The 62,932-nt window shown below is 40.4% G+C and overlaps 1 protein-coding gene across 2 annotated transcripts; it reads right to left on the bottom strand.

The window, feature by feature from the left end:
- Positions 1 to 32,350: 32,350 nt before the first annotated feature.
- Positions 32,351 to 58,596, bottom strand: LETM1 (leucine zipper and EF-hand containing transmembrane protein 1). 2 transcript variants are annotated; one of them, XM_026846882.1, is made up of 13 exons: positions 58,539 to 58,596; positions 55,429 to 55,873; positions 50,820 to 50,963; positions 49,630 to 49,767; positions 46,450 to 46,653; positions 45,762 to 45,881; positions 45,036 to 45,167; positions 44,270 to 44,449; positions 43,474 to 43,626; positions 40,548 to 40,682; positions 39,796 to 39,983; positions 37,670 to 37,808; positions 32,351 to 36,281 (listed from the first exon to the last, which is right to left on the bottom strand). In XM_026846882.1, coding segments are annotated over exons 1-13 (2,130 nt in total). In that variant the 5' UTR covers positions 58,541 to 58,596; the 3' UTR covers positions 32,351 to 36,131. The 2 variants fall into 2 exon arrangements, with proteins under 2 accessions (XP_026702683.1, XP_026702682.1); XM_026846881.1 differs by having other exon boundaries at positions 37,670 to 37,826.
- Between the last annotated feature and the right edge of the window lie 4,336 nt (positions 58,597 to 62,932).

Below are 62,932 nucleotides of genomic sequence, written 5' to 3' on the forward strand. Positions count from 1 at the left end.
AATTGCAATGAGGAAGAAAGGAAGCAGTTTGAATCTACCCAAGGTGCTACATTCATGGACACCTGATTCAGCACAACCCTGCTGGTACCATCCAAAGGCTTATCCATGTTGCCCTGCCCTGAGGGACTTTGGCACACATCTGCCAGGCTCCTCTTCCCTTGCCACCCTCCCAGGTGGGCACATGCCTAGAGGGCTCCTGTCCTACCCTCTGTTCCTCCTTTCACTGGCACTAGCAGGAGCACTTTACACCTCTAATTTGAATATAATTTGCACCAGGTGGAGGGTGTAACAGTGATGCACAGCCCCCAGCACTGTGCTCAGCCCTGTGCCCATCACCTGGTATATGGCAGGGACAAAGTTGCTCCAGGTTCACCTTCTTGAAGATGTCTCTACCCCAGCAGCATCCACCAGGTATTTCTAAGCTCTGTCTTTTCTCACCATGCACATTAATGTGCTGAAGTTGTATTTATGAAAAATGAATCAAAGCGTCTGTATCGAGCATGGGGTGGGTGAGGGGGCTGGAAGAGGGAGAGGGAAGGGCAGATTTAGAGCAAGGCCTCAGCAGCCTCGCCATCGGAGGGGGCAGCGGGTGAGTGGTAACTTGAACATCTGCCATTCAGACACGTGGCTTCCTCCCAAATCAGCAATTCACTTGATGCTGTGTGGGAATGCCCCTGGGACATGTTTTGGAAGTGTTAGTGAGCAAGTGTGAGCAGCTGTACATACTCGCTTTGAAAGCTTATCTTTTTCTGTCCAGGACTTTATACATATAAAGATTTAATTCTATCTCATAATCCACTCCCTGCTCTAAGGACATCCCTCACCGACCTTTAAAATAACCATTCACCATTACATAAACGATGGGTTGATTCTTTGCAAGCAGTTTAACTTCTTTTCCATCCCTTTTTCCTGCCTGTTGAACATAAGAAGGTTATTCCCTATGTGCAGCTGCTCAGCTGGTGAGTTACCAACGGTGCCTGACCCCATCTGTTTGCAAACCCACGTGCAAAACATCCAGCCCCATGCACTCAGCATCGCTCCAGTCACCACCTCTTGCACTCTGTATGCTGAATATTTCTTCCAGCGGCTTCCCTCTTCCTTTAAGCTGAAGCATAACATTTTTTTTATCCCCTTCACATGAGCTCTAGGTGCAAAGTGGCTCTTCATCCATCTGATTACTCTTGCTAGTGGTTGCCTCTGAATAATTCTGCTGCCAAAATGACAACCAGCTATTGCTCATCCACACCATGCCTTTCTAATTAAGCCCCTGGAGTACACAGATACTTGTCAAAGCCCTTTAAAAGAAGCTTTCTCCACTCAGTATTCAGCGCCTGATGCCAGGGAAAAGGTTGGGTTGTTCTATTTACCCTCATTTCAGTGACCTACCCAGGACCACCAAATGACACCATCACCTGCGATAATGCCACAATAATGGCAGAATTTGGGACTACACACCACTTAAAAGCAAGGAATGAAAACTGACCTAAATTTTTTCATATTATTCCCATAATAAGTACAAACACATCTGTGTCTGTCTGGGATTGAATGACAATATCAAATCCTAGATGTTTTGAAGAGAACAGACTATTTCAGTTGGAAGGGACCTACAACAATCATCTAGTCCAACTGCCTGACCAGTCCAGAGTTGGTATCTGTTCGGGTGCTTTCTTTTTTCCTTTAAAGCCATTTGGATACACTTGAATAAAAATTATAGAACAATGTTGTCTACTATACTGTTATCTTGCAAATACTTCACAGCCATGCCCAAGAATGTTACAATTCCCATTACAGTGGAGCATGTGCTGTGCCCACAAAGGTCTTTTTGTGGGACTGCATTTCTATATTTAAGCTTCTGAAGACAGAAGATGGGTTGCAGATGGTCTCACAAGGCACCCCAGCCTACCTGGGGTTATCCAAAACAGCAATGAAATGTTCCAACCAACCCAACGACTCAGTTGTTTCTGTAAATCTCCTGTGCCGCGGTAGAAATGTGTGGAAATTGCAAATTGGTTACAGGAATGGCTGCATCAACAAATGCTTCACCAGCAACATGAAGAGTAGTATCCCAACTGTCAAACTGGGCTGTACATTATATTTGAGGACGGATAAACAGCATTTTGTAGGAACCATGGAAACTGGAGCCTGGCAGAGGACAAACCCAGCTCTGCAGCTGGCATCTCCAGCCACCGTGATCCACATTTAATCCAACATCTCCTGGTGTCAGGGGGCATAAAAAGTGATGCTTCACCCCAAAGACACCATGGTCCCCAGGAACCTCAGACCTTTGGAACTTCAGCAGGGCACAGCTGCATGTGTAGCAGGGCACAGGGATCATCCCGCCCTGCAGCCCAGGATGTAACATGAGATGAACATGTTGTAATCACAGTAATCCTGGGAATTTGTCCTGATTTACTCACATGAAATGATTGGGCTGCACTTGCTGCGATTCCCTGTCATGGCAGAGGGTTTGCTGCACACCAGGGTTTGAACTTTTTAACGAAAGAGGGACCCCAAGCCCAACCTGGGAATGGCTAGTCTTTAACCTGTACACGATCCACAGCCACATGGCACGAGGAAGGGGAGTGGATCCGAGGGGCTGCCTGACCCTGTGAGAAAGACTTGCCTTGCTGAGGACTGCTGGAGACAGGGTTGGTGTCCTCTCCCTTGTCATCTTTTTTATTTTTCATCTTTTTTTTTTAACTTGATGCAACCAGAGAAAACTATGTGAATAACCTCAAATTGTAAACCAAACCAGTCCTTTCTCCCTCACACACACCTCTCTACCACTCCACTTAATTTTCACAAATTTTTTCCCCCAGAAAGTCCAGTAAGGAAAAAAACATTATAGAAAGAGAGGGTTTTTCTTAAAGAACAAGTTCTGCATAATTTTCTAGCTTGTATTCTTTCCTTTCTATTTCAGAGAAAGCCACTTTCTTACCCCTGCTGCTGCCAACCTCCTACATCCAAGAGAATGAATCCAAAATAAACTCATTAATTTCAGTGATGATACTTTGGAATTATTTCTTTTTAACTCCAGATACAATTTTCTCCTGATCTCTTAAACCACTGTATGGATTCCTGTTACACACTTAGATTTCAGCCTCCCTTCAGTCCAGAACTCCTAATAACTCAATTAATGTCACAAAACCTCAGCTATATTAAAGCAGAAACAGAGGCATTGTCACTGTCTTGTCTCAATCAATTGTTGCTGTTCACCTGGAGGAAGGTGCAAGGCTTTTTTTTTTTTTTTTTTTTTGGAGGGGAAAAAAAAAAAAAAGACGACACAAGATTGTCTATAACTGCCTTAGATTTAAGGTTTTTTTTCCTGACTCATGGCAGCATGACGTGGGAAGATGCAGACAGTTGGACCAGACTGACGTCAGGGTAATGGAAGAAGTATTACCTTTTGGAGGTGTAGGCTGTGCATTTCTGTATCCCCATTTTGGAAGAGTAGCTAGCATATGGAAACGTTTACATACTATTCATATCCCCAGCCAAGAGGATTTCAATTAGAGGATTTAATTTGTTGGTTTTATCTTTATTGTGAAAAGATATTTTTAAAAAATCAAAGGTAATAATCCACATGATCATTCAATCCAATATATTCAATTTCTACCATCCTGAGTTTTCCTCTAAGAAAAGTCAGACACATTATTCATTCCTGTATTGGCACGGGGCTCTGAAGCTCTCATTTCGTTCTCCTGTGTAAAATTATTAGGTACTGAAATTTGTCTCACTTTATGAGCACAACACACTGCAAAGCACACGGGATACCCAATAACGGCTTCAATTCAGCTGCACGTGATCCCTGTGGAAAATGGGATTGCTTAGAAGGACATGTAGCAACATACAGGCAACAGGATTTTTTCTTCCTAATTATCCACCCGCATACGGGAAGGGAGGGTGTGTATATCAGTATATCTCTGAAGTTTGGAGGAAAGGTAATACCCAGGATTAAAACTGTTACAGACACGTTATTTCTTGCCGTACAACATGGAAATATCAAAATTCACACCCTGTTATTTCAGAATATCAAACCAAAACCAGAACCTGTCTGACTAAAAAGAGTGCCTGTTTAGGACTTCTGCTTACTACTCTGAAGCACCTGGATGGCTTTTTTTTTTTTTTTTCCCAATTTTTAATTATTCCAAATTACATCTAGGCCATGTCTTAAAACAGAAATTGCAAGGACACTGCACCACAGCAAGGATGAGGAAGATGGAAACACCTCTCTGAGTGGCTGGTGTTTCAGGACACAGCCCCCACAGCTCCACTGCTTGTCCCCAAATGCTCTGTTTACAGTCTGGCTCCTCCCAAATCCCACCCAAAGCCTGAGGAGAGCTGAGCATCACACACAGCATTTCTGTGTTGCATTGTACAACGCCTCCCCAGTTTCAAAGAGTTTTATTGCCTCCCCGAAGGCTCTTCCTCCACCGGGAGCTGGTCGGCTTCCTCACCCATCCCTCACAGCTCAGCTGATTGAGACCAGATGCACTTGTTTCAGCTGCTCAACACTTCCCCTCTCCTAAGCAGAAATATCCTTTGCAATCCCCTGAGCCCATCCTCCAATGGGCCCCGCAGCTTCTGTGCACAGTTCCAAAAAAATCGGCTGCTCGCTCGATAATAGCGACGAATCGTTCTTGCTGGCAGAGCGTGGGAGGCAACACTCCTTCCTCCTGCTTGCTCCCTAATGGGTTATTTAAATCATCCTAACGAAGCGATGGCAAACCATCACTCCCCGAGAGTGGTTTTCCCATTTCCCTTCTTCCCTTTCCTGAAGCCCAGGTCTTTCTGCAGGAAGATGCACAAGTGCTGGTGCGTCGGTGCTTGTTCGCCTGCCACGTAGCAGGCATCAGGCATATCAATACAGCCAAATTAAACAGATTTAATGATTCCTGCAGCAAAAGTGCCAGGGCCCCATGCATGTGCTCTGCTTCCAGAGCCTAACAGGGAGAACCTCTCTTCCACTCAAAAGGCAATTTTTCCCCATCAATTATGCTAAAAGCTCAAGCTGGAGCTACAGAGATCAGGCTGGATCGTTCAAAGGTTGATAGTCAGATTGGAGGAGCTGCTTCTTCTGGGAGGAACCAGTGCAGAGAGACTGCATCAGGAACCAACCATCCTCCAAGATCTTCTTGGTGGTTTTGCTCACATTCGTCCTGGTGCAAAGTCCGTGTCTCTGCCAAGATTTGTTCCAGCTGTAGGAAAAGGTGGGTTTGAGGAGAGAATCCATAGGAACAACTGCGGGCATCATCTGGTCTGCAACGCTGACTGCTAGAAGTGCAGTTTCTAGCCTTTTTTGATTTATTGACTACACTTGTACTGGGGTTGTAGAGGCCTACAAATTAAAATGAAGTCTTGGAAGCCTTCAGAAATAACACATGGACATGCTAAGGACCATGCACCAGCATGCCATGAAGGACAAGCTGTAGCTTCAGGCCACAGCATGGGCTACTAGCAGGAATGGTGGTGTCAAGGTATTTTGGCCAGTGTTAGACTCATTACAACACTTTTGTTTTTTTAAATTTAAAAATGTATAAATCTCCTCTTTCCCCTCCAAAACACCCATTTTGCCTGTTGGACCCTTGCAAGCAACTAGCAAAATGAAGAGGAATTGAAGAGACATGGGACATGACTGAGCTGCTGGTGCGGAGCCCACGCTGTGCTGTGGACATGGAGGTCACCGGAATGAGTGGCCCATGCCACCACTGGCTGTGCAAACCTCCCCAAACCAGCAGCTTGCCAGGCTGCTGATCCCGTCTGTCCCACAGCTACCAGATCCACACGCTTTCCCTCAAGCTGAAGAAACAGCCGTTGGCAGCATTCTGGAATGCCTCCAAAGGACACTTCATAATTTAAGAAAAAAATCAGTGCTTTCCAGAAAAGAACAAGCAGCACCTCATGAGGTATCCACAGAACCTCAGCCTTACTATTTTATTGACATCCTAATAGTTCTATCTGCTCTGGAGAAATAAAAGCTCCCCTGACAAGTGGAAAGGTGCCTGCATGGAGCAAGGGGGGTGGTCCAGGGAGCAGCTGGCCCCTTCAAGCCCTGGTTCTCCTTCCCAGGCCCTCCAGCATCTCACTGAGAAACTTTTCCCAACCGGGCCACAGTCTGCTCTGCCAGGGGCTGCAGGAGAAGAGGCTTGCATGCAGGTGGAGGCATGTCAGGAAAACTGCCAGGCAAGGCATTAAGCAATGAACTACAAGCAAATTAGAGTGCAAAGTGCCCACAAGCTGCAGGCAGGAGCAGTGCTGAGGAGCCAGCAATGTCCCACGGCTGTTGCATCTTGCAGCAATCACAAACCCTCCTCCACCAGTGTTCTGCCTTACTCTGCCCACATCTTACTCCTCTGCGGAGCTGTGGCTTGGATTTTGAAATCTGAGAGGTAGGATTATCATCTTGGTTTGCTCTGGTGTGGTATCACAGGGCCCTGGGAGTATTAAGGTACAATGACCAATTCCCCTTGCCTCAACCCAACATGTGGCTGGCAGGCAGCATGGTAACACATTGCCTGGGAGCCGTGCTCTCTCTTACAGCCTCTTCTTGTAGCCAAAATCTCAGCACAGGCAGAGTCAATGGATGGAGATAGAAGTCACACATTTCAGCCACAAGGTCAAACAGCCCATTTGCACCACGGCATGGAGAAACAGGCACGGGCTGCAGCCTGAGCAACCACAACTCTGCCTTACTCCCAAGCCCCCATCATGCTGGGACCTCCAAAGAGCTTGAAATGAGGCAACCCAGGGGCTGCTCTAGTTTGGGCTCAGTGCTAAATAGCAGGTCGAGCCAGATTCAGTTGCTTTAGGCATCTCTTCTCTATGCTTTTATTGGAAGCCACTTGGTCACTCCAAGGTCAGAAGAGCCCATGGAACCAGTGACTTGCTGCTGACCCTGCTCTGGGCTAGAGGTGGGACTGGAAACCTCTAGAGATCCCTGCCAGCCTTAATTATCCTACAACTATTAATTCCCCATTATCCTTCTACCCCATATTGTGACACTCTGCAGGACAAGTCCACCGAGGTGAGGGCAGGGGCACCTGGCAGCCCTTTTCCCCACAACTTGGGCACATGAGAGCGAGCTTTCATCTCAACCCCTGATGCTTTGAAATCCTCATGAATTTTTATCAAACACTAATGGTTTAATTTCTGCTCACATATGTAGAAACTTTTCCATGAGTCTGAGCTTTTTTTTGGGGGGGTGTTTTGTTTCTCTATAAGTTTATAACAACTTTCATTTTACAAGTTCATAAATCAACTCTTCTTCCTTGCTCTGCCCCACACCTACTGTCTGGGTGTGGCTATAAGCAAATGAGACCATTGAATGAAAAATTAAGTTTTTTCTTTTTTTTTTTTTTTTTTTCCTTCAAGAATTGCTCATGTCTCCTCACAGCCTCAAATATTTCATGCAGGTTGTGCCATGTATTTCACAAGCTAAGCCAAGCAAAACACCGCCTTCCATATACACGGCAAAAAAATGTTTTCCAGGGCTCAAAGCATTTCTGTCTTTGGCAGAATTTTTTCTCAAAGCATACTGATGGAAAAGTATGGAAATGAAATACAAAGAGTGGTTAAAATAATATTTTGGGTAGAGATGAGCCCAAACCAAACCCCAGATTAGAAAGCCAGATACCCCCCTAGATACCATTCCCAAAACGAGGAGGTTTGTTGTGATACTTGGAGAAAAACTGGGAAACGTTGCAGGTCTCCCACGGAGTTTAATTTATTAATTGAACTTATAAATGACTTAACCCTTTCTGGTCTCACAGCTAACACAGATCCTATTATATTTATATAATAGATTATATTATACATACTGGCCCCGGGTGGCTTAGATGAAGCGTGAACAGACTGTGGGGGGACAGATGGGGGTCTGGCACAGCAGAGAGAATCCACAAGGCAAAGGGGCTCTGCTGAACCTGGGCAGGAGACCCAAAGCTTCCCCAGGCTTCGGTGTGGTTATATCTAATATTTGGATCCAGCCCGTCACCAACATGGGCACAAACTGCAGCGCAATTAGGGGTTTCAGACCCAACATTTAGGACTGGCTCCAAAACTTGAATGGAAGATATTTGGGAAAGAGGCTTTTAAGAGTTTAATTTAAAACAGAAAACCTGTGAATTTATTTTTGCCCTGGTCTTTAATTGAACTTTTTTTTTTAATCCTCTAGTATGCCTGGGCTGTTCAGGCATCCAACAGCAACTTCTCAATATTAAATAGGAGGCTTTATGCTATATGAATGGTGAACAAATGACAAACTCGGCTCTGTGCGCACCCGCTGTTCTGGAGAGGTGAACAAACAGCATGTTATGACTCGGTGCATTTATTCAACAGCAGTCAAAAGGAAAGCCAACTTTAAACAAAGCCTATCTTGACAACAGATTTCGATAGGATAATTGCACCTACTAATTCATACTCTCAGAGACTGATAATGTAAGCCTTAGACTCAGAAGCATCTTTACTTTCTCTATCCCAGTAAAGAGCACACATGAATGACTACAATTAAGAAAGTTTAATCATATACTCTGTATTTTACTCTCTAGTTTAATATTTTTTATAAACCTTAAAATAAACTCAAAAATATTTGTCCTAGTACTTGACAGGATTTGGGTTTGTTTTTCCATTGATATAGTGGTTGTAATACAGGTCTGGAAATAGAGTACCCCAGGGGAGGGATGGTGGTTTTTCGCACCAGAAGCTGAGTGTATACACAGCACTTCAGCCTGCAGCAGCCCTGGTGTACGAAGCACCTACCATCATGAGCTGAAACCACCCCAGCTCCCTGCCAGCCAAGGATGGACATGCCCTGGGCTCTGGCAACTGCTCTGCTCCACCCCACGCTGCGCCAGGGCTGCTCACGGTGCTCACGGCTAGGACCCACAGCACGAGCAAGTACCCAGCCAAATTCTCCCCCACCTTCAATAAACCAGCTAACCGCAACTCTGTTCCTCCACCTTGAAAACAGGACAAGACTTGGCTAAAGTGGTGGACCTTTGGTGAAGTGCACTGGATAAGTGGATGCTACCTGCAACTAGGCAAAATAGAACACATCAGGCACGAAGGGCCTACAGGGCAGAAGAGATGATTCATTAAAAATCCCTTTTTTTTTTTTCCTCCACGAGAAGCATAATGCATTTTTAATGTTTCATGTTGTAAAGTCCTTGCCCATCACAGCTTGACAGCTTTTGGTCTGGAGGAGTCACATCCCACCTTCAATGTATACAGGTCCTGCCAGCACAAGCCTAGCTCTGCCCCAGCAGCAGTGACAGCACCCCCCTGCTCCCCTCCCAAGACCCTTGCTGCCACGGATGCATGGGGAAAGACTCCTGCTCCTCTCAGCTTCTCCAAGCATCCTTAGGAATCATGGGCTCCTGGGCTCAAAAGCAAACACTGGAATTTTGTAGCAGACAATGTTCCTGGACTCCATCAGCATCTTCAGACCCAGTCACCTTTAGAAAAAACTAACTCCATGAACACTGCTCACATATACATACATGCACACACAAAAACACTTATTAGCTTAATAGGGTGAGTATCAAAATGTAACACTAAATTATCTGACATCTTTATTGCTTAGAATGACAGATTCAAACAAAGCTAACCCTTTAATTATGTTTATATAATGTAATTTGGCATAAGTCATAAAGCACCCCTTTGGCAATGCCAGATTAAATATTTTACATTTGCTTGGGCAGCACATTACAAGATTCAAAGCAGTATTTTCGCCTGATGCTCCGGAGCAGCCACTGCAGCAGTGAAGATGGGAACAAGGTTCAGCGCAGAGGCTTCTACTGGTGGGAATCACTCTGGGCTCACAGGGATCCCAGCCCCACATCCCACTTCATACATTTCTCCTCTGTACCCTCTCACCCAGGAGACTGGCACCACTGGCATTTGCCCAGAGCAAAACAAAAGGCCCTGCACCTCTAGTGCCTCTGTTACTGCTGGCAGAGTTTCCTGGGGCAGTCACATTTCTGCCCTCTGGGGCTTCTCCAAATCCTCCTTTTGTGTACAAAAGTAGGGAGTTTCACACTTTATGCCATAAAAATTTTGGTTAATGGTCTTTGAGAGAGTCCATACCTGACATTTCAGAGAGAGGATGAAGCACCTTAAACTGTTCTGCGACAGGGCAGCGAAAAGAGAACATTCTCAATGTTCACATTCCCAGGGCCCATCTTTCCCATCATTCCTAAGTATCTTTCCATGAAAAGGGAGTTTCCCACACCAGGCTTGGTGTCTGGGTTCCCCTGTAGGAAACTCCTCAAGGGTACCACATCCAAGCTCTGTGGCCCTGTGCTTCACTAGTGAAGTAGAAATGTTAGTGATGCTCTTTGCCTATTTCAAAGGGATGCCAAAGAATAAACATGGCCCTCACTCCCAAAACAGGTCTCATGAAGCCCCCCCTTCACTGTCAACACATCAGGTAAGTAGATGTAGCTGAAGTTAGAACAAAGACCCTCGAGATCCAAGATAGCCATTGCACTGGAAACAAACTGGTTGTCTTTTCCAACGGTCTACACTTTCCACAAGTTACCACCACCACTCTGGGGACCTCAGTCCACTCACAGCCATTGGAGATACACCCGCTTACTCTACCATAACCACCTACTCCAACATATGTAAATCCACCACTCCCAAGGATGATGCTTGTCCAGCCTAACCACATCGGTCCTCCAGAGAGGTTTCTCTGGACAGGTTCTGCTGCTACAATTTAATGGTGGCACAAAATTGATATTTGTAAACAAATGCAACACGGTAGGATCTAGCCAGTCCAGGAAAAATGTGGTTGCCCTTGGTAGATGTTTGATTGTTTGTATTACAACCTGTTCCACATACTTCTATTAACTTTCTTCCACCCTATATACTTCAATGGGCTCTTTACTTCATACTGGTAGGCACTTGAGACTGTGCATCCACATGTTTAAACACTGTAAAGCTCAAAAACTTAACAGAATGCATTCAAATTCATATGCAAGACAGACCTTCACACACCAAATATAGATGTTTCCTGGCCTGCACATCATTGTTACATGAGGCTTCTTCCATGCTACAAGAAGTCAGGCAGCTGGCACCCTGCCTTGGTTAGCCCATGAGCCCGCTCTTCACAGCCCCATCATTCCAATGTAGCCCATTCACCACACACCCATAAAATTTAGATTCTTTTTCAGATGGTATGTGGACCTCTTACTTGTGTCTTACCAATAGGTTGAGGCCAAGATGGTTTTGCTTCCCATTTCCCAAGTCTGCCTGTCTGACCCTCATGTGTCAGCTTTCACTCACGTGGTACCACTTGGCCTTCTACCATACACTTTGCTCCCACAGTCTTGTAGTAACATGAAGACTGTAGCTTCACGTGATTGCCTCTGTAGGTAAAGGTAGGGAGGAGGTAAGATAACAGTCTTACCCCTTTCTTACAGAAAGTCTACTGACTTCTTCAAAACTCCAGAGATGCAAAAAGTTGGGACGGAAAGATTTTATCCAGCCTCCATCCCAATCTCATATAGTGTTGAAACTCCTTAATGTAAAAGTGTAAATGTTATACCTTGTAGGAGATGGCCAGAGTGTTTTTGTCTGGATATTTTTTTTTTGGGTGGGTTTTATTTTTCTTTTGCCTTACCATCAATGCAATGTAAGATTTTATCAACCACAGTAGGATCTACATTTTTCTGAAGCTGCCACCAGTACATAAAAAATAGACACTGCACTTCTGGGGGAGATGGGGAAAAACAAAACCAAGCCAAAAATGTGCAGGTGTTCGGCCCTGCAAAGAGCTGTCTGCAAACAGGGAGATGGAAAGCCACATTCACAGGCTGCTGAAGCTCTCAGCATAAACTTAGTCTAGCCCCACTACTTTGCTTATGTTCAGATCTTACCGCCCAGAGCTGTCAGAGCATTTCACACACACACTTAGTCTAGTGTATTCTTTGCATAATGTAAAGTAGGTAGCAGCTTGAATAGCTCATTATGCACATCAATTTGGACGCTGCAAACAGTACCCGAGTCCCTCTTCACTGTCTTAATAAAGCAATGGGTGTAGACACATCAAGAATGAGGGAGGGTACAGCACAGACAACAATAACTTGAACTTCTTCAGTAACATCTGGATCCAAATGGTGAAGACTTAAAATTTTTTTAAAAAATAAATTCAAGTGGTCCTCAAAACAACACATAATGTACAATTCAGAACAGAACATTGACTAATGAAAAGAGCAGAGACCTTTGGAGCACTAAGCAGAGCAGCAGTTTACAAGTTCTGGAGTATGCCATGTTCGCATCAAAGTGATTTAATTACAGAATGAATAAATCTACCCAGACAAAAATTTCCTTGGGTTCTTCAAAGACAGTCTTGACTGTTTTGTCAAAGCACTTTCCCTTTTTGCTTTCATATAAATTATTGTGTGAAAAAAAAAAAAAGTCAATTAGGAAAGACTATGAGTTATGAAATATTTCCCTGTGCATAAGCATACCGGCTTGCAAATCTCATTGAAATTCTGTTGAGTTCTATTGCCCACACAACTTGCAATCTTAGTGAAAGCCACACAAAAGGCTTTCCTCCCCATTGTTTACATGAGCATTTTGGAAACAGGGCATATATTGCTATGCAGAAAGGGAATAGAGACAGGAGTGAAATGTAGTTTGTGGAGCTAATAAAACAGCAAGCCTTCCATTTGTTTCTTTAGTCCTATAGAGCCATTTCTGTTTAAGACTTACATGCTCCACTGTTAGCAGAGCTGGTGGCAAGCACTTTCACTGCAGATTGTTAAAGTGTGTGGGCTAGTTTCGTTTTAACTATGAGAAAGTTTCCCAGCCATTATTAATGGTAGTGGATTAATTCATTATTTAAGAGGCTGATATATAGCAACAAAGGGACAGAAAGCCCTAAAAAGACTGGCTTTGCTATCAACCTAGCTAACTAAACTCATCTAAAGACTACAGCAACCCTAGGAAAACATGAAATTAATCTGAATTCTGGAGCTTCTGATGTTTGCAGTGAGCTTGGCCAAAAGCAATCTAACTATTTTCATATTCCTTTACATAAAGTTACCAGTCCTGCCTAATTACATGAGTAATAACAGACAACAAAGCCTCCTTCTCACACATTCAGAGCTGTGGAAACACTCTTCCATGCAGCAAAGAACGGTATATATAAAATAATTTAGACGGACATCAATGAAAGCAAGAAGGGGCATGATCTTCAGGAAATCTGCCAAACCATTGGGGCTTCTGGCAGAACATCCTGAACGTCTGCGATCTACTCGTTTAAATGTGGACGTCAAACATCTCACCAGAGACACGCCACGCAGGTCAGCGGTCACAGAGACCACGGGACAGCAGCTGCCTCCTGCTGCCCATACAGGTTAGCTTGCTCACGTCAGCTCTAAGACAGCAATGGCAGAGAAACTGAAAACAGGTAAGATGGCAAATACTCCTGAAAAAAGCTACAGAGTTTATCAGAGGTGCCCATCCTCACATCCCAGGAGTTGTGGCTGCTCCAGCTCCATCCTCCCAGCTCTAAAAGGGCTCACAGACCATTTCTGAAGACACAAACAGATACAGATAGGAAGAAAAGCCCAGGTGTCCAAGAGTTTCTTGTTTCCCCCCAACCCCCAAATATTCCGATGAAATGAATGAGGGAAAATTCAGCTTTATTTTACATGTACCCTTAGACCATCATGGCTGCAGCAGCTTAATCCTGCTCCTTACATTTTCAATGCCAATACCAAACCTTTTCACCACTCTGAAACCTATTGAAAGCAAAGGATCACCTCCTGCTCAGCAGAGAGGGATGAGACACATCCAAAATGCTACTCTCACCTCTTGGAAATCCCAGTTTATCCCCGCACTGTTGGAGAAGGAAGAGGAAAGGGATAAACACTTCAATCTACTTGATCTTCAGTTGATTTCAATAGGATAGCGAACATTTACAAGAGGGGATAATGCCCCCAACAGGTGAACTAATCTTTTTCCCCGATTTACACCAGACTGATGAGATTCGCCACCATCAGGATGTGGATGAGACCTCCTCCATAACCAGGTGATTTCAGTGTGTTTTACTTACGAACCTCACATTCACACCAGCGTAACAGGAGAAAGTACACTCCTCTGCAAAAACTAATTTTTACATGGCTGTGTGTGCTGGGGGGTTGGATGAAGCATCCTGGAAGGTTTTCAGGAGAACTGAGCAGAGATCCTTTCTACAAGAAGAATGATCCTTTCCACGGGAGCAAAGCTCTGAGCACAGCCCCAAACAAAGGTAAAACATGTTAAAGTCTGCAGCTGAGCTGGTGAAGGTCATTGGAGGTAACCGGGCAACATCTTTTTGGCCATGCAAGCCCTTTCCTAAGCACTTACACACCACCACACTCTTCCAATCCAGCCTCAGCACAAACACCTCCAGTGGAGCACTACTCAGAGCTGGGTGTTTGAACGAACACTTGCTGGTTTTTTACTCAGTCCTTGACTCAGAGTCAAACCTCCCCTCCCATGCTTTCTCCTCACACATTCACACAGCATTCCCAGCTGGTTTCGTCGACAGCAATCTCGGGTGGGTGGTCACGTCGCAGCTGTGGCAGTGGTTTGCTCCCGTGCCTGCAGCGTGCACAGCTCCAGCAGCTCAGTGACTACCAGGGAATGTGCAAATCAGAGCAATGAACTGTAGGGACTCTCAGGAGTAAAAGCTTCTGGCACATGCACACTTATGCAGCTGGAATTAAAATCAGGTTTCATTTCCCTCTCCCTTGTCCAGCAGAGTAAATCATCATTTGTCTTGTAAGCAAGGAGCCTGGGACAGTGGCCTCCCCAGCAATAAACCTTAGCAGCAGAAATACATACCTACCAGTAGTGAAAGATCTTTGTTCATTTACTCTGTGTTTTAACCTGGCCCTTCTTCCCCCACCCTTTCTGCTTATAACAATTAATTGCTTCATAGCTGAAGGCAGGGTTTAATCCCACAAGCATAAATTCACACATACAGTGAGGTTTGTGGGATTAAATCCTTGGGTCCACCAAAACTTTTCACAGGAGTGTAATTATAATCAGACATGCAGCTACACGAGTGTTTAAAGGTAAGCACATGCACAATTTCTTGCAATTCGTTGCAGTTTTTAAAATCAGAAAAATTGTTCAGCATCAAATCAATGTGAGCTGTCTGGGCAGACATACACAGCAGGTTAGAAAAAACACTTTCTGTGGATCCTCCTGTTGATTCTTTACCTAGTTCCTCCTCAAACCCCAAATCCTTTCTGAAGTGATTTTCCTTCACTAGGCTTTACACTGCTGCTCCTCCTGACCTGAGTCCCTCTTGTCACCTCTGCATTAGTTCCAAACTGAAGTTCCTGGAAAAGGTGCTAAAGTTTTTACCTGCACATCTCACTGCTTTTTCCTTGCAGCCCAAAGGACAAATAAGCATAAACATGAAGTTAGAGTTTTGTTAATCATATGCTTGGTCACCTGAGCCCCTCCCACTCACCCAGAAATTGGGAAGAGGGATCTTCATGTTATCTCCACAATGACCTACCCGGTACAGTGGTTTCTGTGGCTCAAGAAACAGTTTCTTTCCCTCTGCTGAGAACATACATCTCCCACGCTTTGTTCAGCCATGTCCTACTCCTTCTGCAGCTCAGAGGAAACAACTACCTGGGGTTGCTTGTTACCAACTGTAAGTCACAGACTGAACAACAAGCAGGCACAGCACTGGGAAATGCACCAGAGGAATTCCCACCAGCAAAATGTAACCAAGGTCATTAAGGAAACAACATGTAGAAGATGCGTTCCTGAAGCAGCTCCTTTTGCAAAACCCCCTCGGTCAGACGCTTTCCCTTATCGCCCGCTGCACCCCCAGAAGCTGCTCTTGATCCACTCCCCAACTCTGCCACCAAATCTATCTTTCTCATCTTAAATTTCCCACATCGCCGTCACAACTCCTGTACTTACAAGAACCTAGCAGCACCAACCCATGCTTCACCTGGCCAGCTGTCTGATGCTGGTGCAATCTCCCACATGCTTTTGATCCACATTTTCAGTTGCTTTAGAGCCTTTCCAGTTAAGGGCTGCACCGCAGAAGCAAACTGTCCTGACTACACCCCTCAGAGGTCTGGGCTTTGGAGTGGGGCTTTCTCCAGGTGAGCTCAGTTGCAATTACTGGATGAATAACACATTTCCCCAGGGTCTCTGCTATTGAGAGTTGTAGTCCTGTTGAACACTACCTGAGACCAGTGGCTATTGTTCTGGGCTTTCCTCCAGCTCCACAGCAGGAATCAATTATTGGGGTTGCACTTGCACCCTAACCTTGGCTTTGGACCATCAGATGTAACCCATGGACAATGCAGCCCATGTCCTGGTTTCTTTCATGATGCCTAAAAAATGACCAGCTGCACCAAATTATGCAAAGTTCTTACTAATTGATAAGTTACTGCAAGAGGTGACTGACAGGTAAGACAGACTGAATAAAAGGCACCACAGCTGAACCATAAACAGTGCTTCTACAGCATCTGTGAGGTATCATAAAAATACTGGGAGTGTAACTGCATCTTACCCTTGCAGGGTCTGTGTTGGCCCCATCCTCTTTGGCTCCTGGGCTTTGAGCCATCAGGACAGAAATGCAGCTCTCAAACCCTGTGGAAGATTCTCCGTGCCATGTGTACCTGTGCACAAACTAACCTGAGCCTGTGTGTACAGCATCCTGCTGATGGACTGAAACTATCATGGGTATAAGGAAAAATCTCACTTCAGTGTACAAATTTTGCCCCCTTCTGATGGTACCAGTCATCAGCCTGTTTCATGGGCTACGGGTAAAATATTTAAATCACACAAGCAGCCACCTAAGTTTGTTTTTAGTAGCAAGCAGTTTGCTTAATGCAACCGAGTGCTAAACAGGGAAATATTCACTCCCCTTACTAGAAGCATAATAACAATTAAAGCAAGGGTAATGAAAGAGGAAAACACATTCAATGTTTCTCCATCAGTCTGAAAATTTGACTTATTTTTCCAGACACTTTTAGAAATATTTGCTCCTTTCAGATCATGCATGATAAGTTTTGAATAAAAATGCACTGAGATAATCAGTATTTAAACCTATACACATAGGTTTAATTCCAAAATCACAAAAATAGCCTTAAATATTACCTCTCCAGCTATGCACTGCATAAAAATTTTGCTTTCTTAAAACTGGAATTATTGATTTCTGTACTGAGTGGCAGCTGCTTGCACAGTTGTTTCTAGTGAGAATTTATGCTTGGTCCAGGCAGAGGAAAGGAGCCTGGAATTAACCTCTTGCTCTCTGCTACTGGTAATTACCTTTGCCGCAGAGCAGAGCCTGCCAGGCTCAGAACATCCAGGCAAGGCCCTGCCATCAGTGGCAATGGCATAAATCAAGATGTGATAGCATGAAGGAACAAATAAATCATGGGAGGAAATGTGATGTGGGGAAGGATAAGAGCTATAAGCAACAGTCAGATGAGTCCATGGCCAGCTCCAACTGTGCTGGAGCTGTTTTGGTTGGCATCAGTTGAACATCTGGAGTTTAACTGGTTTTCTGGTACAACCTGTGCTTTGGAGACAGGAAAAATGAGGCACAGAGAAGTTAAACTTGAGTTTTCCAGGAGCTTCAGGGAAGAGAGGCACCCTCTCCTGGTAGAGGGTGTTGTCTAAGCAAGGTTCCCAAGGAGAGTTAGTACTAGAGCTAGAGACAGCATAAAGGCATCCCAGAGCCTCCTCTTCTGACACTGGCATGGAGAGTTTATTTTGTCTTTTACTATTCAAATGTATCAGAAGTACTTCTACAGGAAAAACTTCTTTTTGGACTTCTGTTCTTTTCAAAAAGAAAAAGAAATCCATGTTAAGATACATTACAAGTATTAATGAAGAAATGTCCTAACAGAAACTAATTTATTGGAAAATAATATACAGAAGGAGCCTTTCCTCTTAAAACTATACTTTGGAGCTGGGAAAATAAAGAGGAAATCTGGTGGGGTTTTTTTTTTTGTGGTTTCTTTTCTTTGTTTTTAAGAAAAAGAGAGAATGAGCAGCAGAGAGGGCTGTTGAGGATATCTCATGGCAAAGATGCTTCAGTGCTCCTGTGTAACATTTTGGTGAGATGCTGTGGTCAGGAGGAAAGCAAAACGAATGCAGCAGCTTCCCCGAAATTGTCTCTCGGGGTTTTATCTTTAATCTCTTTCCCTCCACACTCTGATATGAACTATATTGAGAAAACCCTGAGATCAGCAAAGCAGCCCGTGCTGATGCCAAAGCATTGCAACCACGTCCCAGCCTCTCTCAGCAGAAGCGATAGCAAACGTCTCATTTCCTACAGGAGCTTGAGCAGGCTCCCGGCTTTAGTTATGTCTTCATTGCCGCCAAGCCACACACACTGTGTGCAGAAATACCCGCTTTGGGCTGTGGGTTCCTTCAGCAGGGAGGGTGCAAGTGCAAAACCAGGCTACTTCAGCAGGAAACTGGCAGCCAGATTTGTAGTTAAGGAAGAGACATCTCTTCTTTGCTGGAAAACATGAACACAGACAAATAAACTTGCTCAGCTCCTCTTCTCTTATCCCAGTGAGGGAATTAACTGAGTATTTTTCATACCATCAAGATTTTTGTTTCTGGCTTTGTTTCTCATCATGAAGACCAGGACACACTTACATGTGGTGAACAACAAATATCAAAGATCATTGTAATGATAGAGGCCATATAATGGTAGGGAAGAAGAAACATGGCAACAACTGAGTGAAAGAAACCCTTAAACCCCTGGAGCAGAGTAGAACCAGGACCCATTAGGAGGCCAACAGGCAGGCAACATAATGTAAACTGAAAAAAAAAAAAGAAAAAGAAAGAACATACAGCATTCCATGCAAGATTCTCACTTTGGTTTCTGTCCCACAGCATTATTGAGGTCAACATCTTGCAAAGTCCTAAAGAGCATCCCGTGTTTTTGCTGGTGTTCGGTCTCTGGAAGTTTTTGTTAATGAGGAATGGGTATTTTTCATTATTATTACTTTTTACATATAAGTACTTTGAAGAACCAGCCCTGAGGAACAGAAGTCCCCCTGGAAGCTGATAGCAGCTAAGAACATAAGAGACAAAATAATGAGGTGCTTGAGAAAATTTTATACTAGCCATGAGGGACACAAATACTTGCCCTTTAGGGAATACACCAGTCATTATTTATGGATAAAAGTGGCATGCAGTGGTAAAGAATCCACCACACTGACGTGCTACCCTGCTCCAAACATGCCTTTCTTACACTCCCTCCAACTTGCATTTGATTTTGTAGAATCAAAATCCTGCCAGACTCCAGCTTTCTTTGCCCTTCCCCCCAGTTTTTTTTGGAGAGAATTACAAAATGATGGGGTTAATTGCAGAGCAGCTGCAATCTATTTGGATTTCGCTGAAGGACTTGATACTGTCTCCTGAAATCTTACGCTCCAAATTAATTCAAGTTGGGTCAGGCAGGAAAACACTGTCATGCCGACTGAAAGCTGCCTGAGAAGACTGTGAACACAGGGAAATGACACGCGACAATTCTCTCGCTGTGGGCACCATGGGGCTGGAGAGCTGCCTGCTACGGTTTAACCTCATCGGCCATCCAGGGAAAAAAAGAAAGGGAATTCAAGGAACACTGACAAGAAGTCCCAGATGTAGTTGAAATTAAAGGGGGTTGCATCCATTTGAGCAGAGGGATAAAACCCAAGAGGTCGTGTTAATGAATGTTGATAAAACTCTTCAGAGGGAAGGGAAGGGAAGGGAAGGGAAGGGAAGAGCAACCTGCGTAGCTGTGCAGAGAAAGATGAGTGCATAACGTTTAACAGAAGGGAAAAATTCAGGAGACGGCAGTGTTAATAGAGATCTTTCTTTCTCAAAGGCAAGCATGATAATAACATTATTGGATTCATCATCTCGTAGCCACACAGCCATCCATAAAGCCAGAGGCTGCGTGTGCTGGGTGTGTTCCCACCCATGCTGCAGCAGGGATTCACGCCTTGCCCATACCAGGAACTTGACCAGAATATCTATTGCAGAATAATCTATTCCACAGTCACCATTCTGGAACAGCTCCCTGCTCAGACCACTGCCTTCCACAATAAGAATCATTTTACGGTGCAATAATTAATGCTCTCTCCGGAGCAAAATAACTTCTCTGGAATACCCTCCCTCAACAGGTTTCAGACGAGTAGCAGCTCCAGAGCAGCTCTTACAAAATATGTCATTCTGGACAATTTTTCCTGGTAGTCAAGGCCCAAAATCCAGGGAAAAGAGTTTTGTAGCCAATGCAATCAGGAGTCTGTTACCCTTGTCGGCATCAAAATCTTGAGTGCTCATCCCACTGCTCCTGAAATCCAGGAGAATTTTGCTGCTTTGATAGGAGAGGATTTGATGCACCCATGATTTTCAAGGGGAAAAAATGGCTTTTTGCTTTAAATTTTTTAAATTGCTTTCAGGTTTAGTTGGGGATATATTTTTCCATTTAATTTCAATACAATGAAGGTGTTTCAGCTTTGGAAGGAAATTTGGATAATAAGATAACTGAGAAGAGTTTGGGAAAATTTAGGGGAGGGGGACACATTTAAAGAAATACAGCCAGGGAAAGATAGCTTCCATTTTCCCAAACACTGTTGATCATCGGGGTTTTTTTGACAACCCTGCTTCTTCACGTGCAAGTTCTCCAGCCGAAAAAAACCCTGCAAGCCTGGCTTCTCCTGCCCAGCACTCTTCCAGGCTGTGTACAAGGAGCTCACCTTTGGACTTTGTGGTATTTCAGTTTTAAAGCATCCCATGTGAAACTCTTCATCTTCTTCCTCTCTGTCTTCTAGGAGAAAACCCCTGCTGCTTTAGAGGAGCTGGTACCTTTTCCTGCTCCTGCTTTAAAATATTCACCCAGTGCAGTGATGGGCATTTCCTGAAGCACCCAGGAGGCCAGGGAAGCTGATTGTTCAAAGTGCTTTAAAAACTGGTCTGGTTGTTCAGCAGTTGGTGTTATTCCAGTAATTCAGATTTTCCACCCAGAGCTTACAAGAACAAGTTAATTCTCAGCTCCATCACCTTCCTGGAGTGGGCTGCGTGTCCTGGGAGGGGTTTTGGGTACCTGGTACAGGAGACTGCTCTCATTGGTACCTCAAAGCCTGGACTCAAGCCTGATTGTATTCACTGGAGGGGTGATTCTAGTTTTTCCTTCCAAATCCAGAAGGCTTCTTCGTGTTTCTGCCAATACCAAGGTTAGGAATTTGGACAAGGCAGAGCAGGATTCAGGACAGGGTGGATCATCCCTGCACGCAACAGAATAGGGATCCTTCACAGGCAAGTTCCCTGTGCTGCACAATGCTCTGTCTCATCACTGGTATTCACCATCACTCAGCCCTCAATATATGGACATCTCCATGGTGAAAAAAAAACAAAACCAAAACCAAAACCCAAAAAACCCCAGAACCCCCAAACTTTTTTAAAAAAAGCCTGATTTGTAGCTTAATGCAAACTCCATAAACAAGCAGTCGCTGGGGACATGAGATTCAGCCTTCTTCATCTCTACATGCCTAATGTGAAGCCAATGTCTTCTATTAATGAACTAATGGCTAATTAGTAAGCACTTAATTGTGCTTCCATCAGTTTTCTTCTCTAGTTCAGGCACAGAGAGATCATGCTGTGTAAATAAACCAGTCCCCATAGGAATGTATTGCACACAGAGCAATTCAAAGACAGCAAGGTAGAAGGCGAGCAAGACAGTGCCTCTTACCAGATGGGACACTTGACAGGGATGTGGGGACACTTCATTTGCCACTTGCACGTCTGTTGACTTGCCAAGTTGCTTAACCCTCCTGTATTTTGGTCTCAAACCCTTGTTCATGCCTTTTCTGTTCATATCATAAACACTAAACACAGGTCATGTCTCTGATTTCAGTGCTTAGCAAAAAGGGGATGTGGTATTTCCTACCACCCTGGGAGACTGTAACAGGGCAAAATTTTATAACAGTTTCTTTTTTCTTGCTTGCAGTGGAGAAGACCTGAGTGATGTTAAGTCACAGTCAAATTCCCATCCCTAGCACAGATTCATACAAAGATGATGTGAACGGGCTTTGAAACAAGGGCAAAGCCAGACCTTGTGCTCTAAGCTATGAGGACATGTGGGTTAAGCTGACATGGCATAAAACACTAGGACTTTTGTTAGCATAATTTTATCACGAAAATCAGAATCTCATATCTCCTTGGAGCCAGGTTCACAAAACTTATATAGAATATAGACCACCAAGGCCTTACTCCATCATCCCTATAGGATAGTGCATAGGGTATCATGACAGTAATACACAACTGACTTGGACAGCAGAGTAACTGAGCACCATGTAAGTGTTCCAGACAGAGCGGTATCACTCCTGAAAGTGTGTCCCATCCCACGGATAGGACATGCCCTCTGTTCTTTGTTCACCCTGAATTCCCACAGGAGACTCCAACATTTACCCCAAAAGCTTTCCATTAGAATTGCATCACCCTGAGCTGACACAGATACAATTCTGTGACTTCAGAACTACATGGTAAATACTCCATTCATGGTCCAGAGATGAAAAATTATTCACGGTAAACATCCTATTTTCCTGGTGGAGGTTGCAGTGCATCTGCTACAACCATCAAAGCAAGAGGCTGCAGCTCTCTGACCTGCTTCTGGTGCAGCATCCTCATCCCTTTGCTCCAGAGATGCTTGAGCAGAAGAGGTGAGCACCCAGCAGCTGGGACACACCACCTGGGACCTCTGAACTTGGGACCTCCGAATTCCGGTCCAGAATGTTACATCCTGGTTCAATCAAGAGAGATTATTTCCCTCTGGACTCTGTATTCAAAAATACAGTATGATGAAGCTTATGCATTATTTATAGAAAAGGGAAGACATTCAAATTCTGCCTGGGTCCCAGCCACCACATTGCATCTAATGGTTTCCCAATAGAGACAGATTCCTGTTCTGGCTGCCTGAGTCTCCTTTCCCCTTTCCCCCTGATACTAAGGGATCTTAAAAGCTTAGAAAGCTATAGCCATGCTAATTTTGTAATACACTGGAACTCTCCTTTTGCATTGTCCTAAGGGGGACTTACTCTAACTTGATTCTTGGAAATAATTTCTCCCCTCATAAACCACCCCAAACTGTAAACCTTCAATGAACTCCTTACATTAAGGCATTTTAAAGTTTTATTTTAGTAATCATCATAATAAACGACTCCAGTCTTTGCAGAGATTTTCATCCCCAAGGATCCCAGAGCGCTTTCAACCATGGTGCACTGACTACAGACAGGGATGAATTCATTGCCCTGCAAAAAGGTCCAAACCCCTGTTCCCAGGGCCGGAGCTGGCTGTGCTGAGCAGGGTTTTGAGGGAGAGGCACTGGTGCAAGTGGAAAACAGCACCTCTGCAGCTCAGCCGGTACAGTCACCCTATTATGATTCTCAAACCTGGCCAAAGCAGGAACAGTGCTTGTCCTCCACTTCTGCAGCATCACAAATTTATAGCCCAGTAAGCAGTTACCAAGAAACATGCTATTAACTGGGAGATTTATTAAGTCATAACTAACATAATTGATTGCATCATGATAGCAGAGAGGCACAAGTTGCAATACAGGAAATTATAATTAAATATAAGGGAAAAAAATTCACTATGGAGGTGCTCAAATATCACAAATAGGTTGTCCAGAGGGGCTGTGACATCTCCATGCAGGGACTGAGTCCTTGAATTCAGCTGGACAAAGCCCCGAGCAACCTAGTCTGGTTGGGACCTGCTTTGTGCAGGACGTTGGATGAGAGATGTCCTGTGGTCCCATCCCAAATTCTTCTATGCCGTAGTCTGGTGCAATAACTCAAAGCATGAGTGGTGTTGGTTTAAATTAACACATCAATTGCTGAGTTGCAGCAGCTGTCACAGATGTTAGCTACAGGCCTAGCAACCTCCAGCCAACACCAGAAACTGCAATGCCTCAAGTTGCGCTAGTGAGAGTCTGCAGAAACCCCACTGTTCTGGTAATTTCACTGAAAATTAATTTGATTGCTCTCGTCTCACCCCAGCAGCTGCAGAGAACAGAGCACTGGGCCCATGCAGGAAATGTTTCTGAACTTGGGTGTTCCCTGCCTTCAGTCCCGTGTTTTCTAGATTAAAGCCATGCAGTGCTGTTAACTGTTCCTCACAGCAACCAACTGCTTGTTATCCCCATTAATCTGGACCCACTCCAGTTCATCAGTATTAGTGGTGAAGAGCAATAACCAAACCTGGCTTCAATATACGGCGCTTCAGATCTCATTGACACCCGGTGTAGCCACCTCCCTTATCTCATATACAGCTTTCCTATGAAGCTGGCCCAGAAAGCTCTTACGAGGCAGACAAACGGCGTCACGCTGTCCCACTTGGATTAGAGTCTCCCATAGCTTCCAGATGTTTCTCCGTCGTGCTGCAGCCTCACCAGCTGTTGTCTACTCTTTAGGAATTTGTGCACTGGATCACACCTTCTTGCTTATGTCTCTGCTGAAATTTGTCTTGCTGACAGCAGGTTTGTGGTTAACTCCTTCTGAAAAGTAGTTTTTCCCTTCCAAGGAGTGGTGCATCCTATGCAAAGAATGACAACTAGACCTTGGTTGGAAGACAGCAAGGCGGGGAGACTTCACCACTGCCTGGGGGTTTATCCCAATAGTTAACTTCCAGCTAACCACTTTTCAGCTCACACTCAGGAGGTTTCTATGCGGGCAAGGCTACAGCATGATGTAAAAACTTGGTAGCTAGACAGCAGCTATAGGCAAAGACATTGCATAAACCAAGTCTTCTGGGGCTGAGAGCCAGAGAGTGTGGAACTCAATATGGAAGATATCACTGTATTTTTTGTTGATATCATTATATTTTACATTCTGTTTCATTGCAGTCTGAGAATACTTTTTAACCCACTGCTTTCACAGTGATCTGCAGTCACCTGATTGCCCTGTGATGCTGATCCCAAAGGAATCCTCGCCTGGATTCAGGCTCTGCCTGGACTTAGAAACAGACAGTTCAGGGTTTTAATCTGTTTTTTTTATAACCCTTAGATACCATAGGGAAACAAACAACTGAACAGTCCCTATGGCTATGGAGCACTTTTTAGCAAACAGTAGCTCTGAACTATCGAGGCAGCATTTTAATCACTGCTGTAGGGCAGGGAGACCTGGGGCAAACAGCACAGATATCTATAGATCAAACAAAAACCCCGTAACCCATTGATTTTGGACAAAGGTCTAGTGAGTTCCAGCTCTGCTGCACAGCAGCTTCTAAACTGCCGTTACCAGCACTGTTAAATAAGTTGAAAAAAATCTTTACTGCTATAGTTCACATCTAGAAAACATGTAGGGCAGTAAACATGCAATTCAAAGGGGAATTGAAGAACAATTTTTTGTTTAAAGTTTTACCCCACATAGCACAAATAATGAACGGATCATTTACAAGTTGTAAGCCCAGTACATAGAAAAATCACATAAATTTTCAACTTACAATGTTTCACAGTGATAGGAATGCCATTATTCTCATCATCGTAGCAACTGAACACACACCACTGCTTAACAGAAATGGGGAGAAGAAAAAAACAAAACTTCCCACCAGAAGTAATGAAAAGAAAGTTAATTACAGGACTTTAAAAAAGTAGTAGTTGGACATCAGCCAGAAAGTTTTCTGTTTAGACCTGGTTAAGTCTTCCTAAGGGAAGCATTATTTTTTTTTGATGCAGAGGCTCCAGTTTATTTTTAGAGCACATCATAGTCAATGAGTTTAGCACTTTCACATTTGAAGCAACAGTCTATTAATATTTGTTTTCAGACCATTTATAACACCAGATAGTAGTTTGCTCACGTAATAATAATTGTGTAAATTGTCATAAATTCCATGTCTGGCATTAAAGTGATTTTACTCTGAATAGCCTCTTGGATTTGTCAGGTGAGACTCAACTATTCCACACTGTGCCTTAATTGTGTGACCTCCTTGTTTCCATTTCAACCCTTGTTGCTCATCGTTGTGTTCGTAGTGGTTCTTACACTGGAGGGGAGGGCTGCGTGCAGAGCTCAACAGGATGGAGAAACTGACTGATGGGAATGTCATGAAGTGGTACAAAGGCAAATGCAAAGCCCTGCTCCTGGGAGGAATAACCCAATGCAGCAGTACAGGATGGTCATTGAGCAGCTGGACACCATCTCTGCAGAAAAGATGCTGGTGGAGAAGTTGACCATGAGCCCTGGCAGCAAGGAAGAGCAAGAGCATCCTGGGCTGCATTGGGAAGGACATTGCCTGCAAGCCACAGGATATGGTCCTTTCCCTCTGCTCAGCACTGGGTTCAGTTCTGGGCTCCTCAGCACAAGACAGACACGAACATACTGGAATGGATCCATCAGAGGCCACCAGGATGGCCAGAGATAGGAGCACAAAGCGTAAGAGGAGAGGCTGAGCCAGCTGGGCCTGCTGAGATGGGAGAAGAGAAGGCTTCAGGGGGACCTTATTGCAATCTGCCACTACTTAATGGGAAGGTGTGAGGAAGATGGAGCCAAACTCTTCCTGGGGGTGCATAGCAATAGGGCAAGAGGCAGAAGATACTGGCTGCAACATAAGACGTACCCACCAGATTTTAGGAAAAAATCATCACCCATGAAGGGCCCAGGGATTTCTGTAATCTCCATCCCTCGAGACAAGCAAAACATGACTGGACAAGGCCAGGAGCAACCTGATCTAAATTTGGCCCAGCTTTGAGCACAAGATTGGATGACCCTGGGGGTCCCTTCCAGCCTGAATTATTCTGACTCTCTGATTCATACCTTTTCACCAAGCTACATTTTTTTGTAACATGCCTGAGTCATTTGAAGCATTGCATCCAAACCGCTGAATCACATGTGTGTAACCCACTCTAACCTGACCTAGCATTTGATCCTCCAATTGCCTCATACTAAAGAAATGAGAATGGACTTTCAGTTTTTATTAACTATGTGTTTATAGCACTGAGTAATACATTTGTTGAGCCCTTGAGATGAGCCAAATCTGCCTTTCTTTGCACAGGAAAGTACAGCAGCACCACTGCTTTTATAGCAATGAGAAAGTGCTGGCCTCCATGGAAAGATGCAAGCCTAGATTAGTAATTTAAACCATCACAAAAGGACCATATCTTCAGGGGTGTTTGGATGTCACCTCTAAATGTAGAGTCAGGCTGAATGCTCTGCAGTCCAGCTAGGCACAAAACCCACAAGGCACATTTGAATATCTTGATCACAGTGTCAATACTGAAGATTTAATAAGCAAACGATACACATCACCAGCCTGGATGGAAGAGCTCTGGGTAGGGCAGCACACAAGTGACTAACGAAAGAGTCAGGAAACTTCTGAAGGAGCTGTGCAGCTCCAGAATTACCCATGTTTATCCAACCCGTAAGCAGCCCCACAAAGAAAACATTGTCCGGGGCTTCTCCACCAAGCCAACTGAAGTCAGATGAATAAAAACCAGCATTAGACAAATTCACTAGAGACAGTTTGGCTTTTTGTTGCTTGATTTTCCAAGAGTGGGTAGTTATTTTATTTCTCTGTTTTTAAAGTCTTTTTCCTCTCTCCCTTCCTCCGCAAGAAAACCCCCACAAACCACAGAGTGATAGCAATAAATGAGTACAAGAGCTCACCAAAGGATTGTGGTGGATTCTCTTTCACTGTCAACTCCTAAATCGTGATCAGAGAACTTCCTAGAAATGATGCTGTATTTTAGAGGGATTAATTTTGGGAAGTCCAGTGGCTGATTGAGCGGATAGCAGAGGTATATTCTGGTTTGCAAGCATTATTGCGTTGATAGGGAGGAGATGAAACATGGGAAGAGGGAGTATGCGGGGAGGGAGCCCTGAGTGGGGGGTGCACAAACACGACCTTGCTTTAACAGCATCTCAGTGGAAGAAAATCAAAATTCGAGCAACGACAAGCTGGGAGAAAGCCCTTGTGAGTGCAAAGCAAGAAAGAGGACATAAAGACAAGCTGGGGAAAACCAGGACCAGGATGAAATAAGGGAAGTGATGCGCTTTGCACCCGCTTGGGCCGGCGAGCGGTGGGCGGGGAGGGCACGCCATCTAGTGAGGGGCCACCGGGCAGGAGCCCTCCCGGGCGGGACCTGCGGCGGCTCGTTTAGATCCGCTGCCTGCACATGTCTGGGTGTTCAGGTGGTTTGGTTTGCGGTTTGGGGTTTGGGAATTATGGGTAACTCCGGTTGCAGAAGGTAAGTCTAAAAATAGGGATGTGTGTGCTTTCCCCACAATGTCACTCTTGATTTTGAAGACTCACCCTAAGAACATGTTTTCTGCTGAAATGTGTCTTACAAAAGTGCATATGCAGTTCCCTGTGATAAGAGCACACAGATTCAAAGGAGAGGATAAAAGTATTCTGATTTTACAAGCATTGCATGCAGAGACTGTACAAGGACCATGGTGGAGCTGGTATAATTATGACAGAGGAAGGTGAGAGCAGACCTTCATGAAGGCTACTAATGACTGAGTTTACGTAGACCAAGCACAAAAAAACATCTAGTGAGGAGACATTCATTGGAAAGATTAATGGTCGCTGTATTTCAACTCTACTTCCAGCAGTGCAAAGCAAGATACTGAAAAACTGGAGTGCAACAAGGACCCCATAAATCTTTCCTGTTTAGTCCTGCATATTAAGTAAGGGCTAGAGAAATGGGAAAGGTTGGGAGATAGGAAGGATGGAGAAGAAAAACCTGCTGATTTGCTTACTTCTTTGGGATATATTACCTGATTAAATCTGGGGGAAAAAAAATCTTACAAGTCTGGAGTAGTCTGTAGAGGGATCCATGGGTTTTCTGCATAACAAGTTGTTAATTCCCATCTTAATTTAGCAAGACTATTAAGACTTTTTTTAAAGAAAATTATTATTTTTGTTGCTCATCTCCCAGTTGTCCTTCAGCTCCTTGCAGAAGCTCTCCTTTGGATGGAGTGTGAAGGTCTCGCTTAACCAAGGATCTGAAAATGTGGTTAGAAAATACTAGGAAGGAACTTGGATGGCTCTCGGGCTGGAGCCAAGACAAAAGGAGGGGGAGGGAGAATCCACAGCCACTCCCAACATGCACGGGAGACCTGACATCTTGAACTGCTGGCTGCAGCATTCACTGAGACATAAATCAGGCCATTCATGAAGGGGTCTGCTCTGCCAATATACATAAAGAGAAATACTAGACGGAAAGAGGCAAATCTGAATTAGATCCATCTCTTGCATAGCAGAAATCCTTTACGCCAGTTAGATGAGAGAAACTGATGTTTGAAAACCACAGAAGGTTTGGCAAGGGTAAAATTTTACATGCTAATGAGCCCCCAAAGAATTTTGACCTGTGAAGGATATTTAACTACTGAGAAAGATTTATATCCAATAATACACAAAAATGGAAGTCAGCACAGAATTCGGGGAATTAGAAACACACTACAAACATCCTCCTGCTCACATCAGAGTTGAGGAATAATTCAAGAAAATACCAGGAACGCTTTTCAATATACAAGCTGTGAGAAAAGCAAGATTCCTTAGCCAGGGAATCTGTATGGTATGATCTATCACTGTCTTCATTCAGTATGTATTTAAAAGCCTTATCACTACAGAATACTGTAATAGGTCCTTGCACAGAGAGACTGCTCTGGAGAACTTGTCATCTGCCCGGTCACTGTCGAGTTTTTATGTTAGAGTGGCACAAGAGCCAAGCAATGCATTATTGAATGAGCACAGATTTCCAAAGCCTCAGGTTGATGAAACCACAAGATTATCCATCTGTTGCCCTACCGCTTTGCATATGTATTCACCCTTTAAATGACATTTCACCAAAATAGTTTGCAACAAAACTCCTATATTAATACTTTTAAGACCGTGATTTCATTAAGTCAGAGGTTTTTCCAACCAGCTTTCTGCACACTTGTATTATCAGCTGATGTAAAAGAAGCTGAAGTTCTATCAATACATGTTGCCTATTATTTCTAATTAGTGAAGTCAGTTACCATTCCATCTGTGTATATTTGTGGACAATGCATACATTCACATCTGCAATAACAAATTATCACTACCTGTCACAAGGGAAACGTAAGAAAAAAACCTTGAGAGTGAGAAAATGCTAGCAGAGATCGCATAGAGGTGCATCCAGAGAGGATGAAGAGGTGGAGGAGTCTCCATCCTTGGAGAAACTCCAACCCCGATGGGACATGGCCCTGGGAAAGTGATGTGGAGCAGGGGGCTGGACTACACGAGCTCCACAGGTACCTTTTCTGAAGTTTGAATTTGGCCTGTCCCTACGCCCTACACACCCACCAGACCGGCCAGGCACTCTGCTTGGTCATGGGCACCACTGTTTTGTTTCCCCTCTACATCAAGGCAAGAGAGTCCAAAACCCCCATTTTTTCCTTTAGACTGTAAAAATAACTAGACATAATTCATCTAAATGTGTAATAAATATTTTTTAAAAGAGTATCATTCCTGTTACATAACCAATTTATCTCAGCAAAGCCAACACTGGATCCAGAAATCAGTCCTTTGGGCAACCAGGACACGGGTAACTATGACCAAGTGCACTTGCCAGCGCCACAATTTCTCTGCTAGTTTGTTTTACCCCACTGCTGCACAACAGCCCTATTCACCCTAAATAAATCTATCTTTAAAGAAAATTTTTAAGGTAAAAGCTTAAAAGGAACAAGTTTGCTACTTTTTAAGCCATTTATTTGATATTTGGCTTTAAGCTAAAAAAGGCAAAAGCTGCAACCCAACCTAGCTTATCTATTATTTTAAAAGCATCTCAAGGCAGGAGGTCGTTTCCAGCCATCTGTTGAAATACTTTGACACCAGAAAGTAGATCCAGTGTTTGCACATTCCCAAATCCTGTTTGAAAGCAGCCAGGAGACTACTTTAGTCAAGAGGCCAGTGCAACAGGACCTCCATATCTATTGGGTCTGGATCTTCTTTGCTATGCATTTCTGTAAGCGCCAACCACAGCTGGGCCAAAACAAGCGCCGAAGCTTTCGAAAGAGCAGCAATACAAATTATGTTTGAGCTACACTGGTTATTTCCAAGGGACCAGACACACACGGGACACCTTGCTGGTTCAGGCTCTGTCTGCCTTCCCACCTAGGCTGCCAAGGCTTCAGGAGGAGAGGTAACAATAAATCATTTAACAGCTTTTAATTGAAAAAGCATATTGTTGGGAAATGCCCAAGACTTAGAAGTCTGCTGTATGCTGAGACGAACTTTGTGAAGTATATCTGGATTGAAGAGAAATACATACAGTTTTGCAAAATCAGGGGTGAAGGGCACAGCATGGCATAAAATAATCTCTGGAACCATTTCAGATGGATTTTCTTCCCTGACTTGGACAAAGCCCAAACACGGATCCTTCCTAAGGAGACTTATTTCTATTTGGAATAGATGTCAACCTTTCGATTAGTTCCTTGTAGTAAGAGTACACTGTTCCCCACTTTCATACCTAATAGTTAGAAGGAATGGTTGAGCAGTTCATTGCACCAGGCAAGCAGTCAAGAGAATTTCTGCAAGAAAGAACATCCCTGAAACACCACCCCCCAGTTTAAAGATTTGTCCGTCACTTGCCCTCTTCCACCCCAAACATTTCAGAACAGAATCATCTAGGTTGGATAGGACCCTGGAGATCATCTAGTCCAACTGTTCCCCTAGCACAGTTCCCACCTACAGCATATCCTTAAGCTCCAAATCGACCCTACTCTTGAACCACTCCAGGGATGGGGACTCCACCACCTCCTTGGGCAGCCCATTCCAACGCCTAACAATCCATTCTGTAAAGAAATGCTTCCTAATATCTAGTCTGAACTTTCCCTGGTGCAACTTGAGGCCATTCCCTCTTGTCCTGTTGCTTTCTACTAGGCCAAAGAGGCTCAAACCCAGCTCTCTGCACCCTCCTTTCAGGCAGCTGTAGAGGGCGATGAGGTCTCCCCTCAGCCTCCTCTTCTCCAGACTAAACAATCCCAGTTCCCTCAGCTGCTCCCCATAGAACATGTGTTCCAGACCCTGCACCAGCTTTGTAGCCCTTCTCTGAACACGCTCGAGTCATTCAATGGCCTTTTTGTAGTGAGGGGTCCAAAACCGAACACGGGAATTGAGGTGTGGCCTCACCAGTGCCAAGTACAGGAGCAAGATCACTTCCCTGTCCCTGCTGGCCACACTAACCCTGATACAAGCCAGGATGCCATTGGCCTTCTTGGCCACCTGAGTACACTGCTGGCCCATATTCAGTTACAATACTCAGCCTATCAGTGTCCAGCTCTGTGACTGGCATCTCATCTGAACAGTGACAAATTAACACTAAATAATCAAAAGCAACAGAAAAATAATGGGAGATATCAGATTTCAAAATGATACATTTATTATAACTAAACAAAGGACACAAGCTCCAATTAACTTAAAACTTTATACTGCATTATGGCAAACACAGGACCGGTATGCTCAGAGCACAGACAAATATTTTTTGACTTAAATTTATAACAACACGGGCTGAAATTCTTCAACTGAAAAGCAGAACTTGGAATACATACAAAAACCAGAATATGGGATTCCTCTTAATGAAATATACCCAATAATTTGATATAAACAATTTAAAAATATCTAAATACATGCTGAAGTAGCTAAAGTTTAAATTATTAGCAAGGTACATAGATATAAAGTTACAAGAATTATTTTGGAGTTGTATAAAAGATATTACTTCTTCTCCCAGACAAAGCCTACATAAGTGTAAGGTGTCATCCTGTCAAAAGAATATTCTCTACCTGCATGCAGTCCTGCTGACAAACTACCTCTTAAATCAGCGTTCTGCTACATAACTTGCAAGCAGATTTATTCTCACAGCATGCAGTCAGTGACGAAAACCTCAGTAAAAACCATCTTTTGAGCTAATGTGAAATGGAAACAAATTTTTCAATAAAATAGCTCTTTTAACCTGCTTGTTTTGAAGGGGAAAAATGACATCCTGCTTTCTCAACCCTATTGCTAAACTGTTTTTTTAAAAGGCTTTTTATATATTTTACACTTTTTCCTCTGAATAGTTTATAATCAAAACCTGATCTTATTTGAATCTGAAATAACCGTAACGATCTCACCGATTACCTAACTCTGAGCTTAAAGGCTTTGCCTGTGTAAGTCACAAGGTCACCAAGATCTCACACATCCTTTAATTATTTAAACAAATATTTTACATTTCCTGATTGAATATTCATTCAGGAATAAGTCTGACTGTACACTTGTAAGTCATCCTTTCTCTAAAAGTACTGCAGCTTCTAGGTTTTTTTGGTCAACATGGAAGACAACAAAGCACGTTATCTGAAGCTAGTCTGCAAGCCACCGAGGTGCTGGAGTTGTCTGTAGTGCCTGGACAGATCTGCTCAGGAAGGCTCAAACATGAGTAAATGTGAATCACTGAGGGCTTCCTTATCTTTTTAACCTTGCAGAACATGTGTTGTTCAAGTCCAGCTTCCTGGGTTTGCTTACTTCCAACATCAGAAGGAAGATATTACCCATGAAAATGCTTTGCTATGGTTGATGTGTACGTCCTTGAAACGCTTTACATGACAGGGGAAAAACTGACATTTGTGATTGCCATTTAAATGTATTTTATGGAATCTGTTAAAATTTCACAATATGCCAAATTTTAAACAAATCCAAGAGCTAAAAATGTTCAATAAATCTATTGATTATTTTAATCAGGACATTCTTCATTAAAAAAAATCAGCTTTTTTTGGCTCCCTTATTTAATCTACAGAAAATTTAAGTGAACAGTAAATACAGAAAAAGAACAGCAAAGTGTCTTAAACTCCCCAATAGTACAATCAGATAATTTACTGTAAGGACAGTTAAAGCTCTGTAAAACTTTAATCTTTGAAAATAAGCTTTTTCTGCTACTTCCATTTTAAAAATCACATGCATTCAAGTTTTCATATTCCATGGAAGGTGGCAGACAATTTTAGAGTGTCTTTATCATGTTTCAGGAATGTCAAGTAAGACTGTTATACACTCCTTTCAATTTGAAGAAATGAAATTGTAAAACGTTATCATACTTCAAAGCCCATTAATTCTAATTGTAAATTAGGCAATGTAAAATAAGTTTTTAAATAGTTTTTTTTTTAAATTAGTTTTGCTGTTGCATTTTCATCCAAGATAAGTTTTGGACTAAAGAAGGACCTAGCGAAGTCCTGTCTTCAAAATCTACAAACTGACTTTCATGCTGAAATCTCCAAGTTAATTTCAATCTACAAGGAAGAGAACAGCCCCTTTGTTTAGGGACATATTAACTACAAAGATCATACTGATTTCAAATTTCAGCTTTGTCATAGCAATTTTACGCTTCAGATACAATTACCATAATTCTCAGGAGGATCTTACTGTAAGCAGCTTTCTTTGCAAACTGTACAGAATATGAACTCAAGACTTGAATTACACACTGACCCTTTTTCTAGAATTGTACTGTACATCTTACTGTACATCTTGCTTTGGAAACAACTAAATACAATGGTCCATCATGCAAGCCATGAGATTGTCAAAACTTCTTTTGTTCCACTAAATTCAAATAAGTTTTTACAAATAATTTAGTCAATCTAGATAAATACTGAACATGGAATTATGTTGAAATATGCTTGGGAGTCAACATTTTCTACAAAAAATATGCAACTATGACTAAAAGCATTAAGTACTAACTGCCCACTTCAATATCACTGTGTACAGCACCATTCTAAGATGTGCTCCCTATAGTGTACATAAGATCAAGAACGTTCATGTATTTTAGAATACTGGGTGCAAAATAAAATTAAAATAGAAAAACAAACCACAACCCTGCTGGTTCAAGTCACACTGTGTATTTCATAACAGATTTTAAGAGTGGAAAAAAGTGAAAAATTCAGGCTACCAGGAATTATGGAACATCCCAGTGTTGGCATTTTAGTTTTTAAACTTAAAAAAAATATTATTGAGGACAGACGCTAATGAGTAAACCTTGGCCTACTGTCAGTATTTAATTACACAGTTAAAGACAGCCACTATAAGCAATTAATTAGAAAACCAATGATGTAATCAAAGCACTGGCAATACCAGACATAACTTGCTGACTGCACAGTAAGCAAGGCTATGAGATGAAAGTATTTATGTACTTTGACTATACCTGGTTAGTGATTTTATACCTGAGATGAAAATTGAGAGGTAAGAGAACTAGTTATGGTGTAAATAATTACCAGATGAAACAAACATGCAAAAATAATTGCATTTGTAAAAAATATATGCAAAAAGATCACAATGGATGTTTTCCCCTTACAATTATTTTCATTTTGCTATTTAGACGAACACTTTAACTCACTTTACTGTGTGACAGATTGTGTTCTAAAACTATTTTAAAGGCTCCTGTGATTCCAATGCTTTAGTAATTCATGGAATTTTGCGTAGAAGCAACATCATCTACTCCCTAGTCTTAAGAAATTTAAGGCACCCATAAGAAGCAAACTTCATGGCAAGTTTCCATTCTAGGGAAAAATAAACCTGATTCTCCCTTCAAAAGAAAAAAAAAAAAAAATCATAAAAGTAATTAGAATGCCACATTCTCTGTCAGTGAGGCAACAGCTTAGTGATACTTAGGTTAAATAAAACTCAATTTAAAGAGCTACTACAGAAGCCACAGAATCTTCACTAACAGGTTACAAAATGTGTAATATTGTGACAGAAGGGAAAATTTGTATTAAATTTTGAAGAAGCTAAAAGGTAGAGGCAGAGCAAGGCTGGGCCTCACATACTGATGAAAGAAAATAAATGAGAAACATTTTTCCATGATAGATACACTTAATTTATACAGCAAACTTGCAGGTTTAATGGATCACTGTACCACAACGAGTGCAAATACATGATTTTGTGGGCAGAAGCACTGCTAAAGAAGCATATTTTGTTTTCATCTGTATGGAATGACAGTAAATTACTTCTCTGATGAATGGAAATTTCATTCCATATTGTCAGAAAACATATCTACGATTTATTACTAGAATCAGCTCAAAACACTTCCCATAATCACAAAGCTCAAATAATATGTAGCTATTAGACACAGAGAGATATACAAGGTTTTGGTTACAGTTAGAATTAGCTTCAGATTCTGAAGCTTAATTCTTTACTTCCACAGCTTCTTTATCATGCTTTTCCTTTGCTTTCTCTTTTTCTTCCAGTTTTTCTTCTTTTTGAAGCAGTGCCATAATCTCAGCAACCTGACTGGTGCCAATATCAATATCTTCTTTGTCAATCAGTTCTACTACCTACATAAAATGAAATTGAGACAGCATTTACTTTTTACATGATTCAGGCACTTTCATATCATAAATTTTGTTAAGAAAAAAAAAAGTTCTCATGTTTAAGAAAAACAGCATTTCTTCTTATACGAAAAACAAATTCAAAGCACAATCAGTGCCTCAAACATATCCAGAGTATCAAAAAAAAGCTAAAACTTAAAGCAAATGATCTACAACTTCTGACCTCAGAACAAAGATTCACATTTTAAAACATAAGTAAAACACACCCATTTATTATATCTGTTCCAATGGAAAGCTCAGATTCAGTACTTGTTGAAATGGTATTTAAGATAATACTTAATTTATAGGCTTAATTTTATCAAAAAGACCTACTGTACTAAATAGGCACAAATTTACAAAAAACTTCTAAATAGAGGGGAGTAAGCCTTTCAGAAAGCAAAATGAAAAAATAATTTAGCAGGTGATTCCAAATTCCTTTATATAGCTTTTTGTATATATGTATTCTTGGCATAGCTCCTCAAGTTTCTAGAATTATTCTGCATTATAGGCAGAATTCGGAGGTACATTTTACCTGTGTTGCTAAATGTACAATGTCTGTTTAGAGCAACAGGGAAGGTAAATCACCACTGGGACAACATCAGTAGAGAGGAAAAATGTGTTTCAAAAGGCTGATACCATATTTTCAGCCATCGTTTAAGTGCTATTTCTGTACTAAGTAGGAAAATTACTTGCAAGGAAGTAAGTTTCAGGACATCTCTAAATTTACCAAGTAAAAAAGAAACAAGAAAATCAAGGAGCAATGCAGGGAAAACCTGAGAATGTTCTGCAAAATGAGAAAACAGGCCAAATTGGGCCAAGAACATAGGTCATTTACAATGGACCTAAGGGACAACTGATGGTCTGATGTCTTTCAAGCATAGGAAATACAGGTCTCAGTTAAATATCTAATGTATACAACTAGACAAGAGAAGCCATCATCTTGTGTTAACATAAAGTATATCTATACACATTATGTCAAGACTTTGGCTGATAGTAGTATTCCTAAAGTAGTTGTTCTAACGCTCCTTCCCATCCTCCCTCCCATTCATAAGCAGCACCACAAAATTACCATATTTTACAAAACTTGACATAGACATACAGGAAAACCTACAACTCTAAAAGTCAACATGGGTAAAAGACACAGGATAAAGACTTTTCCCCCCTGACAAAAACACCATACAAATTCTGAAGATGCTAATATGTATTATAAGATCTATTTGCAATACATTATCAAAAACCTCACTGGCTTCAAGTAAAGACTCTTGCAAAAGACAGAAATATGAATTTAACTTGAAACAGGTCCAACATTTGAAGGATGCCTAGCCTTATTTTCTTTAAGTAGTCTACAGGCTTACCTTAACAACATTATCTATATCAATTTTGCCATCCTTGTTTTCATCTAGTGCCTCTGCAATCCTAGTTAGCTTCTCCTCTGGAATCTTCTGAATTTGTTTCATCGCATTAATTAGCTCAGCAATACTGATGAGATTCTCCCTGAAGAGGAAGCACAATCTGTGCATGGCAAGCAGTTACTCCAAAGGAGTACAGTTGACAAAATATAGTACTGAAAGTCACTACATTGCAGGTCATTTGTAAAAGCATTTAAAAAACTATTTATTTATAATCCTGAACAGAATGCAAAAAGCAGAAATGAGTTACTGATCAGCAAGCAGATTTCAAATGAATATCTTACCATTGAATATCATGCTTTTGGTTTTCATGTGCTTTATTTCACAAATACATGTATCCAGTACCATTTGAAATAAATTTTAACACGGTTTTTGTGCTTCCCAACCGGTGTATCTAATGCCCTTTGCCCCCCGGCCCTATTTGCCAAAGATGCAGTGCCATGCACCTGTCATCCTTTCAGATTTAGAGAGGCTGGCCTACACAAAATTAATAAAAGTCACAGGAAAACAAAAGCTGGGAACTAATTGCTTTAGCAATTTAGCTGTTTTGTTAAAACAGGCTTCACTGCAGATATCAAGGAAGAGACTTTATAGAAGAAAGGACTAAACTTGGCATTGTGACTAGCAGATTTCAGATGTTTCCACTGTCTGCTTACTGATCTCACAAAGCTGAAGTTGTCTGTCTTTTGCAGCCTAAAGCCTCTGCTTGCCTATGTAGTTTTGTTAGTTTGAAGAACCATCTTCCAGCACAGGTCAAGCTGAAATGCAGGAGACAGTGAATCCAACAAATATTAAACAGAAGGGCTTTACCAGTGTAGTCCCAGCTCCACATCTGGCCCTAACCTCTGGGCAGACTGACTTTTACTCAAGAAGCATTTCTCAAGCTGCCACTACACGTCCTGAATTTGTCATTTCTATGACTCTTGATGCACCAACTTGAAAGTTAAAAAACAAGCCTTTGACAATTAAGCAATATTTAAACTAGTAACTTTCAGTCATATGTAATCACCCACAAAATAATCCACAAAATCATCCATTGCATAAAGCATAATTACATTCAGTACAAGCAGATTCTATATTGTATTTTTAATTTAGAAATCCGGATGGCTTTGATCAACAATTCTCTATAGCACCATATGTATGGCCACCTTAATCTTATTACACAAAATTTGAAACAAATGACTGTTTGCCCCGGGGGCTGGAAAAAACGAAGTTCAGAAGCAACAAAAGCAGAATCTTTATTTCTGTTTAGGTTATGCTCTATGGGAGCTGGGAAGTTCTCTTAATGAATCACACAAAATGGTGCAATCATAAACTACATTAATACAGCATTCATAACCAGAAACTGTGAGAATTACAGCCACAGTTTTTAGGTATTTCAGTGCCTGTAATATGCAACATATGGCAGTTCAACATATGATTGCCTGAAAGACTCTCCAGCAACATTAAGAGCTGGAGAAGCATTCATAAATGAATTTGCAATGAAACTATCATGGAAGATATTTTTTTTTAAAATCTGCAATTGTCTCACAGTTGAAAAAAGCAAACTTTCTGCAAGGGACCATGCAAAATTATCTCCTTACTTCCATTAGACCATTTCTCTCCAGACACAGAATAGATGTTACTGCAATTTTCTTCCTCACTGACACCTTCAATACTAAAGAACAAGCACGAATATGCTTACCATGCTGTTGCACACCTTTTCAATCAATGACACAGGGCGAACCTACTGCGTGAGGAGCATGACTAAAGGCCACAATTTCACCTGCACCATCATTAGTGCTACAGGCTTGAATAAGATGGTAAGATACTGCTTTGACTTTCAGAACCCCATCAGGACTCCTCAGCATGTGGGGAATTAGATAGGCTTTTCTCCTTCCTCATTTCAACTATATTTAACACACCTTAGAAGGGAGAAAGTCTACAGCACAATTCTGACAATTTAAAAAATAAATTATCTTAACATTCTAAATAACAATTTATTTGCTAAATCTTTTCTAATCACACAACAGACAAAACAAGACTGATGATGAACAGTTAAGAGACACATTCAGTGCTCTCAAGTCACTTACCCAGCAGGACTATCACCACCATCCAGCTTTATATCCACTGACTTTTGATTTGTCTCCAATTCATTAATAATTTTGTCTATCCGACCAATCATTCGGTTCACCCTCTTGGTCAACCGCTTGCTTGCCTTTGACTCTTCCACTGACTCTTCCTGGCCGGTTTTAGAGAGCTCTTTTATCTCTTGCAAATCCTAAAAGAAAAGGTCAAGAGAGAGAAAAGCTTTTGTTGACGTGAATGCTCAACAACAAACAGCACTAATTTCAACTAGCATTTCAAGACAGGAGCATTAGCAAACAAAATTCAAATGTATAAACATATAAAGGCAAACTGGAATACAGAACAATAAATTTTAACACTTCTGCCTTTTTCATGCACCCCTTAAATGTGATTTTCGACATCTTTCATAACATTGGTAAGATTCATTTGACTCAACTTGGAAGTATTTGCAATACTGACATCTATGCTTGGTAAGAATGAACTGCAGCATGCAGTAGTTAACACCTGTTAGTCTAGTCACCCTGGGAATAAGAGCAGGAACAGGATTCACATCTGGTGTGAACTACTCCAATGATTTTTAACTAGGCTTTATAGACATGTTACACAAATGAGGCTCTGCATTGTCCCATACAAAGTTGATTCACCCAACTACGGGCTAACAGACATGCAAGCAAGATAATATTTAAATTTGTGGAACATCTGCTAAGATGAAACATGAACAGAAATAAAAAAAGAACTTCCATGCCCCATTCTTCACCTCACTATACTCCTGGATATCACCCTTCAACTCCTCGAGCTCCTCCTTCTCCTTTGTTAGTGATTTTTTCTGTTCCTGCAGCTTGGTGCAAGCATCACTCAGCATGTCAATCTCCTCCTTAGTGATTTCCTCGCCCTGTAACAGAAAATATATACAAATTAGTAAGACACATTTGTGATTTGCCTCAGCAATTTTGTGTCTTTTACCACACAAGACAGATATTATTTTTCCATGTTCAGAGTTAATAATTGTCATAGCCATTTTGAGTCTAATGCAAAGATCTGAAATGCTAAGGCAATTAATTAGTCTGCTATGGTACGTATTTTTTAAGTCCACTAGTACAGCTAACATGATTCGTTATACAGATTTTGACTATTTGAAATTCTGTACTTAATTGTCTCATTGAATAATGTTTTACTTCCTTCTTTCCTGGGTGAAAAATCCAAACAACTGAGAAACAATTCACTATGTACAGGAAAGATAAAAATGCAGAGCAAATTTCAGAAGTTGAGCCGGAGCAAAGTTATCTTCAACAGCCTTGGTGAGAATGAAGACGAACATCCACAGTTTGTGAAGTTTACCTGTCTCTTGAAAAGCTGAGCCTAAAAATCTAACCTCCAACTGAATACTTAAAGACTTCAAGATGGTTCACTAAAAATTCTGAAATCCTTTAATACTAGCTACAGTTAGTATATTAATCTTACCCAGACACCAGCTTTTATTTTGAATGGCTAAACTCTGAACAGCCACATAAGTATAGTACAGAAAGACATGTGCAAACAAGGCTGCCAGAAACACAGAGCAGAACGATGATATACTTCCAAGAAACGACTACAGAACAGTTCACAAACTAGGCATCGAGCCCCTTCACCGACTCTCAGAGTTTCAGAGTACTGTTAAAACCTAGGTATCAACGTCATTTCTGATTTTAATACAGTATCTATAGTTCACCTTAGGGGGAAAAAAAAAAAGCAACTCAGTTTGAAAATAAATTCCTCTGCATCAAATAAAATCAGTCTTCTTCAAGAAACTGGCAGTCTTACATTTCTCCTCTAAGGGGCAAGAATGTATTCCATGGTGTTTAAAATCCTTGGAAGCATCTTTAGTGGACAGGCCAGACTGTAACCTCAGTTAGGAAATGTCACGTTATCTTTACAACCTGTTTTCTCCTATCAGTTAGGGCTGTTGAAGCAGCCGCCTGTGGCACGGTGTCATACATTCTTGCAGTGCTGGTGGCATGGCAGGCCACAATGCAAATGCTGTGCCACATGTGGCCACGTAGGCTAGCTACAACATCACACATCCTTGGTGTTGCCAAAGGAGATCACCCCAGCCTTGCCTGCCTCCCCTCCCACAGCATTCCTCACGGCTGCACTACCATGCACCCAGCTACACAGTCAGCCGAGTCAGGTAACTCATCAACAACAATGCATGATTTCAACGTGGATTAGTTCCATTTTGTTATTACCATTAAAACCTTCTTGGCAGCATTCTAAAGTAAACAATGTTATAATAATGGCAGGTAGATAATGATGCTGTCCAGGAAAATTTTTTCTACTTAAAACAGCCATTTTAAATTATTGTTGTTATTCTGCAAAATAACACTGGGACTGAGAAAAATCCTGACATCAAATTTCAGGAATAAAAATAAAGTGCTCAACTACAAAAAACCCCTCAAGGTACAACTGACACATGAAAAAGAAGCACACAAGAGATGAAAGCAGGGACAGGTGACCCAGGAGGAATACAGAGACACTGTCTCAGCAGGCATGGATGTGTTCAGGATAGCCAAAGACCACCTGGAGTTAAATCTGGTAAAGGGTGTGAAGGGCAGCAAGAAGGGCTTCTACAAGTACACCAGGAGCAAAAGGACAACAAGAGAAAATGCGGGCCTGCTGCTGAATGAGACAAGGAATCTGGTGGAAAAGGACATGGAAAAGGCAGAGGAGGTCAATGTCTTCCTCAGTCTTTACTGACAAGACTGGCCTTCAGGAATCTCAGGTCTTTGAGACCAAGGGGGAAGTCTGGAGTAAGGAAGATCTCCCATGAATGGTGGGGGATCAGGTTAGAGACCACAAGCAAACTGAACACACACAGTCCATGAAACTTAATGGGATACAACCACAAGTGCTGAGGGAGTTGTTTGATATCATTGAGAGGCCACTCTCCATTATCTTTGAAAGGACATGGTCATCAGGGAAGATTCTCGAGGACTGCAAAAAGCAGGTATCACTCCTATCTTCAATAAGGGCAAGGAAGAGAATCTAGAAGCTACAGGCCAGCCAGCTAGCAAATGATTAAAACCAGCACACTCTGACTGTAACAAAGCATGCGAATCCTAGAAATTAACCTATTACTTTAACGGTGGTATAAATTACGTTCAACAACATACTGGAGAAATAGTGAAAGATGCTACAAAGTTTTTATAGTACATACACTGCCCATATCAGTTTAGAAGAGGAAGTCAATACAAATCTAGTACAGTCTAGTCCAAAGCCAGTTCCTTACTTAAGCCTTTGGTCTCAGCTACACCCCTCAAAAGAAGGGAACACTCATCTTTACCTACTTGTGCCTTCTCCCTCCTTATGTGTTAGTTATACACAGATTAACTAACACAGATCCATTACGACTACAGCCAGTGCAAATGCCTACTCAATAATAGGCATATTATTTCAATATATATTCAATATATTTCAAAGTTTCAATAACACAGACAGCTAAAGGTGATACTCTCAGATGTTTTGTGCTGATTTTGATTTCTTCACTGGTGCTTAAGAATTTGCAATCTACTAATTAGCTGGCTTTAGCTTACAGAATGTGGTGAGGGGGTTAAAACTGAACAACAGCCAGGCAACTTACCACTCTTACATGAACGTTTTGAATCTTTACATTAAGAAATATAAAAATGTACAGTTATGCAGATTACCTTAATGCCTTCCAATACTGGTGCTGTATCTTTCAGTGTCTCCGAGTGAACGGCGATATCTGCCCTTGCCAGTTCTTGTTCAGTATCCATAGCCACCTGACTTTTTTTAACTTGCAGAGCAGCTGCTTCAAGATCTACTGCTGATTCCACCTCCTAGATTTGAAAGACCGATAAAGTTTTAATTAGAACAAAGATAACATTATCTGTATTAGCATTAGTAAAGAATGGCAACTGTTTATATTTTGAGAAGTCAAAGTAGACACAGACATTTTTATGAGAAGATAATGTTAAAACACTGCAACATAATGAACAGTTTCACATAAAAAGCTCACTTGCACTTAATGAACTATGTCCATGAGCTCCTGTGGCTTAATTCACCAGTAAAGCAGGTCAGCAACTTTTGATCAGCAGCTTTTATAGTCAAGTACTATACAGTGACATTATCAGGTTAATGACAAATAGAAAGAGCCAAAGATAAGAACATTTAAAGTACAGGGTTGGGAAAATCAAAAACCAATTAAAACCACCACCTTTGCTAGAGGAATAAAAGGCTTCTCTTATTGCTCTAATTAAGAGGAAAAAGAAATCAAAGATATGTAAGACTGAGACCATCTTTTTTGTTTCACACTTGAACCCTTCTGTGTTGCAGTCTATTTTAAGATTCTCCCACATCTTCCACGTGTGGATTTAAAGTCAGTTTCTTACAGGCAATACTCAGAGCAGAGGCAGTAACCCATAATATGCTAGTTTTTATATCACTGACATTTATTTCTCAGTAGTTGAGAGCAGAATTTACCATGGCTGCAACTTGAAGGGTTTCTTTGGCTTTCTCTGCAGCTTCAGACAATCTTTCCATCTCTTTTTCTTCATTTTCTTTTCTGATGGCTTCCTCTTCCTGAAGTGTTGCTTCCAGTCGTGCTTTGTTATCTACTTTTTCACCTTCAACTTCAGCCACTTTGACTTGAGCCTCTTTGGCCTAAAAATAACGTAAGAAGTCTATTAAGGTCTACATATGTGTGTATATATATATGTCCACATAATGTAAGAAGTTTATATATCCTTATTGAGGTAGGTAGTACAGGTATGCTAATTAATATAGTTAAACCCCTATTTTTGCATTTCTCAGAAAAATGTCATTGTTTTTCTTTGAAAGTGAGAACTTTGCACCCTGAAGTCATATATATTCTTCCATGCTCTTTCTCTCAAGACCACCGATAATCTACTCATATTATTTCTCTCTCTATACATCATCAACATTATCATGTATTAATGTTTTTATATTGCCCAGAGCATAGATTGTTTATATAAGTAAAAACTGTTTTCCAAGTCTTCTTATGCTATTACTGTCTACCATCATACAATGAAATATTGCCTTTTTATTTGCTTTATTCTCAGACACCTCCATATATTAGCCAACTTCTCTGTTTGAAGGTCACTTAAATAAACCTATCCATGGTTTAGCTTTTCAAGGAAAGAAAGGAACCGTGAAAGACATCTACTTCTCTAAACTGATTTTCAGTGAAACTGAAAGCTGGTTACAGACTATGGATATCAATACTTACAACACTCTCTGGTAGTGTCTGAAGTGTTGTTTTGAGTTGATCAGCTGGAGAAAGGGTATCTGGAAGGTACATGGCTCTGGATAAAATAAGCAATGAAGTAGGGATTTCCTGGTTCAGGTGCAGATCTAACCACTATAAAATGCAATACATAAAACAAATTTTCAACTTTTGGATTTTTTTCTTTTTACAGATCAAGTCAAGCATACACAAAAAAGTACATACTAATTTTTTTACCACTACTTATCAGTCAATATTGTAGCACAGGAACTACAAGCTATAAGCAGCTAAGAATTACAGCAGTTGCACTGAAATATATGAAGTACTTTGTTTGAAGAAGTATTTCAAGAAGTATTCAATGGATATTTGAAAAAGTGTGTTTCACATGCACCTTCCTCTAAACTAGGCAACATCAAAAGACAAACTGATATACTTGCAGAAAAGTTATTTTCAGAGTAATACATATAATTAACAAGACCAACTGCCAAAATCACAAACATATTTTGGATATGTTTAAGTCTAAGTATCTATTTGCATCATCAGAACATCATGCTCAGTCAAAAGGGGGAAACCCACTGCTACTACATATTTTAAAAAGCTTGTTAAGGAGAAGACTGTTTTAGCCAAGCCTTTAATGAGAACAGAAGCAAAATGACTTCTCAGAATCATACAAAAATCAGAGCTAGCAACTGAAGTTAGGTTTGTGTATTAAGTCTTGCAAAAACATACCTGTTTAAGCTGTTCCTTGAGACGCTCTTCTGTCACACCAAGAGCTCTCATACCTCTGGCACGACAAGCTGCCTGCAGTTCTTTAACAGTCAGGCTATCAACTCCTTCTTCAGCGATCAGCTGCACAAAGCATAAAATAAACTTTAATATGTAACAGCTCAAAACTGAAGAAGCATCATCAATGCATGCCCAAAGTCCTTATTTTTACAACAGCCACTAGAGGCTGCTGTGATAACACAAAACAGACTTTGCTTTTTAAGCAGTGAACATCATACTGTAGTCTGAACGGTTTCATAATGGTAATGTCAATCTCTCTCTAAATTAATATTTCTGTCGCCTCCCTTACAAATTACAGTTTCATAGAAATGCTTTTCTTTGCAACATTAATTACTTTCATTGCAATTAACGGTAGATGAAAAAAGGTCAGGTTTTCTTTACAAATAAGGACATTTCTGATTTTAAGCTCTTCGAAGCTCTTCTAAGTTAGCTCAAAAATAATTAAACAATTAAAACAAAAATAATTATCAACAATTAAAACAAAAATAATTATCAACAATTAAAACAAAAATAATTATCAACAATTAAAACAAAAAAGGAAGATGCCTGAAAAGACGCATATATATGCACACAGACTCATTACTCTTAACATGTCAAAATTATTAACCTGTGTATATTTAGAATGACTCACTTTGTCATCTGCTTTTATGCTTCTCAACCTCATAGTCAGCTGGAAGCGGAGAAAGTTATTTGTCCCAATTGACTGAAGTTCCAATAATTTACAAAGTGCCACCAACTGAGGTCTGGTTAGATTGTCCAGAGTCAACTCATCTTCAAACAGTTTAGAGAACCTTAAGATCTCCTCATTACTGGGTCTTTCACCAGTTTCCCTTATCTGTAAGAAAAAACAAACACACATAAAGCTTTGCAAGGCAAATGTTATGGTGAGGCATTATTTTGAAGAAAAATATTCTTCTGATTTATCAAGTACTTTGCATCAATTCTGGGATAGGAACTAGGCCAAAAGGAAGATATGAAAGAAATTTAAAAAAAACCCGTTATTCACTATAAAAGGCAAGTGAATTGATGGTGTTGAAAGTTTAATCTTAAGTATATTATGCAATGTTGTTGGAAACATAACAAAACTGGAACTTAGACCGCTCATTAGTATACAGATTCATCTGAGTTGGCACTGCCATGAGACACCTCAAAAACCCAAACAACAGAGCAAATAAATAGTTGCTACAGAAGTCACACTGGCAAGTATTCTTTCTGGTACCATACTTACTAAACATAAAATCACATCAAAAGCATCACCCTGTGAAGATGAAGTGAGAAGTATGTCCAGTAACAAAAATCTTACAACAGTGGTGTCACTATGAAACACAGATTTGGACATTTACCTACCTACATGCTTTCTACAACTACATTTATCACGATGATGTTTTGCTTCCAGTTCCTAGCTCTTCCGTGGCACCTCAATGCAAATGCACTTAAACTTGAAGCTATTACAAAGTATAAACCACTATTTGGGAAAGGACTCTGCATGCTCCTGGATGGAAGGTTTTATGTAACTGCTTTTACAAATGCAAAGCTAAGCTTTTAAGTTATGTGTTGCCAAATGGCACTTTATAGTAATTAAATCCAAATACTGGAAGCAGAATTAGCAGTTCAAAGTAGAAAAAAAAAGTCACTCCTTAGTCTCATCAGGTCATAGTAAAACATCACCTGTATAAATGTTGATTTTTCTATTTTAAGTATATCATCAAGGGCTTATTAGTGATATTACTGAATCCAAAACCTACAGAACTTAACAATGAAGTACTCTCAGTCACTTGACACCTTCAGTCTAAACAGTAAGTATATAGATATCGAAAAAACACTTTTCCTAACCCCTCTACATGTTTTTAAGCCTTGTAAAGAAAACAAAGTGACATCAAGTACAGTCTGAAAACCTAACATTACCTATACAGCCTGATTTATTATGCCTACCTGTTTTACTTGCCAACTCAAACCTTTTAGTGAACAGTTACTGCATAGAGGAAAAGATAAAAATTTGGAATACAAGATGGTCTTGAGCCCATTAACCTCCAGGATACTTGGTTTCTTTGCAACATAACCCAGAGAAATAAAGTTCAAAGGCCTTATTGTTACACTTCACCACCTCCTTCACTACAGGAGCCAAACCAGAACTTTAAACAATCCAGAAAGTATTTTCTTCCTTGTTTAAAGTTGAATTTTGGCAGAGCCAAACATATGTTTCTTGAGAGTACAAGCTGAAACTTTCTAGTACATCACTAACTACAAAGCGACACAGATAAACTCTGGAATTTTGCAGCAAACATCTTAAGCCTATAATCAATGGTTCTTGCCGAATCACACTTCACTGCAGAAGCAGCTATAAAAGAACAGCAAAAAGGTGGGAAATATTTAAGCTGCTTCTTCCTCTGTCATTTATTATCTAGTACAGTGTCTCCATGGCACAAATGAGAAATATATAGCTGTAAAAAGCACACCCACACATAAGAAATGTCGGGCTTGAAACTTTTTAGTCATCAAAAGAACTTGGGACTTCCTCCAGCAAATGTGGAGTGATACGTCATTTGTTTCCACAGAAATTAACTGCCAATTGTAAATTCTCAGCAGCAGTTCTTTCAGAAGAAAATTAAATGTTCCAAGCATGAAGCACAGCAGTGGCATGCTCCCAGAGTCTGCAGCATCAGTGCTTCCGCTACTAACTGCTGTAACTAACCATTGAAAGCATTCTGCAGATGAAAAAGAGCAGAAACAGATGATTGCATAGAAGCTTCAAAGTACACGGACTTTGCAAGCCGATACCAACTGGCAAAACTTCCCAATCTCATTATCTGAGGTAACCTTCGCAGCACTATCAACATGATCTTATTACCCCACCCTTTAAAACTTTATTTTCAGCTCTGACAAGCAGAAAACAGTCAAGCTAGCTGACAGGCCTTGTAGAGCCCAGGTCTGAAATCCCCAGGATTATGAGCCTTTTTCTGTGCAAATACATACTCTCACCAAAGGAGGGTACTACACGCTTACTTTCAACAAAGCACCTGGGGTTGGCTGATAGCTCAATCTCTTATTCAACAGTCCCACAATTAAAAGAAATCACAAATGTGAGCAGCCCGAGATAAATCCTATCCTGAGAAGATTGAAGAAGATATTTTCCATCCCTCCAGGGAATACCTTACACCTTTACCTACAACTTGGTGAAAGGAAACACCGTCAAACCTAAAGGCCATCAACATAGGAGGCAGATATTTGACACTTAGTCTCTATGTCAGCAATTGCTTGTGAATAGAAAAATTTTGCACCAAACATAGAACTCCCAAAGCCCCAGATTATACCACATTCTAGTCAGCATCCAAAAGGATTTCAGCAGTATACCAACTGTGCATTTAAAAACTGTTTTTATGAGCAGGATTAAATTTGACAAAAAAAAAAATTTACTTTTCCCCCATGTTAGTCAATTAGGACAGAACCCTTTTCACCCATTTTTTATACCTGATGTTCAAAAAAAAGAGTTTGAAAACTACATGAATAATCGCTGAACACATAATTTGTTAGAATTAACTTATTAACAAAATCAGAGAACAAGAAGTTAATGAGCAGAAATATACTGCTTCTAGAATCTGAGTGAAAGTACCAGCTAGAATACCAAAGCTAAGAACATTAAAACTTCAGCACACTTAAGTATTACTCACAAAAAATAAATTTATCCTAAAAAAACTATTACATCCTGCTTCTTCAAATCTAACAGAAAAGGTATCTGATCATTACCATAAACCAAACAAAATAAGCTATTTTTTTCGGTCAAAAGAGAAAATTTTCTTTTTTTATTTTTTACCTTTTGAAAGAATGTTGAAAAATCTTTTGTAACATTTCCTTTGGCTGCTTTATTTTTTAAGGCCATCTCCTCAATTGTGTCTTGAAGGAATTTAGCCAATTCAAGCTTTACTCTCAATTCTTTCTTCAACCTTTCCTCCTGTTAAAAAAACATATTTGGTTTTAAAATTTCTTTCCAGGAATATGCATGCTAAATACCACTGCTGCCCTTAGTCAAGTTATGTGGAGTACTTCTGAACTTCTGCTGTAACACACACATCACAAGAGACATTCACTCTTACCAAAGATCCCTGAACCACACTGAAAAATAGGTTGATGATCTCAAAGCTCCATGAAGCATGAGATGCAATAGCAACAGTGAAGTGGCCTCACCTGCCAAAACTAACATGCACCCTCTGAATTAGTAACAAAAAACCCCACAAAAACATAACAAAACAAAAAAAACCCCACAACAACAACAAAAAAACACCACCACCACCACAAAATCAGCTGGTTTGGGTAATGCCTAACTCCTGTATCCAGCACAGAAACCTTTACACTACATCTCATCCAAACAAGAGGAATTTATCACAGAACTGGAAATTAATGGTTACTTAGATCCAAGTATACAGTCGTGATTGATTATACCTGTAACTGACTGGGAGCTCACCTCGTGTAAATCTTTTGTGCTCTAAAAGTGAAAACTTGGGGGGCTTTTTGTTGTGTCTTTATAAAGCTCTAAACAATTCCAAGAAAATTTAACTAAAAGGTTTAAACAAAACAATGCATAAGAAGCTATTTTAAATATTAAGTATACATACAAAAAACCTTGCATCATGAGTAAGAACTACAAATATTAAAACAAAGTGTGCCTATTTTAACAAACTAGAAAAATAAAGTTTCATTGCTTGAATTTCTGCTTTGTACAAGTCATGCAAATGGAGATGAGAATAGCAAAAAAGACAAAGAGAAGCTTACAGCCCTCATAGCTAAGCACCTCAACATGTAAAAAGGAAACCAGGATGGCACTGGTTCATTATTATATGTTAACAGTAAGATCATCAAAACAACACAAAGAAAGTAAAAAGCATTCCCTTAATACTAAAAAAAAAAAAAAGAAATCTGATTCTTTTTTCCAATTTCTTTCTTTACCAAGGAAAGTTCTAATTTTTTCAAAGCATATTACTGGATTATAAATTCAGATCTGCTTACCTTTTTAGACTTTGTCTCAAATGTAGATGGAAGCATATTAGGGAACAACTTAAGAGCTACTGGAAGCAAAAATTCCATAAATGGAACAACAAGAAAAACTAGGAAAGGGACCAAGCGGAAAAGATCGGCACATATTCGAAGAAACTGGAAAGAAAAAAATATTGATAAGCAAATTTATTTACTTTAAAAAATACTTGCTATGATCATCCACATTATCACTTAAGCTCACATATATATATATTTGCTACAAAGGAAATTTAAAATAACACAGAAAAGGATGTGACAAAGTCAGGTTTTAGTATCTTTTTCTTCAAGTTGCTATATACTACAGAGTGCCAGAGTTTCACCAGTTTTCAACACTATAGAAAGTATTTCAAAAGCCTCACTGTGTCTCAATAGGATTATTCAACAAGTATCTCATTTAAACCTCTTAAAAGCACCTGAAAACAGGAGGTGGTCATTTGTTGTCGTTAAAGCTGCTTAACTTCTTTTATTCATCTTTATTTGTGCTCCACCACTTCTTACATGCATGAGCTCCTATGGACTAAGTAATCAAGAATAAAATGGAAGATCCCTCCCCCTCTGCCTTATAACAATTGTAATGTACATTTAAATCCAGGGTAATGAGCCCAGCTTGGTAGATTCTCTTTTTTTAAATCACTGCTTTTCTAGAACAGTAATCTTCTGAAGCAGGCCGATGCATCAGTTACCGAATTTTGAACTGCATAAAATAAATATTGTCCTTCTGATTTCTGCACACCCACAAATGTATATACACTAGGCTGTACAGTCTACAATCAAATCCTTCAGTACTTGTAGGAAGCTTAATAATTTGGTTTATATTGGGCAGTGCAGATCTTGCTTGACTCTACTTCATTTTACAAAGCAAATAACCAGTTATCGGGAATACTGTCAGTTCCTAAACCAGGACTGAAGGTCAGATGTACACTAGGACTGCTTTGCTAGAATAAAAATGAGTAAAACTTCAACCATAATTTTCTTATCATAAAATGAGCCAAAATCTTAAATACTGTTTGAGGAATGCACAAACTACACAAATCCAAAGTTTGACATTTTTCTTTGTATATAAAAAACTCAGTTTCCCAGAAGGTATGCTTTGGTCCATTGTTTACAGACTCAAAGATATTTCCATTCATTCCAACAATAGAAGATAAACTACTACCAGGGAGTTCAAAAAGATGTAAGAAAGTTTGAAAAAAATTTTTAAAAATCAGAAGAACATTTTCCCTAAAAAAAACCCCTCAAGAATTTCTATGGAGTGCAGTACAGAGTTCCTACCCAAGGTCTATTTTTAGACAGCACATGCAAATATTTGTACAAGGCAAAATCCATATCTAAAGAAGCAGTTTTACAACTGGATTAAGCTAACCTAATGCTAACCTGAGATAACGTATAAATAGTCATGAACATGCACCAGCAGTTACAATGGGAAGGTATGCCACTGATCCAGCTAAAACTAACCCATGAATACACATACAGATGAGCAAAAAAAGGCTCAATAACAAACCAAACGGGCGGGGGAGGTGTTGGAAAACTTGATTTAAGCACCAAGCAGGACTGGCCTTTTCCGCAGCAGCACTGTCCTGAATCAGTTTACATAAATCACAAAACTGCACCCTCCACTAACTCGAGGAAAACAACTTTGCACAGGAACCTAATACAATGGTGCATGATTACACACGCATTATTTGGCAGCACAGCATGAAAAACTTGTGACTACACTGTATCTGCTGCTGTAGTTTAGGTATCCCGCTTATCCCTCCTCTGCAGGGCTGAAGAGTTCGCAAAGCTGATACACTTGCCACAAACTCCATAGTGTTTGCCATCTCACTTTCATGTACCAGCAATTGTACAAGCAGAATTTCGAAATTGACTTTTGGTTTACATAAGCAATAGCTCCCTAGCATTAGCCGTGCTGCAATTGCTTGTTAATGTGGTCAGATTGCTTGGATATCTTTCCATTATTGCCTCCAAAGAGGAAGGAAAGGGCAGGCAGAAATAACTCATTTGTCAGTCTGCATGAAGATAAAATTTCTCTAGGACTGTCAGTTCATATGCAGTTTAATACATTTAAAGCAGTATGTAGTGCTTTTTTTTTTTTTTTTAAAGTTCAGGAGCAATTTTTGCAAAACTGTAGTTGATCTGGTATCAAAGTTGTAAGACTTCTTTAAATCAGTCAGTATACTAGAATTTAAGGCTGAACTGATAAAAAGTTAACCATGCTGAAACAAATTTAAAGTAAGGTTTAAAAAAAACAAAAAAGCACATGTAAAGGGTTTTGTCCAGCTGTAGGCTGGTTTGCTTTCCACTGACCCTGGGTTCCAAACCTACCATGACTCCACTCAAGAGACAGGACGTCCCCTACCTCCATATAAAGAAAACACAAAACCTAGATTGATAAAATAACATTAAATAGTTCTTAAGACTATTTTTTCTACATCTTCTACATGCATACAGATACACACCCTCCCATTAGGTAAGAGGCTATTTCAATGTAAATGCTAATTTACACCTGCACAATAAATTTCTGTTTTATTTTAAATAAGGGAATTGATACTGAAACCACACATCTGAAAAAAAAAAAATAAATAAATAAGGAAAGCCAAATGCCAGACCACTAAGTAAATATGAGAAAGACATCTCTGTCATCACTAGATGACGAAACTAAAGAGCAATCAAATGAATAAATCCATCTATTGATGGAGTAACACGTGTGTCCAAAGAACATACGATTTCTAAAGGTTCATGCCTTCTAGAATAGAGTCCTGATCTTTCAGCAGAAATATTTCCACACTATCCATATTTTCCTGTTGTTTGTAATTTCCCAGAAGTATGGCTCAGTGAACATGAAACAGGCAGGAAAACCAATGGTTCCAATCTTGCCCTCTGGAGAATTTCTGATTCTGTTTTAAACCATGAATTAATTTGTCTCACTTGGTTTTCCAAGTTTCCCAAAGCTCTCAATAAACTAGCCCAAGCCAGAACTGCTACTTCAAGAAGTCCTGCCGTCCTCACTCCCCCCTATCCTCAGTTACTCTTTCCTGGCACTACATAATCCCCTCTCTTGCGTCAGCACGGGCTGTTATATTTATTGCTGAGCAATGTCTCAGCCGGATCAGCTGCCAAACGTACTCTTGTACAAGCATAAGGAAAAGGGCAAAGAAGTAGCATGAAGATGCTGAGACCAAATATCATCAAATATCATCTGTTGTAGAAAGATACTAAACGTAATTGCTGACCAAAACTACTACATGTGCCTTTAACAATTTTCATTATTTGTCTAACCTTACATATACAGGAAAAAAACTTGCGTACTGCATTAAGATGTTTTTTAGTTACACACGAATATGTTCAATTATGTACCTAACTGTATCAGGAAATGATTAAAGCAATGAGCAAATATTCATTTTTTTCATCATTTAACACAATTTTTGAAGGCAGAGATGTGAACCTAACAAATTGTGTGTACAGTGTACAAACTGCAGAGAACTGTACCATGATCACAAGCAGCACAATTCACTCCTGCTGCCAGACTACATACACTTACGCTCCAACATTTCTTCCAGCACATTTTTTTCAGCAACAGCTGAAATGCCTTTTTTTAAAAAAGACAGACTTGAATATTTTATCTGTATAAACTGCTTAAATATCTTGTCTTTAGAAACAGTAAAATCAGAACTATTAAATCAGCATGTTTAATATATTGCTAATGAACTGAAGTTGAATACCAACACATTCTTTCAAAATAAATTTTTTAAACTACACCAGTTTTAAACAACTTATTATTCTGCAGTCTTTCCATATATAAAAGCTCACATCAAAAGCTTTTAAATATCTGTATCTTTTAATTCCACTTGAATGAGCATATTTACTTCATCCACAAACGGAAATTACTTCTGAATGTATTATCCTAATTTAAAACCACTCTCATTTTGCACTCCAGATTTCATCTCCACCTCTATTCCCTTTTCTTTAAAATTATCAGTTGCATTTTTACAGTTTCACAAATGTAAGCTACACACCATAAAGAAAAACAAAAGTATAAAGCAAAAACTTCCCTCAAATTATCTTCTTTGGACTGAAGTTATCAAACAAATATATTTATAACTGAGATAGTACTAATATGGGACTATCAATCATGCTTTTCAGCCTGCAGCTTTTCTTCTGTTTGAAAAAAAAAACCCCAAATCAACACAACAGAACCGGCACAAATCCAACCTTTACTAGAAGTGTTTTTCTTCTATTTATCCGGCTGGAATGAAAAAGCAGAGAAAGTGACCATGTACACATATGTGGCACATGGATTTGAACTTCAGAACAAACCACAACTGCTGTCCTCATGACAAAACAGAAGAGTCCTCTGCTGCTCCAATACAAAATATGAAATTTATCTTCAGTTATGGGGAACAAGACTAAAAGGTTTTGGAGTCATATCCAAAATGTTTAGTGTCCACATAGGGAGGAAGAGGGAAATATACCTAGCAATTTTAATTCTAGGAACAGAAGACAACAGAAAGAACTAACTCAGTTCAAATAAAATGGAGCAATTGCTAAGGATACTCAAACGAAATCGGTATTTACTCAGTACCTGTCTCCGTTCTCGACGAGACAAAGTGTTTCCGTTAAGTATTCGCCAGAGCATCCTTGCAGCTATTTTGGTGTCAATCCACAATAATCGAAAACCATGGTAATAGTGCTTCAGTTCATCCACAATTCTCTGTCCAATAGATTTTTTCACAACTTCCACTTCTGTTGGACTATATACAGGACCTCCTTCTTCCAACTTCTTGTTTTTGTCCTTTAAGGACTTCAGTGACTTCTCAACTATGGAGTCATCTCGAAGGGGATGTGAAGAATGCCACCATCTAACTGGAAGATACGTGGGACCTAAAACACCCATGGTTGCTAGTGGAGTCCATGAGCCAGAAGTGAAGTGTATTTTTTCAGATCCTTTAGTCCAACAACAGTAATGATCCTTTTTGGAGTATGCGTAAACAGGAGGGACACTAGTGCAATATCTAAAGCATACAGTCCTTCAAAAGAAAAAGGCATTCAAGAATTAGCAATAGATCATAAGCTATTTATGCATTTATATTATATATTTGTATACTTATATGAATTTATGTATTTATAAAATGCATTATTTGATAAATATTTACCACATATTTAAGAAAAAAAAAAAAATCAAACTTGTGACTCTCAAGATTGATGTCTATACCTGAAAAGAATGCTTGGCTTTACCTCATGACAAAGAAAAAACCTGCAGGGAATTTTCCATTAAACAGCTTTGAAAAGTAGCTTATTTCACTCCAGTTAAATAAAGAGTAGCAACCAGAAGTATTTTCCATTTGGAACCTACATTTGAAAAAAATAAATCTACAAATCCTAAGTAGAAAAGCCCTTTCTATTACTTCTCCTGTTTGAACAAAACACTTGAGGGAAAAAATAGAAGTTGTGGACCTGGGTTAGGCACTGAGTTAGAGGAAGAGAAATTAGTATCAGGGAAATCCAATTTCATTACAGTCCCTCTTTTCCCATCTCTAGTTTTCCTTTTTCAGCAGACGCTTTTGCACAAAATTCCATCATGATACTGACTTGGGAGACACAGAACCAACACTTCTCTACATTTTTCAGAATTTTTTTCTTTAATTAAATGTAAACTGAAGTTATAAGGAAAGCATTGCTCAAACACTCTGAAGTTTCATTATACACATTGAAAAACTACTCATTATATGCAAGTGGGATTGTACACACTTCTATAAAAGGATATGAGAAACTTAAAATAGTAGATAAAATATTTTATATAAATGAGCTCCATCAGGTGTCCCTCAAACTGAAATGCCAGCATTAAGTTGGCTACAAGACAAAAGTGACTGGGATGCTTCTTCACCAAGCCTCTGCACTACCGAAACAAATACCAGAATGTGTATTTGTATTCAGTCAATGGACAGAAAATAGATGCAAGTGGATCTACAGTTCTGAGTAATGCTTTAAGGAGAAAAGTTTATTGAACACATAAAGCATTAGCCTCACTCAATTTTTAGCCAGAAGTACTTTTTAAACTTAAATCACATGTATCCTAGGAATTTTAAACTACTTTAATGGTTTTATCTATTTAATGTTATTCAAATAGAGCTTTGTACCAAAAAAAAAGGACTGAATTATTACTTTTTAAAGACACATTATTATTTTCTACCTTAAACTAAAATTATAAGCATCTGACCACTCCATGGTCAGACAACTGCTGAAACACACACAGCTACACAAAACATTTCTTTCATTAGCTAGAAAACTACACACTTGCAGAGATATAAACTAATGAAAATTACTGTTCTTTTAAGAAAATAAAGCACATATTCAAAACCAGATTAAAACACTTGCCATAAATCAATCCATCCTAAGCAGAGCTCTAGGCCTAGAGACCAAGTCCCACCTACATACATCTACATACTTCTGCAAGCAGAGAAGCAGGGAGCACTGCCTGCAGAACTGGTTCTGACTCTTCAGGGGAAAAAAAAAAAAAAAATCACAAGAAATGTACTTCTGATCACACTTTCACTAGCAGTATGTCAGACACATAACTTCTATCCCAAGCTGTCCTCAGTACTTGTATCACTAGAATCCCTTGCTTTTGATCTGGCCCATGTGGCATGTTGACACTAGTTTGTTTTATTTTAAGCAGCAACATTACATTAGCAGCAGCTTTTGGTAAAAAAAAAATATTCTCAAAATGATAACAAGAATTTCTGCCCCAATATTCTGCTGCTCATATAACAGAATTAACACTGAAAATTTCCAATTTTCAAGGGAGGTCCCATATAACAATCTGCTAAAAAGTAAACAGAGATTTGAAAATGCTTTATGTATTAAAAAACCCTCTCATAACTAATACAGTAAGTGACATAGAACTAACATGACTAAAAGAAAGGAATTACTTTGTTTTGCATTAGAGGGTTAAGTCTAGAGACACATCCTTATGTTAAAATGGAACCTTAGGATATGGAAGAATAGTCACTCTTTCCTGAGCTGTTAAGACTAAATAAACTAGAGAATATGTATTTTAACATTCCAAGGAAAGGCGTTAGGAAATTCATATCCACAAGTATGCCTTGTGAGCCAAGTCAGGAACAGCAAATGGATTCCAGCAACATCCGACTCATTAAGTGCTGTAAGAGCACACAACAGCTGGATGCATTATTAGAAGAGGACACCATCTCCTTGGAGAGTCTCACTCAAGTGAAATTTGTACTGTAACATACAGTAAACTACTTTGGTTTAATAAAGATACAACTCAAAATGATCTGCATTCCTAACTATCTACTATGTTTTCCAAACTAGCTGTGACTGAATGTTTGTTCTATGGAATTCCACAAAGAAAGTATGCAAGAAGCCTGTAATATCCCGTGAGGTCACCTGGAATCACTCAAGAACAAGATTAATACTTTATTGCTCTCACATCTTAAGTGAAACAAAAAGGGAGGAAGTGAGCAAAAAATAGATCTCACTTTCTTTCTCCCACACACAACCAAGCAGGTGAAGACAGTAATACTCAGACCTCCTTTAATCTGTCAGTAACACAAACTGAAGCGAATATTTTCACACTTTGCCTAGAGGATTTAAACCTACATTCTATGACAGTATACTAACTGATGGTTCTGCACAATTTTGAGCTTAGGAAAAAAGTACATATTTACTCACATTTTGTTTGCCAGCCTCAAGGATGTACAGCTAAGACATGCTCGATCTCCCAAGTTACCTAAAAAAATACCAGTAATTAACACTAATTCTGAAATTCAGGAAGACATTTATCCATATAGTGAATTGTACATAAATACATGATTTAAAAGACCAACCTTTACTTAGGAATCACTATTACTAGAAGAACAAAAAAAGATGCTGCTTAACAGCAACTTCCTTACGGTGCACTGTTTTTAAGCACATTCACACTTTGGATGATTGTGCACCATAAACAGACAAGACTGATTTTTTTTTTTTTCTTTAACAATAATCATGTGAAGTACTGAAGCCCAAATACCTCATTCTATTCCAACACAAATCAAAGCACATGCCTTGATGCTCTTCTTTCTCTCAATCTGTAATCCCAATTTATAGGACAAAAAAAGAGAAAACAGGTGGGAAGCAATTCCGTAACACAGCTGACATCTCCATAAGCATTCAAAGCAAACCGTCCACGTATACAGTCGGACTCTGTGGATGTGACAGGTGCTGCTTGCACTTGTTCAACTGCCGGAGGACAGGTTTCCAAGTCTTGAGACAAGCAACTATATTGCAGAAAAACTTCACTGAAAGCAAATGTAATTTTTGAATGGCAACATGACAACACAGTATTAGATGATCCAAATGGAGCACTTGCCAAGTGTCTGGGATGAAAACGTTTTTCTTGTTTTAAGCAGGACAACAAATAAAACATAAACCTAAACATACTTCACTGGAGAGGTGGAACCACAATACCATTTCATTATGTTGCTGTCCATTTTGATTATCACCTGGTAAAAATAGCTCTACCCCTGGATCTCTCTGCAAAGGATATAAATTGTCTTGAAGGGCAAGAGGCTGATCCAAAGAATATGAAAGGTTAGCTTTCCAGTAAATGCTATGTCCCGCAAAATGAAAGCCTTATTTGAAAGCCTAAGTCAGAATTAGTCCTGATAATAACTAAAGTCCACAAGAAGGACTGACACCTATATGTGGGCATCCTCTATCCAGGTACAGAGACAAGCAGCATCCATTCTGGAAATAAACTGAGGAGACCATCAAATGATAAATTATCTAAGTCAGTTCATATGCTTCAACAAAGGGCCATGCCTGAAAGTCTTGCAACCATCCAACACCACAGAAGCACCATCAGCTACATAAAATGCTACCTAGTGGCTGTATGCAGTCTACAGTCATTGAAAATCATCCCTGAGACCACTAAAAAATAATCGATCTCCCTAAGGCAACTTTAAAAAAAATTCTAAAAAAATCTTGCCTCAATACTTAGCTGCAATCATGCAATAGCTAGCCAATACCAAGTGCAAAAAGTCTCCTGGACAGAACAAAGGAAGATCACATAAGCAAGACTCCAAATGCCTTGACCCTCTTTGGCCAATCTTTTCAGAATTACTTTAACCAAAACTAAAATGGAAGGTTAGATGGAGTAGGCATGCTGTGGTTTGTTTCTCCCATCTAGAACCTACTATTGCTGGCAGTAGGATAGAGCAGTCATTTTAGAGGTTAGCGGTCAACTTTTCCAGCATCAAAGCTAAGTTACAACCTATGACAGAATCTGAAGTAGACAATTGTATCTGAGAAAACACAGCACCCAACACTGATCACCAAAAGTCTTCTCCAACAAAACATCCTAATTATTAGAGGAAAAGAGATAGCTCCACAATCAAGTGGGGCTACAAGAAGGTATGGAGGTGGAAGGGAGGGGGGGGGACAATAAGTTAACTTATCCAAAAAACCTCAATAATCAAGGCATGTCGCATGCTAAGTGGGCTTTGATGTCATTATAGATAAAGCTGTGGCATTATCAAGTCAAAGGAACAGGATTTACATGTCTCAAGTTATATCAAACTCTAACAGGTACTCACTGCCATTGTAAATAGAGCCAGGGGAAAAACTGTCTCTTTCGGGCTCCAAAATCAAGCCCTGAGAATCTGTGAAGGCATTCTGATAGTCTCCAATATTTACAGAAAGATCAGTAGCTTAATTTCTTGACCCAGGAGGCTAGCCATCTCAGAAGGATGTCCCTGACTTGAAGAAACAGCTAAGCAAAGCAGAGAAGTACTCAAAGTCTTAAGAAATAAGTCACAGCACAGCAGTCTGTTTCTCTCACCTGAGTGTCAGGAAGTACACAAAACCTTTGTGACAAAAATGAGAATCCTACTAGTAGAGGACATTACAATCAACAGACAGGTGTCCCTAGAACAAAGGGGGATGATCTGGAGATCAAAACTGGCTTGAAGTTTCTTAAATAAAACTTCGTAACAGCAAGACACTTTCACTTTGTCATCTTTGTTTCTTTTTCAAACAGACTCATTAACGCTAAGGAAGGGGCCAAAGAACAAAATTCCAAGGTTACCATAAGAAAACATGCTGACTCAAACACTTATTGCCATACAGCCATTTGGACTTGTGAATAGGTATACAGAAACATCACTTAACCAAAAGATTCTGCAGAATAACTTAATTTCAACTCTGCCTGTTCCAACAAGAGCTCTTTATGTTTTGCAGTGTCTGTTATAACCATGTACCTAAGAGCAAGCTAGCCTTGAAATAAAATACATACTTTCTTCAAAAGGAGCAAAGTCCATACTCCTTGCTTCTAGCATAATAGTGACATCCAGAAGCATCTAAACAAGGTGAATGTAGCTTACTGTACTCAACACTTAATTTAAGAAACATGCATTCAGATTACTTGGTTTGAAAGTAACAAAGGCGTAGTGCCAGGAAAACTGTATGTTAACATATTCCTCATGGAAAAGAAGTCATGAGAACTTTTATTTTTAAATTTAATGAACCATCAAACCCAAAGTTTTAAATTAGGACAGCCAGGTACGGTTAATATGGTTAGTTTTTAAAAAGAAAAAGATAACTTCGTGAAGTAAGTCCCTATAGAAGCTTGCAGTACTTAACAAGCTGATCTTTATGGGAAGAACATTTAGGATTCTTAGAAGCACTTAGCTTTAACTTAATCTTAGACTACTTACACGAGCTAAGTAAAGCAAAACACTACACAAGATTACACCATACAATAATGTGTTAATATTAGATTAACACTCCAAATAAAAGCACTGGTTGCATAGTAAGGACAGTGCATCACAGTACAGAAGTGATCTGATTCTATCACAGTATTTCAACAAATGAGAATTTTCACATGGGTAAGATCTGTAACATGCAAAACCGTAGCGATCATTAGCATTTCTGTTTGTGCTATGCTATGCCATAAGAGGAATCAAAACTCCCATTTAATTTGAAGGTACATGGATATGTTTCTTCCCTGATTTAAATAAACTGGATGGCTACGGTATGTCAGGGTTTTTTTCAGGTCACTGTACAAGTTCAAACTAAATAAACGTCAGTTACAACAGTAACTAAAAACCCATCAACTAGAAGAAACTACCATACTTGAGCAGTTACTAGTAATCAAGACACCTCGTTTATCAAAATGAACAAGCATCCATATGGTTGACCAGGTTTGCCAGAACCTGAACGTGCAGATACCCTATTCTCACTGACAGTGCTTCAGTGACAAGTCAGGGCTCAAAGGGTTGCCTGTTAAGCTTTCACTCATTCCTCACTAAACCCCTGCCATTCCAACTCATGGGATGTAAAAAGCAACCACAGGCCTCATGTATGTCACAAGTTATCAGCTGTTTCATGTCATTAAACTTCACCGCCCAAAGATACTTAAACTGCCAAATTATCCTGATTATTAATGGAAACAGTATCATGCACTGCCCTTTCCTTTTTGTTTTCCCAAGCTTTCAAAGCCACTTGGAAAAAGGCAAATTCAGGTTTCCTTCCTAACATAGGCTAAGAAAACGACCTCTTGTACTTTCTGAAAGGGTACTGAGAAGCGTAGAACTATTGACAATACCACTTCACAGCCAAGCTACACCGAGATCAAGGCAGGCAGGACTGAAACGTAGTAACGTACTCCTGTACCTTAATAAAAACCACATGGGTTTTCATTTCTCAGCCAGCTGGCGCTTCAGAGAGCATGTGTCCTAACTGCCGTTATGGGAAAGCATCCCCTCAAACCACCCTGGCCGGGAAGCAGAGGCGAGGAGACGAGCTGCTCATGCCCGGCCAGAGCTGCCAGGGAGCGAGGGCAACACTGCCGAGCCGACAGCAGCTCCCCGCCGGGCGGGGCGGCGGCCGAGAGCGGCAGAAGAGAAGGGCCGTGCCCAGCCCCGGCTCACTGACGCCGGCTGCGGAGGACGGAGCGGCGGGGATTCTCCTTCCCTCCCGCAAAGACCTCTCCGCCCACACCGGGAGCCCCCAGACGTCGTCGCCGCCTCCGGTAGCTGAAGGTGGAGAGCGGCGGGCCGGCGAGCTGTCCCCCACCCGGCACCAGCGGC

This window comes from Athene cunicularia (assembly GCF_003259725.1).
Source record: "Athene cunicularia isolate RWA chromosome 4 unlocalized genomic scaffold, athCun1 chr4_part1, whole genome shotgun sequence".
In the NCBI taxonomy this organism is placed as follows: domain Eukaryota; kingdom Metazoa; phylum Chordata; class Aves; order Strigiformes; family Strigidae; genus Athene; species Athene cunicularia.

What these genes read in the sequence shown, in the direction of transcription:
- LETM1 (XM_026846881.1), bottom strand. An exon ending in TTTCAACATTCTTTCAAAAG is followed by an intron (nt 46,654 to 49,629) that starts GTAAAAAATAAA and finishes TTTTTCTTACAG; the next exon opens with ATAAGGGAAACTGGTGAAAG. An exon ending in CAGTATTGGAAGGCATTAAG is followed by an intron (nt 40,683 to 43,473) that starts GTAATCTGCATA and finishes TTTCTGTTACAG; the next exon opens with GGCGAGGAAATCACTAAGGA.